This window comes from Ambystoma mexicanum, chromosome 13 (genome assembly GCF_040938575.1).
Source record: "Ambystoma mexicanum isolate Mex_15411 chromosome 13, UKY_AmexF1_1, whole genome shotgun sequence".
NCBI lineage: Eukaryota > Metazoa > Chordata > Amphibia > Caudata > Ambystomatidae > Ambystoma > Ambystoma mexicanum.
In genome coordinates, this window is record NC_090938.1 from 24,228,476 (window position 1) to 24,300,564 (window position 72,089).

Here is a 72,089-nt window from a genome sequence, read left to right on the forward strand (position 1 = left end):
TCCACTCTTTCCTTGTTATCTCTGGCACCCCTCGTACTAACTCCTTGATACCACGAATGAACATATCCATGTCAATGGGCACACCTCTTACCGCAACTTCGTTTGTCATTGTACTTATCATCAGCATCTTCCGTGCAGGCCACACTCCTGGGGTGGAACAAACTATCCCCCGTTCAGTAAAGGAAATCGTCATGTTTAATTTACTCAAAAGCTCTCTTCCTAGCAAATTTATTGGCACGTCTTCGTGGTACAGTAGAGGTGCGCGCACTGTTTTTCCCCCCACCGTTATGTCAAGATCTTTTGTGTAAGGAACTTTTAAAATAGCCCCAGAGAACCCTTGCATTTCCAAATTTCTTCCTTAGAGCGGGAACTGACCTTCCATAAGGCATGATTTTTCTTCTCCCGAATCTACCATAAAGATGAACTGTTTGTTGCCTATCTCTGCTCCCACTAGTGGTTCATCTTCTGCACGTAGGGTAGTGGATAGGACTGGACACGCAAGTGCTTTCTGTGGGCTGTCCTAATCTGCATACGTCTCCGTTCCTGGAACTGAGAAGACGTTATCTCCTACCGCTGCTGCACCGCGAAAAGGTGCAGGTGCGCAATTAGCGGATGTTGCAAAAATGTTATTGTTCGCATTTCCTATAGTATTTTGTCTTACCATATGCTGCTGCATACCCCTCTGCCGTGGCTGTTGTCGAGGCTGCTGCCTTTGTTGTATTTGGGGCTCATTATAACATTGCTCGTTCTGCCCACCACCTCCCATAGGTAACCCATAGGGACTGCCTGGTTGTGGGTGACCATACTGCTGTTCATTTCCCAATGGGGGGCTGCCCTTGGTAGTATCCCATAGGTCGCATTCTGCACTCTCTTGAATAATGTCCCCACCTCCCACAGTTCCAGCATGACCCTTGCGGTCCTACCCTCATCCCAGGCCCTCCAGATCCTCCGTTTCCCATTCCTCTGAATCCCCCTCTTGGTCCTCTGTACCCACCTCGTCCTCTTGCAGGCCTCCCTTGCCATTAGGGCCCTCCGTACTGCTCCTCTCCGTCCCACTGCTCCTGTCCATTTGCAGCCCAGTTGCGGCCATTCTGGCTGGTGCGTTTCCCCCTCCCTCTTCTCCTTTTCCGGTCCTGTCAGTTGATGTTGTTGCGTTGAGCGCTGTGACCTTCACTAATTTATTTTGTACTAACTTTGCTTCGTCTGCCAACCTTCAGTGTGCTATCTCCTTTTCTCTTTCTTTGATCCTCCTACAATGGTGCACAATTATGCTGTGACTCTCGGGCCAACCCTTGGCTTCTATCCCAGCTATTTTATCCAAGGCCTTCTGTACCTCCTTTGGAAGCCCTTTTTTGATTATGAAGTAGAACAATGCGGTAGATTGATCCCACGCCGTACCCGTTTCACTTCTCCACAAGTCTTGCACCCGGAGGATGAATTGCGCAGGCTCCTCCTCCTCTCCCATGGTGCACTGCATCACTAAATGCAAATCTGGAATATCTGGAAATGTTCTCCGCAATGCATCCCATACTTGTGCTCTACTGTTGTTAAACGGCGATCCGTCATGGCGGTGACAGCTCATCGTCACTCCCGGGAACCCTGCCTTCACCCACACGGTGTCTGCTTGATCACCAACAGCGGACACCAGCAAACTTTTCACATTTCCTATGGCCAATGGTACTCCCTCTGTGTCCTTTTCGAATGCATGTATCCATTTCTCTGTCCCACCCGAAAGTGGAGGGAGAAGTTTCAACAGGTTAACCTTGTCCATCTGTGCCCCTGGGATGTAGTGGGGCCTCCCTGCTCCTTTGTGTATTAGGGGCATTTGCAGCTTTGTTTTTTATCCTTTCTTACTTACCGTTCCCTTCCTTGTTTTACTTACCAGCATGTTTCCTACTTTTTGTCTTAACCTCCCCTGCCATCTTGGTGCAGCTCTTTCATCCTCTTCGTCGAATGGGAATGGCAATGGAGATCCCGTTGCTGCCACTCCCTCTTCATACTCATCTAAATCACTCCATACTTCCTCTACTTCCTCCTCTTGTTCCCTTCCTTCTTGGGCGTCCCCTCTCTGGCTATCCGGTGTTGCTGGCCGTATTATTTTCACGGGTTTGCCATTTAAATGGAATAGAAACTCACCTGATTGCCATTCTTGTTCTTGCCCTTTTGGTATTGGCGCTGACGGTGTTGGGGGGGGGGGGAGAGGGGGAGGTGGTGTGGATCCCCCTGCGCCACTTGGTGGTGTGAGGTCACCCAACGTTAATGGTGGTACTTCCCCTCCCCCTGGCAACATCTGGCCCCTGTCACACAAGGCCCGTATCCGTGTTATTTCCAATTGGGCACGCGCAAGCTGTCTGTCTAAATATCCTGTTAACCGCACCAAATTCACAGGTGGGCACTGGTTGGGCCGTACAGCCCTCCTCTTTCATACTGAGGCGGCACAGTGGCAGACCCTGTTGCGGGGGTCGTTGGTGCTGTGCATGTTGGTACATACAGGTGCTCACTATAACCCACTGCAGGCCTAGTCGTGCATTCTCCCCCAGTGGCCCCATCTCCTCCCTCCGGCACCTTCTTTTTTTCAACTATCGCGTCCTTACTTACCTCACCTGTAGGCGCTATTTCTTCGAACATTCGCCACAAATCTAGCACTTCCCTTCTCTTCTGTAATTGCTTTCCCCTGTACTTCGCGAGCAAGTGTGTTGATTCTAGATCCAATACTCTCTTGTCGAATGACCCTCCCTGGCCATATAGGCGTTACACTGTCTCCTTTTATTTCCACCACCCACTGATCGAGATACTTTTGTATTTTCTCACTATACAAAGGGAGATGCTGACAAATGTGCGCTAATGGGGGTGTTCCTCCCATGATAGCGTGTTTGTACTCTTATTTTTGGTCACTTCACTTTCTGTGGATGAATACACAATCAATCAGCCAACAATCTCTATTCTGCAACGTTTCTTATTCAACCTGTTTTAACCGTTGGCGTCAACAATATTTCAACAACCTTTTTACTTACACCACCTCGCTGGAACCATAAAGTGTTTTAAAAAGTATTCATTATTTGCCACTATTCAACATGTTTATCGTATCATTCACACATTTCATTACCAATTTTATTTCCTGGCCAACCTTAATTCTTTTTGATTCACAGACACATAGGCACTTACTTAACAGAACAACATGTCACACTGTTGCAAATGGACATAAAACACATAAACATATAACATGGACTACCTTCGCTTTGCTCCCCTTCTTAATTGTTTAAGCTTATACCCCCTTAAGCTTGCTTACTCATGCACTCCCCACTCTAAGCCCCCTCAGCTACCTCACCAAGAGTTCTGCTCACACGGAAAAAGAATAATCTAAATTACTACTCCGAACCTACTAAATATATGAGACTCCGACTATTTTCTCTTTATTGTCACTAATTTACCTGCACTTGACGAGACAATGCTACGCGGCACCGCTTTCTACCCCTTTCGGTCTAGGATCCCTTGTACCTCTTTTACCTCTTTTTTTCTTCACATAAATCTAATGGCCATATAAAAGATAGATAAGAAAAAGCCTCAGTAACATTCACATAGACCTTGACTTTGCCCTAACTTTTGTATTACCCACTCCGTTATCTGTTCCCCTTTCCTTACCCCTCTTTTTCTCCCTCCGAAATGTTCGCAACTGGTACTCACGTGTTCAGTCGGGTGGTCCGTGAGCCACTTATCACAGTCTATCCACAATCTGGTCCGCACCCCAACCAAGCCGTGGCCCGCCTCGGCGAGCAGTTTTTAGTTGGGTATTCGGTAAATGGGAACCCTTGGACCCTCTCATTGTGCGCACGGGCTGGTCGACCGCGGAGGCAGTGGTTTTGCTGGGGGGACATCCCGGATCTCGCCGCACGGCACTGTTTCTCGGGGCACCTGTCCCAAATCACGTTGCTGGTGGTCACCAAATGTAAAGGCCCATCCCCGTTTTAGCACATGCAATACACATAAATAGACACACCCCAACGGGGAATGAGACTAACAGAACAGGTTGCGAGAGTTTGTCTGTTTATCAAAAATTGGCATCCAGAGAACTCTGCTGCCTGAGAGCGCTCTGGCAAACAATACACTTACAATTGATTATAAGGGCAGAAAACGTCATAAATGATGTCAGGCAGGAATGTCACAAAGTTCAACGTGGTTGGACACAGCTCGTGTTGTATAGGCACATATAGGTGCTGCTCCTCTGTGGTTGGCTGTTGAGTTGGCGGGAGGGTGAACATCACAAGGTCCACCTGTCTGTGTCCAAGCGGGGGTGATGGCCAGGTCGCTGCGAGGCAGGGTGGCCGCTAACTAAGCTAACATAATACACTTCAGTAAAACATACACTACATAATAATCATTACAACTCCTTTGAGCAAATCATCATAAACCTATAAATTGTATTTGTGTAATCGCACCATTACTTATTGGGACTTAGGTTAAGGGTCTTGACCGGTGTGATAACCTTGATTGCGGGCGGGTCTGGACTTATCAAAGAAGATGAAGGGAGAAAGTTGACGTTTGTTAGTACAGGAGGCAATATACTGTGACAGAGGTCTGATTTTAGCTAGGGGCACGCTGGGGTGGTCTTCATGGCAGGGTCACATATCTGGTACATCAAGAGAATACCTTGCAGGGACACAGGGTTACACTGGCAGTAATTTTCCAACAGCGAGGCTGAGGGGGCACGGGCAGGTTTGTGGAGATGGATGAGCTACAAGGCCTGGCTCAGGCCGGTTCACACACGGGACAATGATCTCAGAGAAAGAGCAAGATGTTACATTTGTTTTTGTTGCAATTGCCTCCGGCTCGAGCGTGAGAATGGAGCTGCGAAAACTTTCAGACACAGTGAGAAAGGGTGGGGGACCTGTGCGCGGCGCTGCTAAGGGGAGAGAAGCTTTTTTGTATTATCGCAGTGAGGCCTAGTTAAAAAGATGGCGTCGAGGGTGCACAAAATGGATGCCACATGTCCCGCGCAACAGCCCCATCTACGCCAATGCCAGCATAAGGCTGATATTAACATAAGGGCGATGGAGGCGTCTCCCACCATTGGGAGGCACATGGTCCAAACTGTACTGAATGCATGGTGGGGGAGGCCTAAACGACCCCTTACTCCCACACAGAGGGATTGAAAGGGGAAGATCTGAGGAGATCAGAACATCCAGAGTGTGCCCTACAGAGTGAGTCGAGCCAGAGGGGAGAATAGAGAGAGAATTGTGGAGGTCATGAAAGAGTCCAGAGAAAGGACAGGAAGCATCCAAGTGGATGTTGAAGTCTCCAAAAAGGAGGAGTTGAGTGGTCGAGACCATGAGGGAAGAGGAGAGGTCCGCCCACTCAGAGAGGAAGGAGGAGATCTGACCAGGTGGCCGACAGATAGTAGCCACAGTAAGGGAATGGCTACGAGAGAGAGCCTGCAGACAAGGCATTCGAAAGAAGAGTAGGCCGGCGTAGGAATGACAGAGGGAGGACTCCATTCGGGGAAGATCAGGGCTACACCCCCTCTGGAAAGGTTGGACCTGGGCGCGGAGAGGCTCTTGTAGCCGTCAGAGAGGAGAGTATCAAAGCTTGTGACAGAGCTGGCCATGGACCATGTCTCAGTGAGACAAAGGATATCGAGGTCAAGTTCCTCAAGAAGGCGGCAGATGTCGGAGGAGTGTTATGACAGCTGAGCGAGAGTTTAGAGTGGCAATATGGACAAGGATACCATCCTTGAAAGACTTCCGGGGAGGGGTACAAATCAGAGATACGCCCAGCCGAGCTGTAGAAGAAGTCCGAGGGGGGGGGCAGAAAAGGAAGGAGGAGGGGCAAGGTGGCCATGGCGGAGGCGAGGAAGCCGTGGAGGGGGGAGAGGGGACAGCAGGAGAAGAAAGGAAATTGATGAGGCACAGGAAGCGTCTATTGAAGAGGAGAAGGTTGGCCTGAGGGCCTTGGACCAAGATGGTACCATTCACATAAACATTAATGATGACCTTAGAGGAATGGAAGGAGGCCAGGAGGGCCTCCCACCAGGCGCCACCATTAATGGGAGAGGAAGAAAGGCCATGGTTCCTGAGATATGGGATTCAATTCTAGCAGAGAGAAATACTTACGGAAGTCATAGTAGTGCTGCCAGAATTTGCTTATGTTATGTGTTTTTAACCAAGAAAAGAGCCTCTGCCAGTTGGCACCTCTAGTGGAAAGCTTGTGCTGTTTTAACCTGTTTCCACGTCACCTTTGTAAGTGCTTTTTGATGTTCAATTCGGCATTCGCTCTGACTGCAGCACACTCGCTCTGATACAATCTTTTTCTATCGGCTATAACGTAGTCAAACGGAGCGGAGTTATTAGTGATATTATTTTTTCTAAAATCTCCATTTCTTATTTTGCAAGGGTTGCGTTTTGGCAGTAACCATTGTTTCCAAATCCCAATCGGTTGTGGCAAAAGCAGCTGTCAATCTAGGTAGATCTTGAGGTAATATCCCGTTTATGAAGTTAATGTTATCAGATGACCATTGCAAACGATTACCAGAGTAATTTGTCTTACCCATAGCGGGAGGGCGCTTTTCAATGTCTTGTTCCAGCCAAGGGCCCCATGGTCACTCAACCTATTTTGGGTAATGGTGATGTGACTACAGCACATGCTCAAGATTGGACTAATCGTCACATAGTCGATATGTGATTTGATAATGCCATTCGACCACATGAAATGAGGCTTGGGATCCATAGTGGGGGAAACATTTAGGTATTTTAAGTCGTAGAAATCCATTCTCTTTAGCCAAGAATTGGGTCCCCAGGGTGCAGACGTGGCTGCCAAATGCAGAACCCTTTTATTAAAATCGCCTATCAGGACTTGGCCAATGGGTGACCTCTCAAGCCAATAGGAAATAGAATTAATCAGGGTAGTCTGAATAGATCTTCTATGGGAGCCACATGGGGGATCATAGATATTAATGATTAGCATTTCATCACATTTTACAGACGGGGGTTGCAGAACACCCATCAACACGTATGAGGATTTTGATTGATTTGGGAATAGTGTTGAATTTAAATTTAAAAAAGAGGATGGCGAGGCGCGCACTCCAGTTCCCAGTCAAATTATACCTGATAAAAAATAACTGGGTTAAATCCCAAAAACAACTTGGTTAGTATTAACAGGGTTGAATCCCAAAACAAAGAAAAAGTATTAACAGGGTTGGATCCCTTCTGCTGTTCTGTTGCTCTGTTTTTGTTCTCCTCCTAGCACTTTCCTGTCACAGCCCTGTGAATATTTTTGCAACAAAATTGCAAATTGCGGTACCGTAATTACCTCGAAAGTCCCTTTGCGGGTTCCTTCCTTAACGGCTGGTAAAACCAGCCGTTAAGGTGGGGACCCGCAAAGGGACCTCGTAATTAGGCGGTAAGGGGTTAACGGCGCCGCCACCTTTTACGGCGCCGTTAACCCCTTGCTGCCTGGGTCGTAATGAGGCCCAAAGTTCCAGCACTTTTCTCTGTCAGGTACACTGCTTATCTTTTGACACTTCTTATCGGAAAGTCTTTTCAGCTCTGGTTACCAGGAGAATGACTCCCTTCTCTTGGTATCTGGATTTTACAGTTAAGCACAACCACAGGGAATGTCTCCCTTCACCTGGTCTCGCTTTCACTTGGTTGCTCAATTCAACATCACTTGGGAGAATGACTCCCTTCCCCTGACCTCCCATTCACTTTGCTTTCACAGTTCAACACTTTCAGTCTTTCACTTTGAGAGTCCCAGACCCAGGCTTCCCCGTCTCCAGACTTGGCCAGACGTAGTTCACTCCCCTGCCAAGTACTGCCATGAGGAAGAGGATTTGTACTCTTCTTCTCTTGTGGGTGTGGATCCCAGATCCGTATTTCTCGGCTGCTTTTATTTGGCAGACCGGGTTCACTCTCCTTCCAGGTACTGCCACAAAGAAGATGACTTGTAAGGATCTTTTGGGGTTGTGGGTCCCAGACACGTATTTCTCTTCTTTGTATTTGGGTACTTGGTACTTGGAGCTCTTTTCTCCCAAGTACTGTCATGCAGAAGATGACTGGTAGAGTTCTCTTGTTCCTGGGTCCTCGACCCTTCTCTGGTGCTCACTGGCTTTAGTGGACCACCAGCCAGAGGAAGATTCCCTCCAGTCTTCACAATCCTCTCGGCAGAGTCCCAGACCCTGTGTGCCCCCTCTCGGGTCCATGTGTGTAACTCTCACACCACCTAGTTGGGTTCCAGGTCCTTCTTGGCCTCTTCCTATGCCTCATGACCCTTGCAGCATATGATTAGGCCCCCCAATCCTCCTTATGTCCCAGCCGGATCGACCGTCACTCCTGTTACCTTGCGCACGGTGGTGGCTCTTCCTAGCACTGCAGTTGGCAGTCGGTTCCTCCTCCGCAGTCCATCTCCTTACAGAGCCTTTATTTCTTCCTGGCCTCAGGGTGAAAGGACCAACTGACGTCCGGTCCTGGAGAGCGGCCTTCTGCAACTCGCTGGTTTCTTCTGCTTTCCGGTCTCCGCCGTCTCTCTGCTCTCGCGCCTCACAGATTCCATGCCTGCTGGTGCTCGGGGCCTGGCTTGACAGCTCGTTTGACAAAATGGTAAGTCCTTGTTTCATTTTTATCGCAAGCGGGCATAGAAGACTAGACTGTTCATTCACGTTTTCACCATTACTTGTCCTTGTTCCGCACCTCCTCCTCGTCCCAGTACTTGTTAAATAGGCCTCCCTAAGGTAGTCCCTGTTCTTCCTCATCTCAGTAGTTACTAAGTTTTTGGACTTACAGACATACAATGAAGTATGGGATATAGAGTAGGGTTCTATGGCATAGAAAGGTGTATAGAGTTTGTGTGGAGGGTTGTCATACCGAGGTCTCCTGAGATGTTCTCCTTTGTCCCCAGAGGGGAGGCCTCGTCTCATGATATCCTCCCACTGAGTAGCACCTCCAAGAGGACTACTGGGTAGCAGCCGGTCAGAGGAGGGCTGATAGATCACCCTCCCTTTGGGAAGGCCTGAGACCTTAAAGGAAGCTGTAATGGGACCCAGCATCAGAGAAGTTAGGGGTCAATTGTCCCCACTGGGTCCCTGAGCCACTTGCTCAGAAGTCTTGAACTAACCACATAGACCGACCCCTGAGAAGCGCACACCTTATGGGAGAGGAGAAATCAGGCTCTTTCCCAAAGCACAGTATTTTTTTTATCCCGCTGAAGATGGGAACACTGTAGCCTGTAGTCCCGCAGAACCAGCATCACCTGCAGTCTCGGCTTTCCTTGTGCCGCTTCAGAATTGCACCCAATTGCACCAAGGAAAAGAGAGTGGCCATAAGCAGGGTGGGAGACAGTCAGCCGTCCATCAATCCTGCAGGAATTCCAGTCTCGACATCAAAGTAGTCCATCACAGGGGTAGGGTTGATCAAGACAACAAGAGAGAGGACCGCCTAAGAGAAGGGGCCAGCCAGCCAGCCCGAAGTTCCACATCAGAACTGGAAACCATCCTTGGGGATAAGGCCAACCAACCCGCCCTACACTGGCTACCTGAAGAGACACACTGGAGTTCCTTTAAACTAGATAGAGAGTGGAAGGCAGGGTCAGGTTATGTCAGACTGTAGAGGCCCATGGAAGGGGGAAGTACAAGCCAATGCTAAGTCCCATATCCAAGATATAAACCATCCGATTGGGTGGAGCTCTACAGCCAACCACCATTGCAGTTTACAAACCTGAATGCCCTTTTACCAGAGAGTGGCTGGAAAGCTGGAACACCGCTTTATAAAAGCCAACAATCTCAGTCTGCCAGTGTGGGAGTTTGGAGAGAGCAGAAGGAAGCTGTAGAACGGAGAGAAGAGAGAAACCAATATGGAACTAGGTAGAGGTTGTGTCCAAAAGCCTAGAACACTAGGGAAGATTATGTGATGATTCAGAGGGGATTATCCCAAGACTCCTGAACAGAGACCCTTCTCATGTGGCCAGGGAAAGGCAGACACTTCCTGATCCTGACCCTGAGGCTGGTGTTCTGCAGGAGGATCACATGAGGGGGGACTTGGGTCAGGAAAATTGGGAAGCCCCCATAAGTAACGTCCTTAGAGATCCTACAGTTTTAATGACGTACTCTAAAATTGAGACCATTTGATATAAAAAGAAAGCAGAACACTGAGGAGTTCAAGTCCCACAATGCCAAAAGTACTGGGCCGAGGAAGAAGGACTTGGAGGCACAAAACTGGACTGTGCAGTTAAATGATCCTAATGACACGCTCCTGAGTGGGACTTTGAGGTATTTAAGGCCCCTTCAGGTGCAGGCCATGAGAACTCGTGGATGGATGGAACATCAGTAGGAGTTGTGAGCAGAAGTTGCAGCAGCAGAGAACTGAAGACGCCAGAGCTGCTGCTGTTGTGGAAGCAGAGTTCGGTCATAAGAGGGCCTTCACAGTGGAAACTCTGAACTGCAGAGGTTACACAGCGATACACTAACAAGCCATGCCTTAACCGAGAGTGAGAGAGAGACACTCTCTACACTGCATGTCTGGTTCTGGTGGCTGGCGAGCACTGTAGTGCAGAAGGAGCAAGACTCCTTTCCCAAGGGGTGTGGCCGCAGGAATGTGTCCAAAGCTGGCAGAGATTCACAAAAGAAGGACGGGCAGCGGCTGAACGGATGCGTGGGACAAGACCAACGAGTTTCCCTGCATTAGAAAACTGTGTGAAACCAAAGGGTGTCTCACCCGCTAGTCCTCAGGGACTTGTCAGCCAGGTGGCCAGGATACGGCTATCACTTTTGGATCCAGTTCCTGGCGGTAGACCAGGGTATGAGGATCATCTGGGTGAGGGGACTTTGTGGAGTGGGGGTGAGGCAGCTGATGGTGAGACGCTGCATTCCCCCCTTTTTTGTACACCTAAGACATCCTCTTTTTTAAGACTCTCTGGTGTCCCAACTCCCCGCCCCCCCTTTCTGCACAAGCACTGGGCCGAGAAAGAGGGCAACTGCTGAGAGTGACAAGACTAACTCTTATGCATCGCACTGGACATGTCCCACTAATTGGGTCAGGCAAAGTCAGGCACTTGACTTTAAGTGTATACACCTGATACCAATTAGCTCTTCGCATACGGATAAAAGGTGTGACATCGAGACACACTCTGAGCAAGGAGGAACGCAAGTAAGAGCAGAACTTCCAGGGCAAAGGCGAACCTACTGGAGCAGAGCGACGGGCCAAGTGATGAGAGCAGTGGGTCAGGAACCCCAGGAGTTCCCTACCGGAGGTCGTTGCCTCCAAAAGGCTGTGAAAGACATGCAGAGAAGGTCCTGTCCCAAAGCAGAAGGCTGCATTGTGTTTCAAGGACGCCAGCGCCCCTCCCAGCTTAACGGCAGAGTTGGGGAGGTGAGGCCAAGCCTGTGGTACTAACCTTGACTCATGAATTGGAAAACTGTAAAGACAAGAAAGAAACGCACACAGCCGGTGAGTTATCAAGCGACCTGAGAGACTGGTGTGTGTAAAGGAAAGATTGAAGTGCAACATTATATCGCAAGTGAAGGCTGCACGCATGTAGCTGAGATGCGAAGAAAGGCAGACCTGTGGATGAACTTTGAAGCAAGGACAGTTGTGAAACCAGTGATACAGAGTAACGGAGTGATCCGGCGAAAAGGAAGTAGCCCACTTGAAAGTCTCAGTGAAAGGTCAATTGTTTGTAGCGATAAAGTGAATGAACTGTAAACATGAAGTGATCAAAATTAACCCTGAGGGAAGGAGAGAATAAAAGCTGAATGTTGAACTTTGAGTCAAAGTGGTCCTGCAGAGGTGCGTAGAGAAAGCCACGCACATTCGAATGTCTTTGACATCGAAAACGGTCTGAGCCCGACTGAGGGAGACACAAAGTGTAATAAACTTGGGTAAGGGAGCCCCCTGCAAGTATTGTTGAACTTCTGTTGTGAAAAGTCTGTACTCTCTCCTTCCCTCAGGGTTAATTTTGATCACTTCATGTGACAGAGGGGGACCAAAGTGAACTTTAGTTTTGAAGAGGTCTGAGCCCGATAGAAGGGGACTGGTGTGAATTTTGTGTTTAACATTGTTTGGAAGACTGGAAAGATCAACTTTAATGTGGAAGGCCAGGTGGGCCTCGATCCACGTTTCGGAACTGTTTTTGAGCTGAAAACCTGTGCCAGAGTTTGTCATTCTGCCTACGGATTCTGCCTTACTCCGTGCTGTCTAACGTGGGGAGGAGAGCTGGTTCAGCCACATTTATTGTTTACATTTGAACACTGATTTTCCTTTACATACTCATCTCCTTTATAAAATGTGTGCACAAGAAGTAGGGTAGGCATCAGGTTTTGTTAGCATAGGCCATTTTGATTTAACATATACTGACTAGGGCTGGTTTATTTATTGTTTGGTTGTCGAGACTACTCCCCTCCTAGTTATAGGGCAAAGTAGGAGTTTTTCCAAACTCAGAAACTTTAATAAAGGTTTTATAAACTGCACCTTTTGTGTCAGTGTCATATTTGTGATACCATGCCTCCCCTACACAACCTTGTAACGCTCAGTAGTCGAAGGCTGTCCACTAATAAACATTTCAAATGCCAAACTAATGAAAGAAGGTTACGTGGGCAAGACACTCACTTTAAAGGAAGGCAAGGCCACAATCATCATTGCCAAAACGAAGAAGGAGCTGTATTGCAACAAAATAACATGCTGCATTACCAAAGCAAAAAAAGGGCAACATTGAAGACTAATAACAACCATTGCCAAAGTAAAGAGGGGTGTGAAGGGCCAGTAATGCGATGCAGACAACTGTTTGAGGATTTCTCAAAATATGCCATTTTTATTATAAAAGAAAATACATCATCAACATGTCTCACTGTCCCTACTGTGCTGAGGAATTCCCTGCCTAACTTAAAGCTAAAGGAATACGCTCTAACACAGGATAACTGGCCCTCACGCTGAACAACAAATACATAAAGAAAACATACAGCAATACAACAAGACATAACCAACATTTATATTTCCTAAATTACCTTCTAATGTCCTGGGAGATTTCCCTTCCCCAGGATTCAAATTCATTGTGGCAAATTTTCTATCAAAGAAAGAAAATGTCTTAACTCAGTTCTTGAAGTTTCAAAGTCAAAGAAAAAGTTAATCAACAAAAGTTCCACTGGCAACAAAAGTCCTCTTTTGGATGAAGTTATCAACTTTCTACTTCTAGCAAAATAGCCCCACTGGTAATCCTGGCCATGATGCTTTGTCACTCCCACAAGAAGATTTGCCACAGTTCAAAAGAAAATACAATATCCACACTGTCAATGAAACACAATTCTTGGTTAACAGTGAGGATTCCTTGAAATATAGTTTCAACATTCCAAAATTCCAAAATGGTATATTTGCCAGGATGACTTCTTAATACTGCTGCTTCTACTTTAACAACTATATTTCTACTTGTGTCACCATGAGAACAGTCACCTTTGTGCCACAGTAGTTCACCTTGGTTTCAACAACTGCAGTGTAGCATCTACTGACAACCGATATACCTCTTTAGTTTAAATTCTTTAAACTACTGCCACAGCTTCAATGACTTTTAGACGAGATAGATTTTTAAAGCACTTCAACCTGCTCAGGTCAGCGAGGCTCTCTTCCTCTCAATAGTTTTCTTCAAGGAAGCAGCGTCTTTGCCTCTCTTGTTTCTCTGCCACAATACCGACTCGGGTTTGCCTTTAAAACTCACTTCTCTCTGGCTTCCACAGCCCTGGGCATTACAGGTAGTCTGCTCAAAATAGTCTTTACAAGCAGCTAATTCCCCTTTCCCAACTTTACCTGAACCTTTCTCCTAGCTTTTAGCCCTACAATTACCCAGAAGCCTTGGTGCCATTCTTTTAGCTTCAGGTAATACTTGCGAACTGTTGGTGTAGGACAATTAACTGTTTGTAACTTCACAGTATTGCTTTTTAACTCTGAGAAAGGTTGGTTTCACTGTTAGAATGTGGTGTCTCTTGGCTTGGGCAATGCTTGTTCTCTTCAACAGTTTACACTCTTTAATGGCTTGTGAATGAAAGGTATGTCACATCTATACAAAGTATAAGGTTCAGTCTTTCGGTAGAAACTACAATTAGGCACATGCGACCACTCTTTGATGTAGTGTTCAAGCTTTAGAGATAGATATGTAATTGTATTCCTGTAGAAGAAAAGGATAGAATCACAATAAGGCACACGCGACCATCTTTTATGTAGTTTTCCCACGGCCGAGATTGTAACTCTTGTGTTGTCAAAGTTAAATGTTCGCAAATGGTTTTACCATTGTTCCCTCTCCTTAATTAGGGACAAGCGAACACTCTTTCGAACAGTAATAGTCTTTGAATAGTAGAACAATGGGTTATGGTAACTTTAGCGTCTTAGGTGAGTCAGAAGCTCTTCGCTTTATACACGTGTGTTACAATTCCATTGTTCAGAGGATTTCCGGTTATAGGAGAAAGGATTGAATACAAAGGATCGAAATGCAATAGTTTAGAGTCAAAAGGACCGGGAAAAAAAGGTTGTTTCTTTTATTTTTTATTTTATTTATTTTTTATTTTGGGGGAGGGGCGGTCCCTACCCAAACCCTCGTTTTTGGTGTAAAAACCACTTTTTTTTCTATACGGAAACCAAAAAAAATATATACATTTAAAAAAAGGCATTCAACCTTTTTTTTCAGTCCCTTTGACTCGATCCTGTTGTATTCGATCCTTTTGTTTTAGATCCTTTGACTGGACACCGGATTTCCAATTCAACAAACAATATTTCTACTCGCTTAAAGTCTTTAGTGAGTGGCCTAAGGAGTTGGTTACTGTTACCGGAAACTTGTGCAATGTTTTAGAAAGTCGTGCTTCACTCACCGACTTCTGAAACACTTGCTCGCCGGGTCGAACTGCTTTCCCGACTTCCAATACAACTTCTACTGCTTCTGGCTCACTGGTGACCTACAACTTTCGCTTGAATAGGTGTCTCTGGTCTGGCCATACGTGTTGGGAGTTCCTCTTTCTCCCGAGATCATCAGCTTGACAATTGCTTCTTGCCTCAGTCTCCTGTACGCCAGCCGCTCATCAAACATGGCAGTCCGGTTCACATGTGGAAAACGATCTCTCCTGCATGTGTTCTGCTGCGCAACCTCTGCACTTCAGAGTTTTGGGGAAAATGACTCTCAAAACCCGCAGGTGAAATCTGCTGTCTCCACATTCCAGTGTCCCTCTTAATCTCCCACTTCTGCTTGGTTGCCAGCCTGTTGCTTTCTTTGTCCTTCCAGTGCTACAGCCTGCACTCAAGCTAATGTTCCAGCTCCTTCCACTCCTCCCTCTTGCCCACACCTGAGGGGTCCTTTATTGCCTCCCAGGTTCCTTCAGGTGTGGGATGTTAGGCCCAATTGCCTGACTACTACAATGGCTGTTAGGCTTGATTGCCTGACTGTTACAACTGCATGCCCCCCTCAGCCCTCTTCCTCATCCCAGTACTTCTGGAATTCTGGCACTTGTAGTTCCCTTCAACAGTTACATTTTGTAACATTTAAGTTATTTAATTCCCTTAAAGTTATTAAGAGGTGAGCTATGAGAATTAGCTGTTATAGAGGGAGGTGCTTTACTGAAGACAGCATTTCCATATTCCTTTACATTTTACCCTTGGGTTGGGGAAAGTGTTTAGTTTGGGATACCCCAAACGATCTTTCTTTTGGTTAAGTTTGCTCAGATTTTACAACCGTAGGGGCAACAACCCTAGATCTAATATGAGGTTTAGGGATATTAATATGACAATAAGCCATTACCACTTTAGGTACCTTGGGAAGATTCTGCCATTTTTCCTCTCTTGCCCTATCGGTCTTGTTGAGGAGGACTCCCACACCCACCCTATACCTGGATACGATTCAGGCTACATTAGTTATAAACCCCCAACCAAGGGGGATCTTGTTGGATCAGAGCCCACCACAGGCTCTTCTTAAATGTCTAGGTCGCACGCTTTTCTTTAGCAGTAGTGGACTTCCAGCTACCACATGGTTGTAGCCCGGCCACCCAAGAGGCTATTCTCTGGACCACTGGCTCTTGCTAGCCTCTGGGTCAAGGCATGAGGCAGGGTTCTTGCACTATTCTCTCTCCTTTACTAATTAATCTATCCGGTCTGTGCCCCAGCCCCATAGCCTGAGGACTCCAGTAGCCTACCTCCCGTAATGGGGTCAGGCCCAAGTATCATGGTGGCTCCTCGGTCCAACTGGCAATGTCTCCAGTAGCTGCATTTGCTACCTTAGGTTTTGTTCACGCAACAAGCATATGCCACTTTTCGTTTGCATTTGTTTTTCCTCAAGCTCCAGGCCATGGTCTACTGCCTGGTGTAGTGTACACGGGTTAATTGTGATTGACACAAAGTTCTGCTACAAAAGCAGCTATATGGATTGAGCCATATGGAACGAGCTTGGACAAGCGCCCGGTTCTGAGTTTACACATTACTCACAATACCTGGGGTTGGTTTTCTTTCATTTTCTTCTCTGTAACACCTCCCACTTCAAGTTAAACTAGGGGACATTTGTCCTCCATTCTCATGAAATATATACCCTGTTAGGACCTGAAAAGCCATATTGTGTAGTAGGAAGCTGCAGGAGAAACCTGGGAGTTTTGGTTGATCCCCCATACACCATACCAAGAGGTTGCATCACATAACTGGAGTCTTCCAGAGTTCCCTGAGTGTTCTCCATGGTCACCCCAAAGGTGAAAGTCACACGTTCCTTGCAGAAAGATCCAATCTAACTCATTTAAATCAATCACATCAACCATCACCTGTGAAGCACCACAAGGGTCAAGCCCATCTCCCTTGCTCTTCAAAATCTCCACGGATGAGGCTCATGAAGGAATATGCTCTCGGAACACACCAGCAGGTACACCTTGGTGGATTCCCACTGGGTCTTTCTGAAATACACAGCAAGAGTGATCCTGCCCTGTTGTCTCTTCTCCCACTAAGCTGCAAAATCAGCCTGTTCTCTTGTAGTCAGGTAAACAAACATACAGGGGTGGCATAAGACTACAACAGAAATGTCAGATTGGGTCCAAGAGGGGATGGGGGTGCAGAACCTGAACGTTCAGAGCAACAGAAGGTTCAAGTAGGTTTCCATCAGTACTAGCAGGTCTCCTGTTCCCTCCAAGTGGCGGTAAAACCAATTCTCTATCTGGCAGAGTCTTTCCAAGCAAACAAACCTGTCTTTCACCCTCCCAGCACCTGACACTGGCCTTCTCCCAGGCATATCATTCACGACCCGCAGCACTGGGTTATGGGGGCATCTCCACTTTCTGCTGGCCTTTCGTAGGTAGTCTGCTTTCCTTCTTCATCAGGTTCCCGCTGGTTGTTCTGCCTGCTTGACCACAATAGAGGTGTCTGAGTCACATGTAAGGGAAAGAAAGGGTTGGGTCGAGATTGCAGCAATTCCAAAAATCCAGAATATGGACCAGGCTGAGTGTGGAATAAGGCAGTGTAAGAGGGTGGCCAACTATTCTGCAAGCTACTCCTCCTGTGGTGATGTTAACTGGTATGCCCACTTCCCTGCCTTCTGTCCTAGTTGCCTCTATCTCCTGAAGACAACCTCAAGCTCAGTACCCCCCCCCCCCCCTTCAAGGATTTCTCCTCCCTCATCCCCTCTTTCTCAAACTTCTTAGTCCACTACTCCAGGATACACTCTTGAATCCAAAGGTCCATTAACTTTCTAGCCCAGCATCTTCACCTCTTTGGGCACTTCTCTCACTGCCTGCATCTTCACCTCTTTGGGCTCTGCTCTCACTGTCTGCATCTTCACCTCTTTGGGCTCTGCTCTCACTGCCTGCATCTTCACCTCTTTGGGCTCTGCTCTCACTGCCTGCGTCTTCACCTCTTTGGGCTCTGCTCTCACTGCCTGCGTCTTCACCTCTTTGGGCTCTGCTCTCACGGGCTCTGCTCTCACTGCCTGCATCTTCACCTCTTTGGGCACTCCTCTCACTGCCTGCGTCTTCACCTCTTTGGGCCCTGCTCTCACTGCCTGCATCTTCACCTCTTTGGGCACTCCTCTCACTGCCTGCATGTTCACCTCTTTGGGCTCTGCTCTCACTGCCTGCGTCTTCACTCTTTGGGCTCTGCTCTCACTGCATTCGTCTTCACCTCTTTGGGCTCTGCTCTCACTGCCTGCGTCTTCACTTCTTTGGGCTCTGCTCTCACGGCCTGCATCTTCACCTCTTTGGGCTCTGCTCTCACTGCCTGCGTCTTCACCTCTTTGGGCTCTGCTCTCACTGCCTGCGTCTTCACCTCTTTGGGCTCTGTTCTCACTGCCTGTGTCTTCACCTCTTTGGGCTCTGCTCTCACTGCCTGCGTCTTCGGGCTCTGCTCTCACTGCCTGCGTCTTCACCTCTTTGGGCTCTGCTCTCACTGCCTGCGTCTTCACCTCTTTGGGCTCTGCTCTCACTGCCTGCGTCTTCACCTTTTTGGGCTCTGCTCTCACTGCCTGAGTCTTCACGCCTTTGGGCACTCCTCTCACTGCCTGCATCTTCACGCCTCTGGGCACTCCTCTCACTGTCTGCGTCTTCACCTCTTTGGGCTCTGCTCTCACTGTCTGCGTCTTCACCTCTTTGGGCTGTGCTCTCACTGCCTGCGTCTTCACCTCTTTGGGCTCTGCTCTCACTGCCTGCGTCTTCACCTCTTTGGGCTCTGCTCTCACTGCCTGAGTCTTCACGCCTTTGGGCACTCCTCTCACTGCCTGCATCTTCACGCCTCTGGGCACAACTCTCACTGTCTGCGTCTTCCCCTCTTTGGGCTCTGCTCTCACTGTCTGCGTCTTCACCTCTTTGGGCTCTCCTCTCACTGCCTGCGTCTTCACGCCTTTGGGCTCTGCTCTCACTGCCTGCGTCTTCACGCCTTTGGGCACTCCTCTGACTGCGTCTTCACGCCTTTGGGCTCTGCTCTCACTGCCTGCGTCTTCACCTCTTTGGGCTCTGCTCTCACTGCCTGCATCTTCACCTCTTTGGGCACTCCTCTCACTGCCTGCGTCATTACCTTTTGTGTCACTGCTCTCACTGCCTGCGTCGTCACCACTTTCGGTACTAATCTCACTGTTGTTGCCTTCATCTGCCCTTTGGGCACACTGCTCTACTGGCTGCTTCTTTACCTCTCATGGCACAGCTCTCACTGGCCTTGATTTCGACACCACTTTTTGCACTTCTCTTCCTGCCCTTTCCTTCTTCACCTCTTTGGGCACTTCTCTCACTGTCCTCACCTTCATTGCTTCTCTGAGCCCCACTCTCTATTCAACTGTCGCATTTATGGTCTTCAACCTGCTAGACACATTTTTCACCTTGGCTTCCCTTGCTAGACCCTTGGTCTCTTGGACCAATACCTCAGGCTCCTACTCCATTCCTTATTCTGAGCTCTAGGGCTCCTGTTCCAGCCGGACTGCTGAGCTCTTGCCAAGGACAAGGGGCCTCATTACGAGTCCGGCGGTAACCGCGGCGGTAAAACCGCCTGGTTACCGCCGGACTCGTATTACCATTCCGCCTCCGTGATTCCCGGAATTACTGGGGCATTACAACCCCGGTTTTCCGGGAATCACGGAGACGGAATGGTGTAAATCCCCATTCCCATTGAGTCCTATCGGACTCAATGGGAATCGGGATCATGGAAACACCGGCAGCATCTCGTAATGCTGCCGGTGTTTCCTCGTCCGCCTGCATGCGGGAGGTGTTAAACCCGCCAGGTCAGACCTGGCGGGAACATCACCTCCCGCCTGCAGGGGTCGGGATCAGGCGGTCCGGAAACAACGGTGGCGGCGGGTTTACCGCCACCGTTATTTCCGGACCGCCAGGGTCGTAATGAGGCCCAAGGTCTCTTCTCTAGTGTTCCAGTCTTTTGGAGGACCACTCTACCCAGTTCCAAATTGGTTTCTCGATTCTCTCTGTTCTCCAGCTCACAGCTCCCCTCTGCTCTCTCCAAACTCCACCACTGGCAGACTGAGCTTGTTGGCTTTTATAAAGTGGTGTTCCAGCTTTCCAGCCACTCTCTAGTAAAAGGGGTTTCAGGTTTGTAAACTGCAATGGTGGTTGGCTGTAGAGCACCACCCTAGTGTGTGGCCTATAGCCTGGATATGGGACTTGGGATTGGTTCATACTCCCCCCATTGGATTGGCCTCCTCTGTCTGGCATAACCCGACCCTGCCCTCCAGTCTCTATCTAGTTTAAGGGAAATCCAGTGTATTTCTTAAGGCAGCTGGTGTGGGGAGTGGCTGGTTGGCTTTATCCCTGAGGATGGTTTCCAGTTCTGATGTGGAACTTCGGGCTGGCTGGTCCCTTCTCTTGGGCAGTCCTCTCTCTTGTTGTCTTGTCCAATCCTGCCCCTGTGATGGACTCCCTTCGTCTATCGTTTCCGGCATGATACTGGGAGTCCAGCGCGATTGATGGATGGATGTCTGACTGTCAGGTCTCCCATACTGATTATGGTCACTCTCTTTTACTTTGTGCATTTGGGTGTGATTCTGCATCGGCACAAGGAGAGCCGAGCCTGCAGGTGATGCAGGTTTCGTGGGACCACAGTTCCTCGCTTTCCTTAAAGGGGCAGCAGCTACAGAGTTCCCCGTTTCAGTGGGATGAAACATTTGGTGCTTTTGGGAAGAGCCTGATTTCTCTTTTCCCATAAGGTCTGTGCTTAAAGGGTATGAGAGTTGGAGACAGTGAATGAGGCAAAGGCCCTATGCGAATCAAGTCGAAGTGAATGAGAATATTTGTTTTGTATCCAATAATCTGAGTAGGCAAGTGCCTACTGTGATGAATGTACCGAAAACATCACTAAAACCCTGTTATGCGCCTTCTCTCATCTGGCCAGGGGAAGGCAGCCGCTACCAGATCCTGACCCTGGGGGTGGTATTATGAAGGAGGACCACGTGGATGGAGACTCCTATCAGGAGGAAGGGGTACCGCCATTAACTCATGATTCCTCTATTGTCCCTGGAACATTGAGGGCCTATAGTAAAGTAGAACCAAACAATGTAACTGCTATTCACATACCATCTCCAAGCTCGGATTACATTCAGTTCACAAAGCAATCAAAACTAAATGAATGTAAAAGAACCAAAACCACTGTGGACTTCAGGATCCATAATGCATGTGGTAGTGGGACAAGGAAAAGGAACCAATAGTTAATAAAGATCAGCGGTAAAATTGAAACTAATGCACTGCCATGTACCTCTATAAATTGTAGTTGTAGGAGTTTTTTTCCTGGCAGGCGAGTAAGGGGATCAGTTGTAGTTAGTCCTGGCAGGTGAGTATACCAGGAAAGAAACATTGATTTTGAAGAAGTGCGGTTGTGCCAAAAAGGTTTTCTGGAAAGAAACTGTTAACTGTATCATCCTGACAAACTGTTGCTTAACAAAAGACAGTTGCTGTGCTATCCTGACAAAGGTATTCCATTGGAAGAATATTGTGGTATCTTTATGTCTGCTTTATATTCTGGGCAGAACACTTTGTGGAGCAAACAGTTGCTTTGAGTTGGAACAAGTGTTTTGTGAAAGGGACATTTACTTTGCCAAGCTGAAGGACATATTGAATGCGAAAGACATGTTGTGTTGAACTGAATAGAACCTTGTTGAATTGAACTCTTTGCAAAATACCTCCTGAATTGATGCAGAGGAAGGGAACCAAACTATGGTCACAAGGAGTACTTTGGGGGAATTATAATTTGATCTTTTGCATTGTATTGTTAATTGAAATCAGATACATTTACCTTGTACACTTTGGTTATATGCATTAGTGTGAGGGTCAGATAGATTTGGACACTGGGTCATCTTTCTTCAGTTTTTTGTTACCCAATGGTATTGTCCTTTTGCGCCAACTGACGGTAGATTAGATTGTTTAAAAAATAACAATTGTTCCAAAAGACAGTCATTTATTTCTCAATTTCTTTATTCTGTCTGGTTTTTTAGGTTCCAGATTTGTCCGATTTTCCAATTAGTGATATAATATTTTTATTCCACATTCATTTATCTCTCAACACGTGTTTCACCACATTCACACAGTGGCTCCTCAAGAGAGATTCTAGAACAATAAAGAGAAAAACAGTTGAACATAATGCTCATATCAACAAACCACATAATCACAGAGTTTCACCTTTTCAAGTTATATACATTTTTACCGGTAATATTTGTTTTATGAATAAGATTGGACCCCCTCACCCTAAACAGTTCCAGTTTTTTTTAAAGAGTTTTCTCAGAATGGTTTAACTTTTGGTGTGTTCAAAAATGATTACTTCTTTCTGTCACTATTTACTTTTTTAGTCTTGCAGTAAAATGTTGAAAAAACCCAAAAAGGAGAAAAGAAAAGTAACAATGTAAGCATTCTTGAAGTCTTCCAATACTCCGATCTCCTTAATGTTATGCAAAGGATGCAGCTTAAATACATTTAGGTCTAACTTAATTTGTTGTCCTTCAAAGATTTGTAGATAGGGGTTTGTCTGCCCCCAACCTGATGCCTCCGATCCATGACACGGATCTGTATTGGTTTTTGCACCCTTTTTATACTGACCTATGTTGCTGCGTGATGATTTCACTACGTCTACTTATTGCCACGTGTCGACGTCTCTATGTATGACTGTGAAGCGGCCATTTTCATCTTTCTGATTATAGTATTTTTCGATGGGATTTTATTAATGTGTGTTTCTTTGGCTTGGTTTTAGTAAAATGTGTTTAAATACTGAAATTAATTTGCCTTTTATATCATTAGCAGTTGGTTAACTGATCAACATAGCATTGTGATGGCATCGTCATGCCCTACTATCTTGGTGCAACGACATAATTGTGCACCAATGCGAGGCGGTTTAACTTCTTTTGCTTGGTTTTATGGGGATTATTGAAGAAATAAGAGTAATATGGCTTTAATATCATTTACATTCGATTTCCATTTTTCTAATGACAATTGATTTCAATGTTCCTCTGTCCGACTTTTATTTGTTCTCTAAGTTATTATATCCTATTCCCATGCTTTCTTCTGTAGCATCAACCATTTTCTTTTTTGTTCTATTTTTGTATTGATTTCATTGACAGTCAGTTTCCATATTTCTAATATCAAATGATTTTAGTATTCTTCTGTCTCACTTATCATTATGTGAAATCTAAGTTATTTCTTTCTCTCGAGATTTGCTGAATAGATACACTAGGCATGTTTCATTCATCCCATTCACATACTTTCTTCTCTGTGGACAACCCGCTTCTTATCAGCCTTTTCATATTTATGTCTATATTTCCAATAACAGTCGATATCAATATACTTCTGACCCAATTATCATTATATACATTCTCTAAGTTATTATTTCTCTCTTGAAATCTTCAAAAATAAAATACATATCAGAGAATTTCCGCCACGCTATTAGCTCATAGCGTCCATCCCCAAAGTTACAACCAATTGTACATTTCATTCCCACAATTTAGACCAGCCTCACATGTGTCCATGAGACAAATCCATTTGGCTTGTTTATTTCGCAAGAGCAATTCTCTGCTTTCTCCACTGGGTAACTCCTTGATACTTTCAAGATCTACAACTCTCAGAAGTTCTGTTTATTTTTAAACCCTAATTGTACTTCCAATATAAAAAAAATGTGCAGGTACATTTTATTCCATAAACTACACATTTAGTGTTACAGTTAATACATTGAAGAATGTATTTTTCTTTTCCATTTGGTAATTGTAGGCTTTTGGTTCTGGTTGTCATCTGGGGACAGAGTTTGCAACCCCCACATCTATGGTTTCCCAAGGTTGGTTTTTGGTTTGACATGCTGCTCAAGTTCTAGTTTAGTTTTTGTTCGCTAGGTAGGAACATTTCTGTTAGAATAGAGACAGATAGGCGTTTATCTCACCCATTATTAATTTTAATAAAATGGCAAACATTGAGAAAACTATACCTTTGGGTCCATCTTGCACTACTGACCCCTTGCACAACAAACGCAACATCCTGAATCTGATAAGAACAAGCCTCACAGAGGGCTCAAGACCCCAGGAGGTCAGGGAACCAGAGCCTTGTTTTTCAAGAAACTTTGTATGAGTGAAAGTGCGTTGAAGAACGATTTGAACTGTTGAGAAAGCTCCAGTGCTGAGCCAGGCAGAGGCTTAACATAGAGACCGTGTTCTGGTCTCCACCTTTCTCTAAGTGGCAGGGCTACGCTACAGTTAGGATTCCACTGACGATTTTGATGTTGGACTTTGACAAGAACCCTTAGTTTTAGGTTTATAAAGCAAGATAGGGGTTTTCTATTTATTGGAATAAAAACCTGTTAAATCATGGCATTAAGTCATCTGACTCCTCCTTGTGGCTCGTCACAGGACTAACAAGCTGCCTGCAGAGCCTGGGAGGCCAGGCCGGCCATGAGAGACCTTTAGTACAGAGAATGCAAGAGGAACTTAATATCACCATCCTCTGGACGCAGTGCCAACCAATGGAGAATCGACACAGAGACCACCGGAGGAGAGACACCTGACCAGGAAGGTGAGTGAATCTGTGGAGAGAAATGCTAATGGCACAGAGAGTCAGCAGGTGTGGATGAGAGGGGAAGCATCGACTAGGCATGAAGCCGCTGAGAATAAACTCTTGGGGGAACTCAGAGAGAGGAGAGAGCAAGAGGCAGGAGAGGAGTGTTTTCCAACACAGTATACAGACAGAGGAAGGGAGCCTGCACTGAGAAATAGAAACATTGTTGCAATTGGGATTGGCAAGTTACATTAAAAACCCCTAAGAAGGGGCCTGGGGTTGCACAGAGAGACACAGTTGCAAGTGAGAATTTTATATTGAATTTGATTAGCCCTGGGGAGGATGGGGTTAACAAGGGCAACCAGTATTACTTAGAGAAATGTGTTTATAATAACCCATAAGGAGGTAGAGGGTAACAGAGAGAGAAAGAGAGTCAGGAAGAAAAGTATTTGCAAATGTCATGGCTGTGGTGGCAGCTAGGATTTCCCCCACAAGTCCTGACCTCTTAACACCTTAGTTCCAAGGCATGGTCGGGGGCGATAATGAACAAGGAGAACGATGGAAACACAAACAAGGTTAAATCCTGCGTCAGTCACCAGAAGTCCAGTTATATAGTCTTTGGAGGTCACCCCAATAGCCAGAAACCAAACACATATCAGATTTACTCATCAGAAACTAAGCAAAGAAAGGACGCAAAAACAAACAAGTTTCCTCAATTTAGCCTTTATTAATGACATTGTGAAAATTGTGGATTTTTACTCCACCGACCTCCGAGGAGGCTCTCCAGTGGAGCATTTCACGGCCAATTACAGCAGTTGCAGCTCGGCTGGAACACCAGCCCCGGGGCACATTCCATGGGGTAGGTAATGTTCTGGGAGCACTGGTAAAACTTGTTGCTGTTGTTTGGATTAACGTAGAACCCATTACTTTTGTCAGCACAGAAATTGAGGTCGATGTCGGCACTCGGGGTTTGGGTTGGTGGAGTTGGCGTTATTGGACCGGGAGTGGTTATCGGTCCTGGAGTGGTTATTGGCGGTGGGGGGGTGGGGCCGCAAGATGGGCAAGTGTTGTCGGAACCTGAAACAAAAAAAGAACCCATAGTTGTTGGAGGATACACAGTTTTCATGCAACATCATCAGCAGCTGTTTGACATTCAAGAATAAAACAAGTCAGACACACGCACATCAGCTCAGACACATACATGTGCTTCATTATTTAAAGAAACAAGACAATATCAACACAGTAGAATGATGGCACTTTGACTTAACCTGAGGCAATTGCATTCTCTCACAAAACACCTGCAGTATAAACCGCTGGCCTGTTTCTTTGAAGAGGACTTTTCTGCTTTCTATATTGATCACAAATCTGGGTTTATCAACTGTTTAATATCTCCCCACCATTTTCCTCCTGCGCTGCTTGTATGTTTTATTGTAACTTAGCATAGTGTTAAGTGTGATTCTTTTAAAGAAACTGATCTATAAAAGTACGTTGAACCTCCTTTGAACAATGTCATGTAGTGTAAGAGGTCTTGTATAGAGCACGTCTGATATATTGGTGACCTGTGTGTAGCTCGGCAAGAAAATCTTAGAGATGCGGGTGTTAGTGTGGTAGAGGGGACGGCAGATGCGACACCTGAAGTGATGATGCGTGGAGGCCGGAAGTTCCTAGGTCCTGAGTGCCGGGAGGCTTCTAGGTAGTTTGCGGAGGTGACACTTGGATTTCTGTTATCTCCAGAGGGAAGAGTTCAGAATTTATTAGATGGCGATTCTGGGACACGGGGTAATCTACTGGGGGTGGAGGTGTGAGGGAGAGGTGTGACAGAGCTAAAGATGTGCGGTCTGGCATGGTTCTGCTGCAGTAAATGTGCTCATATATAAGTTGCCAAGTGAGTACTGATGTGTGCATCTGGCCTGATGGTGCTAGGAGATGGGGAGGTGAGTGGCTTGCTTGAGGAAACAAGGGGGGATTTGGGATTAACGACGTCTATTGGACTAACCCATTTGTGTTGCAATGTGCTACTGACCTCGGAGGGAAGGTTTCATTGTGTTGTCGCCACGCTGGGATATAGAGTTCTTACTGTTGTGGGTTCCAATGTAGGATGATTGTCTGGTAGAGGTGGAGTTTTATGGGCGATAGGTAAGAGAGGGGAGACTGACTCAACTGAGTCCGATCTCTTGGGATTTCTTGATTGGGGCCTTGTGAGCCTGCATATGCCATGTTATGTTGAAGCTGACCCTAAAGGAACCCGTCTCTCCTTCGTCCTGGTTTGTGAGGTTGGTCTAATGGCCAATTGATGTCTTATTTTTAAGAATCAGAAATTCCACTAAAGCCCGTGTTTCGAGGAGCATCATTTGCCATGAAACATTGCACCCCACTAGGATGTTTGCTTTTTTGTTCCCACTGAAACACTTTGCTTACATGTTTTTTTATTCTTAAGAAATAGGGTTCATGTGGGGAGCTCCTCCTGAAAGGTTGTGTACGGTAAAGGTTCATTAATGATGTGATGTGTGGTCCAGCACCTGACACTTAATACGCAAAACACTATGTGAAAATATTTAATGTATTCCTCAGAACAGTGGAAATCTCAAGTGGAAAATGTTGAATGTGAAAATGCAGACCATGGATATAATGTGAAACTAACTTTAAAAATAATACAAAATCTGAATAAAAGAAAAGGAAAAACCAAAAAACACCTAAACAGCAAATTAGGTGGAAGTCCTGTATCCTTCACTAATACCCCAAGGACTGAAACAGCGAATCCTTTTTAAAATCAAAACCATCTCCCAAAATGTTGTACCACCTGCCCTCCCTCCTCCTATTCTGTTATGAGACATTCTTGTCAAATTCAACATTTAGTAAAAATGAAATGTGCAACATTGAATTCCATTTCTAAATTTCTAATTCAGAATTTTTAGGTCTACAATTTCCATTCAATATTTTCACCAATTACCAAATACAGTGACCCAGGAGTCAGATATGCAAAATAATCTAGTTGGGTATTGGACAATAAAGCGGGATTATCGCGGGCGAAAGCAGAGAACCCAAGGAGTGGGACAGGCAATAGGGAGAAGGTTAGAGAATAACCAGGCAGACGTAAGTTCAGGAGTACGGCACAGGATGCGTTTGATAACGATCGCCAGGATGCATGGAAAGTCACAGGTGTTTTGACCAAGCAAAATTTCATCTTGAGATGGAGGTAGGCTGCCCATTATTGGCGGATAAACTCCCATGGAGAGAAATAAAAGTGCATTGCTGTAGTGGTACTAGTTTCAAGTTGTGCGATGGATGTGTGAGGCTTTGAGGTGTGCTCAAGAGTGCCTATGAGTTGTGGAGGCACCTTTACCAGATAATCGTAAAGAATTCCCTCCTGATGAAAACCAAGAGGGGATCTGGTAGTGCCGAGCTTACTAACAGACGGGGCAGTGTGCAGAATCCATGTTGAAGGACGCACTTGATGAGAAAGAGGTAATCTCGCTGAGCCCACAGCCAAAGAATTTTATATTAGCAATCGGAAAAATAAAGTTTTTATTAGAAGAAAAACATCTCAAAATGTTTTGCATTTAGTACCAATAAATAAAGAACATGCGAGATAAAGTGTCCACTTTTCTGCTAACTCTCGTTTACCCTTGAACGAGGGATGGACAGCGCGTTTACTTACGTACCTGCCAAGAGCTGCTTCAGCTTGTTGATGAGTGGATAAGCCCCCTGGCCGCAGAAGGAACCTGCAAAGTCATCCAGGTCAATGGCCCAGACCATGGCACCTCCAAAATTGTTCTCCTTCAAGAACTTCACCTGATTAAACACAGGAAGAAGAGGGTGTTAGCAAAGTGGCAGAGGGCCTTTGGCGTGGCCAAGTACTGATCAGAAGGTACCGGGAATCAGTGGGCGGGAATTGGAGAGGTCTTCAGTGGGCTGGAAATTATAACAGAACATCCCCATTGCAGATGAAGTGTCCACCAATGAGAGAGAAGTGGATTGGCCAATGATTAGTGTCCTTCACACATAAAGGCTGTGCTGCCAATCACTGCTGTGGCATGCCTCAAAATCACACACTCACCCTGCAGAGTTCACATTTTCCAAGAGTCACTGGAACATAATTGTGCGACTGAACCCATTCCCTCTGTCTATATTTTGAAGGTGGCCACCATTGTTTAGACCTCTTGCCGAAGACCAAATAAAGACCTTGTGTCGATCTGGAAAAGCCTGGTCCCAAAATGAGAGGGAGGGTGAAAACCAGGTGGCAGATGCCTCTGCAGTGATCGGAATGAGCGAGTCCTCACAGTTACATAGCGCACAATCACTGTATGAACTGTGAGGAGGCACCACGGCTAAGAAAAAGGAGGCAATGCGTAGCACTCGGACAACATCTATGTAGGACTATCTTCCCCCCAGACATCTTAGGAGGGGGACCCACAGATATTCAAGGCCTTAGAGGCTCACATAGCTAAGAGCCCTTCTTTTGATGAGTGTAAGCCACACCAGACACAGTGTTCTCTCTAGGGTCCATATTCAGAAACTTTGCATCGGATTAAAGCAATTTTGGACAAGGGCAAGGAATGTTCTGGTGCAAATATGCATTGCTTTAATATTTAATATGTGCAAAATTGACCTGCCCCAATGCACAGTCTCTGCGAGGCCTGACTGAGCGGTTGGACAGAGATCAGGAATTCATACGGACCGCGGTGTTCCCAAGAAATTCAGCAAAATGCCCTTTTCCCTTGACGCCCCTTTTTCCTATAATTCTGATTTTGTGTTTTAAAGAGTTTGATGTTGCTGTCATTGATAAGAATATTTTATGAATTTAGGGGTCAAGGACTCACTAGAACGTGATAGTTATGGACTGAAACCGAAATACCCAGTTCTATCCGTGTCATGATGAAGCGGGTCAAGATTCAGATGGAACCACTCACTTTGCACCTGTAGCTTCGGTCATCCTCAAAACCGACCCACTCGTTCCCTTTGCAGGCGTAGGAGACCTTCTGCTCTTCGCTACATCTCACGGTAGCGGTGGATAAGAAGGTGCAGATCTGTGGATAAAGTGATGGACAGGTTACTGTAGACAGAGCATCAGGATTGGGAGGCTTGGCGAGCACTGGGCATAATCATCAGGCACGTGGCACGTGCAAGGGTCCTGCTCTCATAAATCAGCCTTGGCAAATCTGCAATACTGCACTATTTTCTATTATATGCCTTGGAATGTTGAAAGAACGTTCTCATTGGACAATCTCTGGACTATGCAAACTGAAATGTAGCGCACAAATTGGTTTGTATGCTCAGAGCGCAGCATTCCAAGCCTACAGGTAGCACAGAGCATATTTCCAGCCAATTCCCTACAACTGCCGAGGCAGATTTATGCATGGACGTCTACAGACGGATATAGACTATACACTTTCGAGAGCCACCCAGGGTATAATAGCTCTATAGACCCCATGCTTGGATGTACCATGTGTTATGGGCCTTTAAACCTCGCTGAACGACCTTGCTGCGCCTGTGCCTTTATCTCTGTCGTCAGGGCACCTAATGCTTAGTACGGCACGCAGACCAGATTTATAAAGTTTACATATTACAGTTCACTGAGTACTGCATAAGCCCCACATGTCTCTCATATTCATTTTCTTGTATGTGAGGAAACCAAAACCAGCCTGTAACAGCTTATTAGAGTTTAGTTCTGACGTCTGACGGTTTGGTTTCAGAGCCCACCCATAATCAAATTCTATCTGATTTATTTTGCCTCTTTCTTCCTTATAAGGGCACACCAGCAATGAGAGTACTCGATAGATGATAGCGCAGGACTTTCTGCTGCTTGCGTTTACCGATGAGTATTGGTATGTTGCATTGGCACAGGACTATGATGCAAGCCTGTATTTTATGCTATTAAGAGCACCCCAATTATAAGCAGCACATCAAACTGTATGGTCTCTGCATCATATATTTCTAATGTCTAGACAATCACCATGGAATTGGAGAAAGTCCCTCCTGAGAGATTACCATGGGCAGAGAGCTGAGGAGGGGGCTAACACAGACTCTAAGGCAGGTTCCTGGGGTGCACTTGAAGTCCTCCTTCCACCGCTGAGCGTCAATGGCTCCCAGAGGGAAAGTTGGGGACTTCGCGTCTAACTGTATCTCCCTCATTGTTTCGACTATCAATCTATGTTAAGCGAACCTTGGGAGTCGATTCAGCCGATACATGGTTGCACAGGGTAGCAGAACAGTCATGAAATTAAAGATTTGGAGCAGTTGCAATCGACCAAACACTATAAAGTATCCCACGTGACCTCAGTGCAGAACGCAAAATGGAGCCCAGCACTGAGGATTTGGGCAAATCGGAACCTGCCTTACCTCGTAATGGGCCCAGAAGCCAGCCTCACGGGTGTAGGTACCAGCAGATCCCGCGCCAGCAGCTTGGGCACCAATTTTGCAATCATTTGGAGTAACCAATCGGAATGTACGTCCGTAGGTTGGGAAACCCATGATCAGCTTCTCCGCCGGGACACCGTTGTCTCTCCAGTACTTCATAGCGTATTCCTGAGGATATAAGAATGGAAGATGGTCAACCGCCATGGTGATGATGCGTAAGAATGGGTAGCGACCAATGGTTAACACAGAGGGGTTGCCTTACGCAGTTGAAGTAAACAAAGTCCCACTTGTCTTCAGGTCCGGCGTAGAGAGGGCTGTTGTGTCCTGTGAAGGTGTCCCAACCGCCGTGGAAGTCGTAGGTCATCACACTGATGAAGTCTAGAACCCTGGGACGAGACAGACCTATTTAGAGCTATTTAATAAAGCTGATGGCACATGGCAGGCTATCACTACTATGACGGTGCCGCAATCTCAGGATGGGTGGTGTGCAATGGTTGCAGCACCCAATTCAAGTCATGTCACTTGCATGCAAGACTCGTGCACCCGCGGGACTCAGTCAGCTCCCGGAAGTATTTAACCAGGGAACATAACATCAAAGCATATTCAACACACTCACATACCACAGGATCTTTCTTGGTTGTCTCCTCTGGTGCTGGGCTCAGTACCAGCTCAGGGACTGCTTTACGTCGTGGGTAGCATGAGGCGTTCTTAACCTCATCAAATGTAAGCAAATATGACCCAACTGTCCTTATGTATATTACCCGTCGCTGACCTCACCACTCCCTCCAGTGCCGCTTAGCAATATCATTGTGTATATTTGTTTTGTACTCTTCCCTAGTTTGCAGTACTAGCCCCCTAGGTTAAAGTAACCTTTTGAGTAGTCCCTGGGCTATGTCCCACTTTCTTCACACCCTCACAGACTGGGGTTCACCACGGGTCCTCATCTTTGTGGTCTTGTAGACACACCCCTCGTGAGAAGGCCTCCATGGTACATGTCTGATTGAAAGTCATTTCTGAGCAAAAACGGATATCCCTGTTTTTCAAATAAATACAAATACAACTGTCGTCTTTTCCTGAATGTTTTGATGGGAATGGACTTAATGCCAGTAGAGGTCTTATACCAAGCCTTTGGTTTCTTTTGGGTTCCAGAAGTATCCCAAAAGCAGCAACCTGAAGCTCAGTGAGAGAGGATGGGGGCACCTGGGTCTGAGTGGAAAACTCACATGTTGAATTCATCTCTTGGGCTAAAATGTGACCTCCCTGCTCGAAATCACTCCAATGTCTGGCCTGCCGTGATGTGTGCTGCCACGTCTTTGGTGAGGTTGAGTACTAGCCAACCGTAGAAAGCCGGGCAGTGATGGAGCCTAGGGCTCCGTCCCACACCGAAATCACTGAAACACAAGCCAGCAGCCTTGTGATGCTTGGGGTTTCCTCCATTCTTACCCAGCCTCCGGGATCTTAAAGAAGATTCATGAAACCTTCATATGTTGATGAATGTTTGGCTGTACACCTAATACATCCTGAATCTTGTCAACTCTGCACATTTTCTGAATCTATTGTTTAAGAAAAGGACTTCTTACTGTAACAACACATCACTTCACATCCACCCCCAGGGCACTTTTCTGGGACTAAATCCCTGCACTTACTTCCCAACCTCAGCAATTTCATAACCGGCATCAATGGTTCCTTTGCCGGCGGACACGGCGGCGGTGACCAGCAGCCGGGGGCGGTTAGTTGCCTTCCCCTCTTGCTCGAAGGCTGCGAGAATTTCCTAGGAGGTCAGAAAAAGGGCATGTTGATATTTCTCTAGTGGCACTAGCAGGGCAATGCCAGATCAAGTAGTCAGGCCTGGTTGAGTCCTGCAGCATCGAGCGGCAACCCAGACCATTCCACCCCCAGACTGTCATCTCACTCTAAGGAATGATTATTAACTATATCTCTAATAGTCACAGAGACTGGGCACTCTATTGATTATCAGGCAGATTCTGTATGGATCCTCAGTAAATTGATTACATTTGATACCTCTGTATTTGAGTACATACATTCCTGTGGTTTTATAGGCCACGCCCACAGTTGAAGCAGCGCACGTTTCAGCCTAAGCACTGCTTCAGCTGTGACCTCCCACCTGCTGCCAACATGCACAGCTGTTCTATGCATGTTATCAATGTTCTATGTTTCATGTAACAATGCTTGTATGCAGCTCTTGGGTGGTAGAGAAACCCACCTAATCCTCCTTACCTGACATAAAATGGTAAATCGACGCTTGTCCTCTGGCGGGCTTCCTCTCGACCCTGGGTACTCGAAGTCCAGATCTATTCCGTCAAAGTTGTACTTACGGAGGTGTTCGATCACAGAGTCAATAAAGATCTTACGGTTACCTGGAACAGCAACCATTTCAGTGAACCTGGAACAGCAAAATCGCGTTAACCATCGTCGCATCTGCTTAGTACCATCAGAATGGAAATCTCTCCATCAGCAACACCAACAACCATCCCACGTTGATGAAACATTTCCAGCAAGATCATCCCTAATGTGTGAGATATTTGTCAGTGTTGTCAAGTTCAGTATTGTAAGTTCATTGTTCTCTTCATTACTATCAAACCCCAACTCTTTTCTTTTCATCATCAACACCCTGTTCCTTAGCGTTGTAAGCGACCTGTCGTGCAGTCCTCATCCACGCTCTCAATATTATCAGCATCATCAAAACCGCCAGTCATCCTTGGATCCTCCGTACAACCAATAGAGGCATCATCAGCAAGACCATCAATTTCTTTAGGGTACTACATGGGTACTAATGGTAAATTGCCCCTCGTGGCATGCACCGGATCAACGCGCCACCTCGGGGCATATCACCTCAATATCATCGTTTGACCCGTTTATATCATGACCTTTTCTTTTAGCAAAGCCATGAATAGCAACATCATCAAACCAAGAAACAATTCATTCCAATTGAAATAGAGCCTCAGAATTGTCTTCTTTGATAGCGCTAACACAGTACAAAATTGGCTCCATCGTCAACGCAACGCTAGATAACAACGATGTCAACAATGCCACCACCTACACGCAGCATTACCACTTCTATCGAAACCATGTACTAAAGCACCGTCATCGTCACCATAACTTCTATCATTCGTATGAGCATCCGCACCGGTGAATAACTCATCCGTACTAGTTCGTACTAGTATCTTACTAGTATCGTTGGACACACAAAGTCAAGTTGCAAACATGGCCAACTCTACTGGTCCTTACAGATTGCAAAGTTGCCTCCAGTCTACATATATAGATATAAACAACCTGAGGAAGAAGAAAACATACTCACTTCTGTGTGCCAAAATTCCATCCTCCCACGGCGAGCAGCGTCAGCATCTGGGGGTTTCTAGAGGGGGAAGTGTAAGGAAACATGGATAAAGTGAGGTGCATGCATTACATTCCTATGTTTCTACACTACTCATTTCCTTTAACCACTTGTAAATGGCCTAGTCCTACAGGAGGCCATAGGTCACCGATGCAGGCATATGTGGTCACACTTGCCCTTATAGGGCTTGTAAATGGCCTAGTCCTACAGGAGGCCATAGGTCACCGATGCAGGCATATGTGGTCACACTTGCCCTTATAGGGCTTGTAAATAGCCTAGTCTTACAGGAAGCCACAGGTGACCGATGCAGGCATGTGTGGTCACACTGTCCCTTATGCGGTGTAGTAATAATAATAATATTGCTCTATAAAGCTCACTTCATAAACTGGCTAGCCTCTTGGCACTTAAGAGGATTTACACTGTTCCAAATTTCTCAGACACATTTTATTAACCTTTGAAAGAGAAAAGGCTGCGTCGGTTCTGAAGGATTTCTAGCCTGTGACTCAGGTTACACTCTCACCTCAGCAAAAGGTGTATTGGGGTGTTTCTCTGTGACACCACGATTTGACCCTGGGAAGCTCAGGGTAATTAATTAATGTATCTTTTATTACGCGCTTTATACCAGAGACCAATGTCTAAGCGCGGGATCAGGATTTGAACCTGTGTTGCCCTGCGTTGCCCCTGAGCTATTTCTCACCATCTGAAGATCGCCCCCTTGCCCCAAGTGCAAATGGCATCACTGATCGACCATTTGCTATTAATATTGCCAAAACTCTACCGGCAGGCAGTTTGCACCCCGGCATATAGAAAAATGAAAATGATGTAAGGACCAGCAGACAGATACACTCTGATGCTGCCCAATGCCTGAATGGCAACCTCCTAAATTTTGGCTTTTCCGTCCCTGGCACGTCCCATGAAGTTAATGCACGGGTACTTCACCAAATTATAAATCGTACCAAAGAGTAGCGATGGCCTGGAGTGTTGGGGGTGACCACACACAGATCCCTGGGGCCAGAAGTCCTGAGGCGCATATATGTTCCAGTTCTACAGGACACCATGTGAAGACTGGGTCCAGTTCTGGGGCTTTACCTGGAGTTTTATGACCAGTTCTGATGACCCTGTGTGGAGTATTGTCTCCAAGCCTGTAGGCCACACTGGGAGAACTGAGTCCACATCTGGAGGCCTTCAATTGCAGCATTGTGCCATGGTCTGGAGTATTGAGGTCAGTCTGAGAGAGCAACCCAGGCTTTTATCTCTTGGTTTAGGGCACCACTTCTTGACGGATAAAGGTGGGTTCGGGACATTCCAGAAGAACGCTCCCAATGGGGTGTTCACCCGAAACCTCATCACAAGGGTGCGAGCATGGGATTCTGGGAAACTGCAATCTTGATGCACTTGTAAGGGACCACCCCTTAGAAGAGGAAAATTAAGATCTGTACCAGTTGGGCAAGTAAAGTTGGAAGCAGTGAGAATGTTGCCAATCTTCTCATTAACCCTTTCCCTGCTACAGTGCATTACTTCTACATTAAATCCTTTGTAATTAACATATAACATAGATCTGATACCATAAAGCCTTGGAGGAAACTCACTTTTTCTTGAGGTCGTTGTACTCCTTATAGAGGACATCATCGTTCCACTCGTAAGGGACGATCTTGTGGTTGCTCATTGTGGCGAAGGCGTAGACCCCATGGGTGCAGAGGTGGGGGTCCACATTGATTGGCTTGTACTTGGCAGGTTCTGGTCTGTACTGGGCCCAGTTGGTGAAGTAGCAGACGAGTTTGTAGGAGGAGCCTGAGGAGGAAGGAGATCAGAGTTTAGCGTCAGGGTGAGAGTCCCGCTGGGAGAGCCTGGAACGCGGGTGTCACAATGAGTGTGGGTAGGTCTCAGGAAACCGCTACGCTCTCTCATTGGCTGTGAGCCTTACGCCCTGCAGTACAGCCTGAGTCTTTGGTTCTAACACAATAATTGTTCTTTTTGTCCTAAAAGATTGACTTTTGGTCAAAAGCCTTCAAATTTCGCACCCGTCGACTCTTGGTCCGTGATATCTATAGACCCAGTACTCCCAGAGTCTTCCAGTCGGAGGGCTGTCCGATTCTTTTCATGGCCATGGTGGCTAAGCACAGCTCTACTTTGGAGAATTGCACCCCTGGCTGGACATTTCTAAACAAACCCCTTACATGAACCCTTCTTCATGTGTGTACTTAGTGCCATGCTGGCGTGCTACACATCGCACATTAAATGAATAGCCCATGTTAGTGGTTATTTCCAGCTCTTTTACAATGTCCCCAATTTGCATAAAATGACCTCCCTATGTATGGGTTCCAAAGATTGTAATCCAAGATGGCGGTCCGTGTTGTCATTGGCTGAAGGCACCACCTGTCCTGGAATCAAACAGTTTGAATCTCTGCTTCTTGGTATGGTTTAGAGCAGTGCTCTCCAACTTTTAGTTCTCCACATGTTTTGGACTACGACTCCCACGGTCTCTCTGACTATGCTGGCTGGGGACGATGAGAATTGTAGCCCAATAAATCTGGGGAACTAAAGGTTGCATACCCCTGGTATAGCAGAAGCAACAGCCCCAGTCGCCATTACCGCGTCTGGCAGGGTGAGGCTTGAAAAAGACTTTTTATGGAAAATAGGGCATGCCGAGAAAATTATATGGATCGTGGCAACCTGTTTACTAGCGAATCAAAATGAATGGGTCGACTTTCTATTCGATGCTCGCAATTCTCTCAATGTCCAAAATGGCTGCTCTTTTTGTGATTCATTAGCCACAGTTCCAAATCCAAAATGGCCACCCTATCTCCTATTTTTGGTCCCTCGTGAGATAGATATCACTCATTTGAGCTGAAGCGTACTCCGTCTATGGAGGCAAATAAGTGCTTTGGGAATGTTGGTGAGTAGCTATCTTTATGTTTGTGAAGCAGTGTTCAGCTAGAGTCGTAACAAGTTGGACGCATCTCTAGGGGTATTCCACGAGATGCGGTAATATAATAGGAAGTGGTCTTATATAGGGCACTTCTGCCAGTTTTGTTGGCCTCGCTGCGCATGGCTCTATAAGAAAAGAGGAGAGTGAGGGTTGTAAGAGGGTTAGCTAGGAGAGGCGGATGCAAAACGTATGGTGTTGATGGTTGCAGGTCGGAAGTACCCAGGTCTTGAGGGCATGTCTGCTTTCTGTGAGCTTGGCAGAAAGACTTGCTTATATGTTCTCCGAAGAGGAGAGACTGAGATCTGCTAGACTACAGCACTTTGCGTCTAGTTAACCACTTATGTGGGTGCGGGGCGATAGGGCTAAAGAGGAGAGCTTCGTCATGGCTCAGTTTGTGTTGATGGGCTAACGTCTAAGCCTGTGGCGGCTCTCTGAGGGAAATGTGTGTGTGTGTAGTGTAAGGTGATAGGAGAGGGGAGTTGGTTAGCCGGGTGCGGGGTTGCAAGGTAAAGCAACCTGTTGTCCTCTCTGCATTGCTACCATTGGCTTTTTGCAGACAGGTCCCCTTTCACGTACTCACATTGCCACTGTCGATCTCTCCATCCCTCTCTTTCTCTCTCTTTCCCGTTAATCAATGCATTTGACCCCATGTGCAGTAAGGATGTGGGACTCGGCATGTAGGAAGTGTGCAGTCTGCAGACAGTACGCATTACCATAAGCTCTCGCGCTCTGGTTATGGGAGGTTCATAGAAAGGGCTGCTGGTGCGATGTGAACCCCAGGCACCTATGTCCCCCTCTTTCATAGGTAAGTTGGTGGCTGACAGCCTCCTGAAGCCTCACTCTAACTTGCTCAGGTGCCGTGCTCTGGGGCCAGCTGTGACAGCTGCTGCCAGAAGCTAAGCTTGGTGCTCTGGGGCCAGCTGTGACAGCTGCTGCCAGAAGCTAAGCTTTCCACATTGTTGAGGCACCATCTGTCAGCTGACAGGCTGCCTCTGGCAAAACACTGAAGAAATACATATTCTTCAGTAATGAAGGTCGTCTTGCAAAGTTCTCCCAGGACAGGCGGTCCACTTCCGGTTTGCCGTAGATTAGTGCTACAGCGTTATAAGTTCTCCACCTGATAAGGGAAGTTACCTGCACCTCCTGGATAGGAAGTGCCCCCCTCAACCATTGCAAATGTCCAATCAGCAACCTACCCTCAAACAGCGAAAAGGAAAGATCTGTTTATTGCTAACAAAATGCCGGTGTGAACAATGACCATGGTGTTAGGGTCATTGCCAACCCAGCACTATCTGTGGCCTCTGCAAGGATGGGCTGTGGTTAGTCTGTAAGATACAGTAGGCTTTTCCTCAGGGTGCGCGCGCGCGCACGCACACACACACACGCACGCACGCACGCACACGCACACCCCCCCCCCCCCCCCCCAAATATGCACGCATGCACCACGAATGCACACAGGCTCCTCCTTTCAGACATATGCACTTCCCAGTGCCTGTGCACACATGCTTCGTGGACACCAGCTCTGACAGCCGCCTCCTTCACATCGACAACTGCCTCCTAGAAACCCCAGAGTTATTGAGAAAGAGAGGGAGCCTCCTTACCCAGCTGCACCTGCAGCAACAAAGCCAAACCTGCAAGAGAAGAAGAAAAGGAAGTCATTAAATGATTTGCCATATCATATCTGATGATACAACTTCATAATCCCCAAGGCATTTTTCTAAATGCATGGATCGTGCGTGCGCCAATGCCGGGCACTCTACCAACTAGTGGCACAAGGTCTCTTTCTGTGCGAGAGTCCCGCAGAAATGACAAACATTGGGCCTCATTACGAGTCCGGCGGTAACCTGCCGGTTTTTCCGGCTCGGTTACCGCTGACTCGAATTACCATTCCGCCTCTGTGATTCCCAGAATTACCGGGGCATTGCAACCCCGGTGACCCGGGAATTCCAGAGGCGGAATTCGGTAAATCCCCATTCCCGTTGAGTCCACTAGGACTCAACGGGAATGGGGACCATGGAAAGACCGGCACCATCTTGTGATGGTGCTGGTGTTTCCACGTCCGCCTGCAGGCGGGTGGTGTTAAACCCGCCAGGTCAGACCTGGCGGGAATGACACCTCCCCCTGCAGGACTCTGAATCACCCGGTATGGAAATAACGGTGGCGGCGAGTTTACCGCCACCGTTATTTCCATAACGGGTGACTCGTAATGAGGCCCAGTATCTTTTTTAGGTATTAGACCACGCCTGGCCTGGACATATTTTGTAGGCCACAAATTGAACCCCTGAAGCACAGGAATGCTGCTGTGTGCGCGGGCCAAGGGCATTTGATCAAATAGGGTTCTAACGTGGAATATGTTTTGTCCAAGAAAGAGTTATTACTAAAATCTTGGTAGGTTTGACATTTAGCCCGAGTACGAATCCAGTCCTGTTGGAATAATTTATTCTTAGTTCGAGTGGGGTTGTTTATCATCAATTCTATCGAAATGTCGGCCTCGATGTTTACGAATGGATGCTGCGAAGAAAATATATACTTACATGTAAGGCCCAACGACATGTTCGACCAAGGGGCTGTAAGACATTTACTAACCAAGGCCAGCAGGTTCCATTGGTATCTTCCATATAGAGAAATGAGGCCTAACTCATATCTAATCCAGACCATGCGAACGCATTTTGGCAAATTGAAAGATTTTCGCCACAGTTTCCCCTCTAATTTTACCCAGAAACTCTCTAATAGGATTTCTTGCGTCTCCGAGGCATATGGCAATGTAGGTGTGATTTTCTGCCGATAATAAGTGAGAGCAGATGCAATGGAAAGTGTGCCCTATTTTGTCAGTATGACGGTAGTCTGTTTGTAGATGCCATAGGTGAGCTTTATTGCGGTATCGGTCGAGAGACGGTGTGCCTAGATAAATGTACTGATGAACCATCTCAATGTCAAGCATATTTAACATCCATTGGAATGACCTTCTGCTTCGACGTGCGCCGTTGCAGCACATTTGTTTTCTTGTCTCTATGTTGATAATGAATAGATTAGCTTGTACATAGGATCCCAAGGCATTTAATATCCTTTGTAGGCCTTGCAGAGTTTTTGATAATAAAACTGAATCATCCACGTACAAGAGTGCTGGGACATGATGAGAGCCTCATTTTGGTACATCTGTGTTAATATTCTTGATGGCATCTTTCATATCGTGGATGAAAAAATTGGAGAGAGCAAAAACCTTGTTCCTTTTGAATGTATGAAGGTCATTTTTGAGAAATGGGTCTAGACTGTTGGAGCAGGCCAGGGATGGACTGGCTAGGCCTGGCTGCAGGGATCCATGTGAGTACTCACCAGCCCACAGCAGCATCTTGTCCATGTCTCTGCAGCAGGGTCAGACTCTGCATCTAGCCTAAGGAGGGCGCTCCCTTTTATAAGGGGCAGGCGGTGTATACGCGTGGAACCCGCACACCTGCTGGGGGGCGGGAGGGGGCTGCCTCTCAGATTACACCAGGGCCAAGTGCGATAGCGCAGGTAGACTCTGAGATTAGCTGATCCCAATCAGGGGCTATGTTAGTTTTCACCCCTTGCCCTGGGCCTGCAGAAGTGAAATGCACACCTGGATAAGGAAGGGGCAAGGCCGCCTGGAAGCTGAACTCGCCCTGCTGCAAGAAAACAACCAACAACTAAGCTATGACCTCCCAGCCTATCACTGGCCACTGGGAAGCCAAACTAGGGAACAATACCCTAATACCAGCAGGGCATCGCATTGCGACCCCAGTAACCTGCAGGTGGGGGTAACCTCTGCCTCCTGCTGCCAAGAAATGTTTCATAAATGGAACCAGCCCCCAAATACATTGGCTAAACAGCCCCAGGTGTAAGGAGCAGATGACTTTCCCATGAATAACCAGTCTGCCAGCTCTGCCACACCCACCACCCAGATGCCAGCATTTAATGGGCCCCATACAAGAAGCGGGTGCACAGCAGCAGTGGGAATGTGCCACAGGACACACAGTGCCCACCGATTCAGTGTGCGGCATCATGGTAATGCCATGGGCTCCTCTAGTAGCAGGAGAAGGAAACACCAGCTTCAAACTATGCTTAGCGGATGTATAACCTTCCCGTTGTCTGGGCTTCCATGCGCTAAGATTCCTTCAAAAGGAAATAAAATTCCAACAGAATTGCTAACATCACATGTCAAGATGCTGTTGTCTGTGCCACCGGTGCTGCTTTACTATGCCAGGGCAGCACCTTTACTATGCTAGGACTGCTCCCTGTGTCAAGGACACTGCTTTACTATGCCAGGGCTGTTCTCTGTACCAAGGACACTGCTTTACTATGCCAGGACTGCTCCCTGTTTCAGGGGTACTGCTTTACTATGCCAGGGCTGTTCTCTGTACCAAGGATGCTCCTTTACTATGCTAGGACTGCTCCCTGTGTCAAGGACACTGCTTTACTATGCCAGGGCTGTTCTCTGTACCAAGGATGCTCCTTTACTATGCCAGGACTGCTGTAACAAAAGTGACGAATGTCACAATGATCTTACAATTTAAACAACTGGCAGGTTACCCCAAGGACTCACCGTTAGCTCTCTTCTTGTCCTGTGACTGACACCTTCTAGCAGGGGAAGACTCTCCTTGCTCCAGGCGGGGAGATGAAAGTGAAAGCCTCCAAAGTACCTCTTCCCCTTCCCGGATAAACCAGGTAAGAGAAGAAGTCCCCGGGAAACCCTCTGGGGAAGAAAACCCTGTGCCGATGGTAGCGGTAAGATGTCTTCAGGTTTCAGGTGGAGATTCCGGTGAAGTCCGGAGGACGCTTGTCTTGAAAGAGAAAGAGACTGGTAAGTACAGGCAGGTAAGTGGAAAAATGGATATATGAGATATATAGGTATGGTGATTACCCTTAAACAGGAATGAAATGTGGGTAAAGGTGCCAGCCAGAGACTTCAGAGGACATCTGAGAGGAATGGAGGGCGGAGCTAGGAGTTGTTTCGATAGAACAGAGTTTAGCACGGGCGGTCTCAATACCGGGGTAACATAAGCCTGTAGCGCCCTCCGAAACGAGACCGGTAGGCAAACTTTGGTGAGAAGGAGATGGAGTCCGTGGAATCGGGAGACAGAGAGGCAGTGGAAAATGCAGTAGCGTTGTTGAAGCAGAGTAGCAACGCAATTGTGTGCTGATCACAGGAACAGATATACCTACACTCGGGTAGGGAGACAGCACTTCCTGGAAACCAAGTCGTGCAGAATCTAGACCCGCAACTCCAGTTACAGCGGCCATCTTACTAGGAAAAATGGCCGCCACCTGTCGTCCAACGATCCATCGATGCCACAAGGACCACCGCCTTCGAAGGGGCGTGACAGTATGCCCCCTCAAATGCCCCGGGCCACCCGGTTTATTCGGATGGGACCGAAAAAACCGGCGGACCAGAGCCGGAGCATGTACAGCCGATGCAGGTTCCCAAGAACGATCAGCTGGAGAATACCCCTTCCAGTCAATCAAGAACTGCAGACGGCCCCGAAAGAGACGAGAATCACAAATACCAGCCACTTCGTATTCGGGACCCATCGGGGTGATGACAGGAGGGGGTGCACCCATCCGTACTCGGGAAAAACGATCCACCACGTCCTTCTTCAATTGCGACACATGGAAAACAGGATGAATCCTGGACCAAGACGGAGGGAGCTTGAGCTTGTACGCAGACGACCCCATTCGTTGCAAAACAGGAAAGGGACCGAAGTATCTCGGGGAGAATTTGGACGGCACCAGATGACGAGGCAAAAATCGGGAAGCCAACCAAACCAAATCTCCTGGCACCATATTTGGAGCTGGAGTGCGATGTTTATCAGCAGAGCGTTTGACACGGGCCTGGGCATCCAGAAGAGAGGATCTGGCTGTTCGATGTCCCAGCTGAATAGTATTGATGAGATTGTCTACATCGGGAAATCTAGATGCGGAGACTGGACCGCTAGGAAAGCACTGAGGGTGGTATCCGTAGGAACAAAAGAAAGGGCTGAACCCCAAGGCTGAGTGTCGAGAGTTATTATATGCAAATTCTGCCAAAGGTAACAATGAACACCAGTTGTCTTGCGATGAAGAGATGTAACAACGCAGATAACCTTCAAGGGTCTGATTTAGACGTTCCGTCTGACCATTTGTCTGCGGATGGAATCCTGAACTCAATGCTCGGGAAATATGCAAACTCTTGCATACCTGCTGCCAATAACGAGATGTGTATTGGGAACCTCGATCAGAAACAATGGTCTCAGGAAGTCCGTGAAAAGAGAAAATCCATGAAAGAAAGACTTTTGCCATCTGGGATGCGGTAGGAATCCGCGGAAGTGGAACAAAATGTGCCAATTTCGTGAAGTAATCTATTGTGACCATGATTACTGTGCAACCGTCCGAGAGTGGCAGATCGACAATAAAATCTGTTGAGATCATTTGCCAAGGACGGTTAGGAACTGGCATTACTGAGAGGAGGCCCGAAGGGGCAGATCGCGGGCATTTAGATTGCAAGCAGATGGCACAAGCGGAAACATAATCTAGGATGTCTCGATTCATTTCCGGCCACCAGAAATTACGCCGGATCAATTCTTTAGTATTATCCACACCTCTGTGACCAGCTAGGTAGGAGTCATGACAAAGATTTAGAACCGTTCTTCGTAGTTCACTCGAAGGGAGGAAAAGCCTTTTGTTACTATAAGCACATCCTTGGACCAAAATGAGTTTCCAGGTTGTCAGAAAATATGGATTCAACTGGATAAATTGCAAAGTTGAGTTAGCCACGTTCTGCAGAAATGTGGTAACTACGTGCACGAATGTGGCTCTGGGAAACAGAGGCTCTGTTCGGAAAGGCGTAGGGGAGTTATAATCCTTTCTAGACAAAGCATCTGCCTTGAGATTGGCTCTTCCGGGAATAAAGGTAAAAACAATCTCATACGGTGAAAAGAAGTGTGCCCAACGTGCCTGTCGGCTATTTCGGGTCTGAGCATATTGTAGAACACGTAAATTACTGTGATCAGTTCTGACCTCAACTGGGTGTCTTGCCCCCAACAGCAGGTGTCTCCATTCTTCAAATGCCCTCTTTATGGCTAGTAGTTCCTTTTCAAGCACTGAATAATTTATTTCAGAGGGAGACAGAGTCTTAGAAAGATAGGCTACAGGACATTCCATTCCTTGATCATTTTCTTGGAGCAGAACTGCACCAAGGGCCTGATGAGACGCGTCAGATTCAACAATGAATCTCTTGGATTGATCTGGAGTAATCAGAATGGGTCCTGTGAGGAAATGCTCCTTCAATCTCTCAAATGCCAGTTGAGCCTCCTCTGACCAAAAAAATCTTACATTCTTTTTAAGAAGAGCTGTCAGTGGGAGAATTTCTTGCGAATAATGTGGGATGAAACGTCTATAAAAATTTGTAAATCCCAGAAATCTCTGTAGATCTTTGATGCACGTCGGTATCGGCCAATCAGTAATAGCTGAAACTTTCCTAGGGTCCATGGCTATCCCATTTGCAGAAATTATGTATCCTAGGTAGGCAACCTGGTTCCTGTGAAACTCACATTTCTCTGGTTTGCAATAGAGATGATTGTTAAATAGTCTCCGTAGGACTTCCTTTACGTGCTGACAGTGATCCGATGGGGATGTAGAGAACACCAGAATATCATCTAAGTAGACAATTACTGAATGAAGAAGAATGTCTGAAAATAGGTGGTCCATAAAGCGTTGGAAGACAGCGGGGGCATTGGACAAGCCGAACGGCATTACTTTATATTCATAATGTCCCAAAGGAGTACGGAAAGCCGTTTTCCACTCATCGCCAGCTCGTATACGGATGAGATGGTAAGCCCCGCGGAGATCTAGTTTTGTGAAAATGGTAGCTCCTTTAACGGCTTCAAGTATATCGGGTATGAGAGGCATAGGATAGCGATCAGGGATAGTGATCTTATTCAATCCCCGATAATCTATACACGGTCTGAGTTCCGTAGATTCTTTCTTGGGGATGAAGAATAAGGAAGCACCTGCTGGTGAGGTGGATTCTTGAATAAGTCCATTGTGAAGATTCTTTTGAAGATATTCCTTAAGAATTTCACGTTCTCGTCCTGATAGGACGTACATGCAACCGAAAGGAATCGGTGCATCAGGAACTAGTTCCAAGGCACAGTTATCTCTCCGATGTGGGGGTAATTCGGCATATTCTGAATCAGAAAATACTGTCTGAAATTGCTTGTATTCGAGGGGTAATTCCTGAATATGGTTCAACATAGAGATGGAACCCGTATTTTGCAACACGGAAACAGTAGGACGAAACCCAACAGCTCCGTCCAAGAGACAGTGCGTCAAACAATGTTCAGAACCCAGAAAAACAGTGCCCGCCTTCCAATTGATATAAGGATTATGGGTACGAAGCCAAGGTAACCCTAAAATTACTGGATAGTGTGCTGTACGGATTACATCAAAGACAACAGATTCTTGATGGGAGGAAATATTCATCCGCAAAGGTATTGTTTGTTCCTTTATGGGTCCTGAAGTTAACGGACTACCATCCACTGACTCAACTGGTATTGCCAAGGTCTTAACAGAACACGGTATATTATGAGCGGTCTTCCAGAGGGTATCAACAAAATTCCCTGCGGCCCCACAATCTATTAAGGCCGTGACCAGAATGGGAACAGAATCTCCCCATTTGATTTGGACTTGTAAAGCCATCATAGTAAGATCGGGGATCTCTGTTACTTGAGATGGTATCATAGAGGATGAGGAACCTGTTACTGATTCCCTAGCCGCGGTTCCCCTTGCGGTTGGGAAATGGCGTTTCCCTGTCTTTTGACTGGGATTAGAAGACAATCTTGTATAGTGTGTTCCTTGGAACCACAATACATACATAGCCCCTTGACTCGACGTCTATTGCGCTCTTCTGGAGTAAGACGACCTCTGGTAGTTCCTATCTGCATAGGTTCTTCCGTCTGAAATTTTCCTAAATTAGGGTAGTATGTAACAGGTTGTCTCACGGGACGGCCGCGACGTCGTTCCTTTATTCTTTCTTGCAATCTGTAGTCCATCTGCATTACCATGGTGATTAATTCTGCCAGATTTGGAGGTCTGGGTACTCGGGAGATCTCATCTTTTAACTCCTCATTTAACCCCCTGCGGAATATAGTGATCAGAGCATCGTCAGCCCAAGACGTGCCATCTGCTAACTGCTTAAAATTGGTGATGTAGAACAACAGATCTTGAGATCCTTGTTTGAAATCCAATAACTGTTCTTGGGCTGAAACCGTGATCTCTTGACGGCAAAACATGGCTCTTAGACTATTCAAAAAGGCAGGGTAAGAATCTAGCAAGGCATTATTTGTAGTAACAAGAGGCGTGGCCCATGCTAAAGCAGGACCTGTTAAATTTGCAATCATGTGTCCTACTTTATCACGGTCACTATGAAAAAAGGCGGTCTTGAATGAGAACTGAACGGTACAAGCTTCAATAAAGGCCTTGAGTTTATGAGGATTACCGTCGTATAAGCCACCCGGAATTGGGCCAGGAGGTATCTCAGAACAACTAGGGACTCTGCCTACCTGTTGTCGGAGATAGGCATTCTCCTGTTTTAGAGCCTGCACTTCGGCCGTCAACGCTTGTACAGCGGTGATTATTTGTTGTTGTTGGGATGCGTCCATTTTTCCTTGTAACCCTGAACCCCTGAGATAACCTGCTCAGAATTTCTGAAAGCTCAGTTTAAATTTCGAATCTCAATAATATCTTCTTTAAAGTGGGCGTTGCTAACTGTAACAAAAGTGACGAATGTCACAATGATCTTACAATTTAAACAACTGGCAGGTTACCCCAAGGACTCACCGTTAGCTCTCTTCTTGTCCTGTGACTGACACCTTCTAGCAGGGGAAGACTCTCCTTGCTCCAGGCGGGGAGATGAAAGTGAAAGCCTCCCAAGTACCTCTTCCCCTTCCCGGATAAACCAGGTAAGAGAAGAAGTCCCCGGGAAACCCTCTGGGGAAGAAAACCCTGTGCCGATGGTAGCGGTAAGATGTCTTCAGGTTTCAGGTGGAGATTCCGGTGAAGTCCGGAGGACGCTTGTCTTGAAAGAGAAAGAGACTGGTAAGTACAGGCAGGTAAGTGGAAAAATGGATATATGAGATATATAGGTATGGTGATTACCCTTAAACAGGAATGAAATGTGGGTAAAGGTGCCAGCCAGAGACTTCAGAGGACATCTGAGAGGAATGGAGGGCGGAGCTAGGAGTTGTTTCGATAGAACAGAGTTTAGCACGGGCGGTCTCAATACCGGGGTAACATAAGCCTGTAGCGCCCTCCGAAACGAGACCGGTAGGCAAACTTTGGTGAGAAGGAGATGGAGTCCGTGGAATCGGGAGACAGAGAGGCAGTGGAAAATGCAGTAGCGTTGTTGAAGCAGAGTAGCAACGCAATTGTGTGCTGATCACAGGAACAGATATACCTACACTCGGGTAGGGAGACAGCACTTCCTGGAAACCAAGTCGTGCAGAATCTAGACCCGCAACTCCAGTTACAGCGGCCATCTTACTAGGAAAAATGGCCGCCACCTGTCATCCAACGATCCATCGATGCCACAAGGACCACCGCCTTCGAAGGGGCGTGACAACTGCTCCCTGTTTCAGGGGTACTGCTTTACTATGCCAGGGCTGTTCACTGTACCAAGGATGCTCCTTTACTATGCCAGGACTGCTCCCTGTTTCAGGGGTACTGTTTTACTATGCCAGGGCTGTTTACTGCACCAAGGGTGCGGCTTAACTATACCTGTGCTGCTCCTTTACTATGCCAGGACTGCTCCCTGTGTACTGCATTATTATGCAATGGCTGATCTCTACATCAAGGGTGCAGCTTAACTATGCCAGGGCAGCACCTTTACTATGCCAGGACTGCTCGCTGTGTCAAGGGTACTGCTTTACTATGACAGGGCTGATCTCTGCGCCAAGGGTGCTGCTTAACTATGCCAGGCCACCTCCTTTAATATGCCAGAACTGCTCCTTGTGTCAGGGGTTACTATGTCAGGGCCGATCTCTGCACCAAGGGTGCTGCTAACTATGCCAGGGCTGTGCCTTTACTATGCCAGGACTGCTTCCTGTCTCAGGGGTAATGCTTTACTATGCCAGGGCTGTTCTCTGTACAGAGGGTGCTGCTTAACTATGCTGGGCTGCTCATTTACTATGCCAGGACTGTTCCCTGTGCCAACACTGTTTCAGGGGTACTGCTTTGCTATGCCAGGGCTGTTCTCCGTCCCCACGGTGCTGCTTAACTATGCCAGGGCTGCTTCTTTACTATGCTAGGACTGCTCCATGTGTCAGGGGTACTGCTTTACTATGCCATGGCTGATCTCTACACCAAGGGTGCTGCTTAACTATGCCAGGGTTGCACCTTTACTATGCCAGAACGGCTCCCTGTGTCAGGGGTACTGCTTTACTATGCCATGGCTGATTTCTGCACCAAGGGCACTGCTTAACTATGCCAGTGCTGCTCCTTTACAATGCCAGGACTGCCTCCTGTGTCATGGGTACTGATTTACTAAGCCAGAGCTGATCTCTGCACCAAGGGTGCTGCTTAGCAATGCCGGGGCAGCTCCTTTGCTATGCCAGGACTGCTCACTGTCTCATGGGTACTGCTTTACTATGCAGAGCTGATCTCTACACCAAGGGTGCTGCTTAGCTATGCCAGGGCTGTTCCTTTACTATGCCAGGACTGATCCCTGTGTCAGGGGTACTGCTTTACTATGCCAGGACTGATCCCTGCACCAGGGGTACGACTTATCTATGCCAGATTTGCCTCGTGGGCCAATTCTGCCGTTTCACTGTGACGGTTCTGCTCCCTGCATTAAGGGTGCTGCATAATTATGGCAGGGCTGCTCTTTGCATCAGAGGTGCTGCTTAACTATGCCAGTGTTGCTTCCTGTGCAAGTGAATCTGCTTAACTGCATTAGTTCTGCTCCCTGCAACAAGGTTGCTGCTTAACTATGCCAGGGGTCCCCCTTGTGCTAGAGATGCTGCTTAAATATGCCAGACTGCTCCCTGTGCCAGTGCTACTGAGGAACTATGCTAGTAATACTCCCTGCACCAGGAGGGCTGCTAAACTATGACAGGGTGCTCCCTGCACCAGAGGTGCTGCTTAATTATGCCAGGGTTGCTCCATGCACCAGTGCTGCTGCTTAAGTATGCCAGTTCTTCTCACTGCACCAAGAGTGCTTGTTAAGTGTGCCAAGACTGCTCCCTGCACCAGAGGTTCTCCTTCAATGTGCCAGTGCTGCCCCTTGTGCAAGTGGTGCTGCTTAACTACACTAGTTCTGCGGAAGCAAGGTTTGGCAGAAAAAGTCACTAATCCACAGGGCTTGTATTGGAAAGAATTGAGAAGAAGGCCCACGGATGCAGGTGTGTGGTTATACTGCCAGTATAATACCACTGAGAAAGTCCAATTCAAACACGAGCAGGTCCCAGTCACACTGTGCCAAGGAAGAATGCAAATTAAGGATTGAAGTCTAAAAATGTTTTTATTGAAGGAAGGAACAGCCTGACACGTGTTTCGAGCCTGAAACAGCTCTTCATCTGAGGCTAAAGAATCACACATATGAAAAGTATATTATATTGCCAAAAGCAAAACATATTGCAACATACAATTGTATAATGGATAAATGCAGTTAAAAAGAAAGAATGTGGTGATCAAACAAAAAGGTGGCATACCGCCCAGGGGCAATGCAAGGGCAGTTTGCCAAGGCACATTAATACATGTTATGCAAAAACAGTTAAATCAAATCGAATATATAAGAGAGGAAAATTATTTGTACAATACAAATCACTACCGCATATAGTTGAAGTTCATTGACTGGTGGATGTTCAATAACCGAAAGAGGAAAGAAAAGAAAAACACAAATTAAAAGTGGCTGCAGCAGCGCAATCACAAAACAAGCTACCTCAAAGTCTAAGTAGGTGTAGAATTGTATTGAAGTATGCATATGGAAAGGGATGTTACCTTAACTTCGAATTAGAAAAAACCTCTAATTGCAGAGTGAGGACAGTGCCAAGAGAGAATCTACAGGAATGAAACACCATAATGTAATTGTCAAAATCAAATAATTAAGGTAAATCAAAAGAATTTAGGAAGTTGCCAAAGCGCCTACCTCTATTGCTTCGCAATTGCGGAAGGTTGAAATTAGGAAACAAAAACAAACAATCAATGTTGGAAAATTCCAAAGCTTCATGAAAAGGCGAGATGGGATTACAATGTGAATAAAAATGAAAGTGCGGCATCATAGGGTATGCCAGTACTTAATTTAAAACATGCCGCGTAATTCCGAATCGTATAAGTTAACAGACATAAATTGGTTAATTGGATGCTCTGCATATATGATGAGACCTTGATTAAGTATTAGAGGACCCGGGGGATCGTACAAAAAGTTTTACCTGTACGGATGTAAAAAAGTAACAACAAAGTTTCAGCGTGCAAGCAGCAAAATGAGTGAAGGACATAAAAACATGGCCTCCGAAAAGGAGGCAATGCAGTATGAAATGTTAATGTGAACACGAGTTAGGCTCAGTTAAAGCTGCCATATTGGGTGTAGGGAATATGGCTGAAATAGGCTCAGTTAAAGCTGTCATGTTGGGTGTAGGGGATACGGCTGAAATAGATTAAAAAGAACAGCGTCAATTAGAAACCAAGGCTACTTATGTGGCAGAAAACACGATAGAGCCGTATAACCATGTAAACCTAATTATGAGATTAAAAAGATGTATAAATTTAAAATTAGTGGGCGTAAAATACTAATGTGAAAATACCAATTATATATTAACTCCGAATATAATTACGCAGACAAAAGTGTGCCCAAACTAAGGCATAAAGGAGAAAAAGGAGAAATTAAGGAGGACAATTGAAAGGCACGATTATAGTAAGATGGAGGCGTGAGGGATGGGGGTGATTGCCCCCACCAAGACTAAAGGCGCTGTTTATGAGTGCACTGCTGTATGTCGCCAGAGTTGCATACATTTAAAAGAATCCAAATACAGGGATTACACTGGCACCAGTAATATTAGACAATGAATCAAACATGATTTAAAGAAAAGTAGCAAATTCATGATCCAAATTTAATCAATGATATACAGTTTGGTATTTACATATTAGTTTGGCATCCAATTGCCGTAATTTCAAAGTTAGATTACCACCTCTAGGGGGCAATGAGACTTTGGATAATCCCACAAAACGGATGTCATCCATACACTCCAATTGATGTGATTTTTGCCAATGATTGGCAAGGGGATATTTTGCATCCTGACTACCAATTGTAGCTAGATGTTCACAAATGCATATCTTGAGTGGTCTGATAGTACTACCAATATATTTGAGACCACAAATGCAAATTTTGCAATAAACCACAAATTTGGTGTTACAGTTAATGAATGAAATGATATCATGATCACCTTGTGGTCCAAAGGAGACCACTGATGTTTGAAATGCAAATTTACACATGTTGCAACATCCACATTTGTGAAAGCCTTTAACTCTAGCAGAGTGCAACCATGTAGTAGTGGGAGTGGGCATACTCATAAATGAAGGGCAAAGTTTATTTTTGAGGAACTTTCCTTTACTGTACGTTATACTGGCATTAGGATCCAACCAATTGGCTATATCTGAGTCAAGGTGTAGAAGGTGCCAATGTTTCCTCAAAATATTGTGAATTTTATGACTGTCGGAAATTAAATCTAGTAATCAACCTGATTTTCTGGGTAACTGATGAATTGACACGATTTTTGGTACTAATAAATCCGCTCTCTTAAACTGGCGTACTGCTTCCGATACTTTGTCAAGACAGATATTGTGATAGCCTCTCTCAAGAAATCTTGATTTAATGAGATTACTTTCACGATCAAAATCCTGCAAGTATGAGCAATTTCTCATGACACAAATAAATTCACCTTTCGGAATGTTTGTTATTACGTGTTTTCTATGATAACTTTGAGCATGTAGCGTTGCATTTACAGAGGTAGATTTGCAAAATGTTTTGGTTACCAGATCATTTGCAGTTAAGTGAATGGAGAGATCCCAGAAATCAATATGAGTTTGACTAGAGGTTGAGGTGAATTGTAAACCCCAATCGTTACTGTTCAAGTAGGAGACAAATTCAAGGAGTAAATCTTGTGTACCAGTCCAAATCAAAATTACATCATCTATCTAACGTTTCCATAGACGTATAAAAGGTTGATAAGCAGAATTGGAAAACACAAATGACTGTTCAAAATGATGCATAAAGGCAATTGGCAAGTGCTGGCGCAAAACTTGCACCCATTGCGACACCAATCAATTGCTTGAAATACACATTATTAAATAGAAAGACATTATTTTGCAAAGTAAATATCAAAAGTTCTTTCACCATTTCAATGTGATCAAAATAGGATGCAGAGAATTCACGAAATAAGAAATTGACACTTGTGCTTTGGAATGATATGATATGATATGATGGGTTATTTATAACGCGCTTAATACCCAGAGGTTTCTAAGCGCGGACCCGGGGATCGAACCTGTGGTGCTCCGTGTCGTCTTGCTTCCAAGGCGAGCACTTTGCCCTTGAGCTATCCTCCCGAGACCCGAGAATGATCTATCGAAGTATATAGTGCTTTAACATCTAGAGTAACCAACCAACATTTGTTATGAAAATTATGGTTGTCAAGCATTTCTATTATGTGCATTGTATCCCTGATAAATGTAGGGGTTGTCACTACAACTGGTAACAAGAATTCATTAATGTAAATGGAAATAGGCTCTAAAACACCACCACCTCCACTGACTATGGGTCTCCCTTCTGGGATGTCTGCAAATTCTTTGTGCATTTTTGGGAGAAAATAAACAGTGGGCATGATAGGCCCATCTACCGTGAGGAACTGTCTTTCCACATCAGTTAGCATGCCATTTAAGTAATATAATCAAGTCTGTTCATAACAACAATATTGCCACCCTTATCAGCCTCTTTAATTATTAAATCAGGATTGTACAGCTTCATGTGAAGTAGAGGGGGTAGAGGTACCATTTGCAAGGTTAGATGGAATGGGAGTCTGAGGCTCAGAGTCACTATCTATGTCTGAGCTAACTGGAGTTGACGCAACACTGCTGGATCGTGATCTAGAGACCTCATCATATTTTGCCTGATATGTATACATTCTGTTATCTCTGTAGTCTAAGTCATCTCTTGAAAATGTATGGGATTTACGCATTTTAACCTCGTCTTGATGTTTGCAAAGTATATCATATAGTGTCTTAAAATTCTTATCAATCGTAGCACTGGGGGGCATCAAATAAATTAATTTGATCTTTGAGTTTATCTATTTCAGTGACAGTACGAGTAACCTTGCAAATGGTACCTCTACCCCCTCTACTTCACATGAAGCTGTACAAGATGACTTAGAAGATCTTGACTCTATCGCATCAGTTCCAACAGGTCCCTCTCCTTTTTTGGAGCAACTGAGGTGTTACAAGAAGGGCAATCGATTTGCAGCAGCAAAAAAAGTACTCTTTCAGATGCCAGTTTCTAAAAATATTGCAATCCCAGGCATACAACCGGGGGTACAAGATGTGGTAGGCCCAGGCAGCAGAAACGCACCACCCTCTCAGAGACTAACCAGAGCAATGTCTCAGCAACAACTGTCCAATCAGAACCCGTGAATCTTATTACCAACCTTAGCACATATTCGCTCTCCCCAGCTGAAATGTCTGTCCTTAACAAGGGCCTCTCATTTGTTCCAACATCCACAAAAAATTTTGTGGATATCCAAATAGATCTTTTTAAGTTTATTCATAAACTCAAATTAAAGAAATTCTTTGCAATGCAAGTACAAAATTACAAACCACTACCACCAACACCTACTCCGTCTCAAATCTCATTACAAACACTTCTTACCACCCATGTCTTAATGACTTTGGATGGCTATGAACCACAATCCCAAACTAGCATTGCACAAGTCCTCAAAGAATTGGACATTGTTCAACAAAATGTATGTATTAAGGAACTCACTTGAAAATCTAAAATTTCACCTACATTTCCTCCTGACAACATCATCGACACCTTTTACCAGGCGGTAATCAAGGACATCCATAGCTTGGAAGACTTTGGGTTGATACAAAAATCTCATGCTATTTGAAATCTAAATAAATCTGAATTTCAAGCAATCCAACAGTTATCATGCAATCCATTAAAGAGGCTGATAAGGGTGGCAATGTTGTTGTTATGAACAGACTTGATTATATTACTATGGGTATGCGGCACCTCAATTCAGAAGGATGCTACTCCATACTTCCTAATAATCCTTTGCAGGCAATCCAATGCAGACATACTATCGGCCAAACTACCTCTCTCTCACAACAACACCATTAACATCCACATCATCTACCGGCCCCCAGGACTCCCAGCTGACTTTCAAGGGCAAATCACCACAAAAACCTTACTCCTAGGTGATCTTAATCTAGGCTATAATGATCCCAAGGACAAAACAGCAATCTCGTTCCTTAAGGCCTGTCCAACTTAGACTTCACACAAAAAATGGTGTCGCACACCCACACCAAAGGCAGAACTCTAGATTGGCTGGCTGACCATAACTGCAACTCCTCTATCACATCCAATACATTCCTCCCGTGGACAGATCACAGCTGCATACAATTCACTATCCCCACGACACCTACCAAAAAAACATTAGTACATAAATCTGCCACCTTATCCAGAAGCTCCAAAAAATGTACTTCAGACAACGTACGCCCCCTTCTCAACACTCCATGCCTCTCCCCACCTTTCTCACAAGATCCTAACATTCTAGCAGACATTCTCAAGGATACGCTCACTAATGCAATAAATTCCATCGCCCCTCTAGAAAAAAAAAAAAAAAAGAAATCCTTCCATTCCAACACATGGTTCACAGAGGACCTCCAAGCTTTGTGTAACAACAAGCGCCAACGCTTAAAAATTGGCAGGCCAACCCATGCGACATCACCAAAAACGTATTCAAAGACATCGCAAAAAAATACAAAGCTGCCATCTTCAATGCCAAATCTGAGTCATACAAACGTCGAATATCAGACTCTAAGTCCCACTCAAGAGAACTCTTCTCCATCTTTAAAGAGCTTACAGTGCCTCCCACTTCTACTGACGAGATCGCTAAGGACGAAGCTTGGTGCAACAGTATCCAAGCTGCCATGCTCCGTTAAATAGACCTACAAAACAAAATCCTTGACCACTACAATACCCTGCCGAAACTGAGTCAGCACTCACATTCTCAATCCTCTAGCAAAACCATTAACATCCCTAAATGTACCTTCAACAAAGTCTCAGAACTAGAAGTCCTGGACTGCCTGAAACATCTGAAACCATTGACCTGCAAAGGCGATGCCTGCCCTCCAAAGTTAATCAAGGAGTGCACTGAACCACTTGCCCCACTCATTACTGCATTCATTAATGCTTCATTCAAGACCTGCTCCGTCCCAGACAGTCTCAAAGACGCTTGGGTGCACCCACTTCTAAAAAAGCCCACTCTCGACCCCACGCTGCCCAGCAACTACAGACCTATAACAGTCTGTTTCCTTCTCAAAATTCTAGATAAAGTGGCACACAACCAAATCCAACTATACCTTGAAACAAACTCCATCCTAGGTACCAGACAGTCAGGTTTCCGCAAAGGCCACGGAACAGAGACTGCTTTGCTGGACCTTAAAAACCAAATAACTAAGATACTGGACACAGGTAAACCCGCCCTTCTACTTCTCCTTGACCTCTCAGCGGCATTCGACCTAGTGGACCACAACACCCTCACTTCGCACCTCTCCCACTCTGCACATTTCTCAGACCAAGCCACCTCCTGGATAACCTCCTTTCTAGAAGGGAGGGCCGTGAAAGTCTTTTCAAACACATCCAACGCAACACCATTCATAATACACTGCAGTGTCCCACATGGCTCTTGTACACCACCTACGCTGTACAACCTATCTACAAAGCCCCTTTTTGATAAACTGGATGCACTTAGGATCGCCTACACTAACTACGCAGACGACACCCAAGTGCTCCTCCCACTAACTGGCTCATACCATACAGACGCCCTGGCTCTAAAACATATATATGCCACCATTCAAGCCTGGATGGCCACTAACGGCCTATGTCTTAACAGGGATAAGATTGAAATCCTGATCCTCGGCCAAAAGTCCACGCTTGCCAAGCTAGATAGTCTCTATGCCAATTTCAACATTGACAACTGCACTATCCCAGTCCTATCTTCTGTGAAAACGCTAGGGGTCTACATTGATGCAACCTTGTCTATGGATAAACAAGTCAGTGTCACTGTCTCTGCATCCGCACTAAGCACCAAATTCATCAACGCCATCAAACCATTCCTCACCAAAGAAAACTGTCTAGCAATAGCAAGAGCTGCCATAGGCACTATACATGACTATTGTAACGCACTTCTAGCCAGCACCTCTGAAAAAAACCTAAACAATTTTCAGGTCACTCAAAATAACACCCTGAGAGCAGCCTTAAGCATCTCCAAAAGGGACCACATCTCACATGCAAGACAATGGGCCTCATTACGAGTCCGGCGTTAACCGAGGCGGTAAAACCGCCTGGTTAACGCCGGACTCGTATTACCATTCCGCCTCCGTGACTCCCGGAATTACCGGGGCATCACAACCCCGGTTTTCCGGGAATCACAGAGGCGGAATGGTGTAAATCCCCATTCCCTTTGAGTCCTATGGGACTCAATGGGAATCGGGATCATGGAAACACCGGCAGCATCTTGTAATGCTGCCGGTGTTTCCTCGTCCGCCTGCAGGCGGGCGGTGTTAAACCCGCCAGGTCAGACCTGGCGGGAACATCACCTCCCGCCTGCAGGGGTCGGGATCAGGCGGTCCGGAAACAACGGTGGCGGCGGGTTTACCGCCACCGTTATTTCCGGACCGCCACAATCGTAATGAGGCCCAATCTGTTCATTGGCTCCCTGTCAAAGAACGCATCACCTTCAAGGTTCTGACCACTACCCACAAACGTATCCACCACACTGCACCATCATATCTCTCAGACACTATTCTCAGACCGGCCTCATCCAGACCTACCAGACTCTGCTACACCAACCAACTCACCCCACGTATCAATAAGACTACAGCGGGAGGTTGGGGTTTCCCCTACATAGCACCCAGACTCTGGAACAATCTCCCCCACACTCTAAGAGCAGAATGCTCCCTTAAAGCATTTAGAAAAAAACTCAAAACCTCTCTTTAACTAAACTTCCTCTACCTACAGCCAAACATACACACATTGCTAATGTTGTTATTGTCTAAACATGTATGCTTGTATGCCTCTATGTTGTAACTAAGTCTCGCTATTCTTGTAACCAGTGCCACAATGCCTCAGGGCTGATTCTGTGCGCTTAACAAATACGAATAAATAAATAAATCCATGCCAAGGCCAACCTTGTAATTTGGAAATGGCATAAATTGGGCATGCTAACTGATGTGGAAAGACAGTTCCTCGCGGTAGATGGGCCCATCATGCCCACTGTTTATGTTCTCCCAAAAATACACAAAGAATTTGCAGACATCTCAGAAGGGAGACCCATAGTCAGTGGAGGTGGTGGTGTTTTAGAGCCTATTTTCATTTACATTAATGAATTCTTGTTACCAGTTGTACTGACAACCCCTACATTTAGCAGGGATACAATGCACATACTAGAAATGCTTGACAACCTTAATTTTCATAACAAATGTTGGTTGGTTACTCTAGATGTTAAAGCACTATATACTTTGATAGATCATTCCAAAGCACTACAAAGTGTCAATTTCTTATTTCGTGAAGCCCGCGGGAGAAAGGGCGCGGGTGTTTGCGGCCCGCAGGGTGTTTCGCTTGGCCCAGGAGGGCCTCCATACCGAAGCCACGCCCCCTCCACTACTTCCGCTCGCCTCCCGCACCCGCCAGGGTGAAGCCCGCGGGAGAAAGGGCGCGGGTGTTTGCGGCCCGCAGGGTGTTTCGCTTGGCCCAGGAGGGCCTCCATACCGAAGCCACGCCCCCTCCACTACTTCCGCTCGCCTCCCGCACCCGCCAGGGTGAAGCCCGCGGGAGAAAGGGCACGGGTGTTTGCGGCCCGCAGGGTGTTCGTGGATCCGTGGGGGACCAGACTGACCGGCCTTTAACGTCCTGGACTGCTCCGTGGGTCTTCAAGGTGAGCAAAAGCCAGCCATCATCATTCCTGCCAACCTTCTTTTAGAGTACCCGAGGTCCTCTGTAACAGCCAAGCCCACAAGCCCTCAACAAGCCCCCAACAAGATTCTTACGCGGGTCAAGGGCACGGGGTGTTGGTGGTCCGCGGAGAACGTTGTCTGTCCCTGGAGGGACCTTTTAAGAGTCATCTAAGAGACAGCCATCAAGCAACCCCAAATCTAACTGCTGCCAAGGGGGGACAGAGATCGTCGACCATGACTCTCCTAAAGTCTCTAAGGTCCATGAAGTCACATGCTGAGCCAAGGAAAGTTCCCTCTGTTTTGCCCCTCCTCCCCCCCCCTCTTGCCTCACGTCCGCCCCCCATGTCAACGGTCCTAAATCGGCTCGCAAGATACTGGTTGTCAGGAGACAGCGCCAACAGGGTTATACAGCCAAACCCCCCAACTCGGCCCCCTTGAATTCCGATGAGGTCGAGCTCTCTACACCCCAGTTCCCCACGATACCCAGTGCCTTAATTGGGATTCCTGCATCCGACCAACCCTATTTCGAGCAAGAGCAAGAGGGGGAACAAGAGTGGGAAGTGGCCGGGCCTGTAATATTGGAAAGCAGCTGTCCTCTACCAAATTCTACCCCCGGAACCCTCAGCATGGTCCCTATCCCAGTCCCTTGCTCTAACCCTGGCTCTTGCACAGAGGTGGGCCTGTCCAGCTCCACCCCTGACTGCTCACTCAACGAGGGCAGCTTACATCCCTGCAGTTCGCCTATGGTCACACCCCCGCTGAATCTATCTTCTGATCATAGCAGTCTCTGGAGCGACTATATGTCATCGTTAAGCCCTTCAGTCAGCTCGCTTTCTCATCCATCCTTACTCGGGGCTCCAAAGCAACAACCTGATGACCCCAATTCCGCTGTAAAACAAGCCACTGACCCCCCAAATGGGGGGGATTTTACAGCCAGGGTGTGCAATTGTGTATGCATCCAAGTGTTGGCTGAGTTGGCAGTTATTAAAAATCTGCTCTCAGTCCTCATAGGAATGCAGGGGGAAAAGCAGTGCGAGGGGGAGCCCTGTACCATTCCAATAGCTCGCAAAGGGCCCATCGTCTCACCCATGGCCCACCCCCTGGCACACCATCAGGAACAGGCCCCTATGTCACCCACGTTCACTGAACCTTGCCCTAGCTTGGTGCATGAGAATCTACAAGCAGCCAAGGGTATTAACCCCAGTACTTGTGTTAAGCCTAGAGTGTCCATGGGGGTGCCACAAACTAAGGTAAAACCTATATCTCGGGAGAACACTGCATCAAGCAAATCGGGCCATAAACGCCTCATTCATGGAGAGGGGAGAGCCTATGGCCCGTGGCGTAGAGAGAGGCTACCTCCACCCTCTGGCCTAGGCCGGACCGGACAAGCTACCATGTACCTGCATGGCGTACCCAGGCTGGCAAGGGACAGGAAGGAGTCTAGGGATGCCCTCCTCAATAAAAGTCTACATTGGCTGCGGTCCGTAAGAGGCTGCTATTTTGTGTCTAGGGAATCCTTGGCAGGGTGTCGCAGAACGCCAAGAGTGGACAACCAGCAGGGTGACACTGTGGAACTTGCATTTTGGGACGTGGGAGTGGTAAGGGCGGTCCTAGGTCACCGTGGGGGGTCTAGTTGGTCACCCAGGAGTGGTATTCTAATTAGTAGTCATCCTCAAATAGTCCCTGAGTGCCCCCCGAGGTTAACTTTGAGACCCTCCCCCCTGTCCGGTGCTAACCTCACCCCTTTGGGACGTTATGGGTCAGGTTCCTTGGGGGAAAGGCCCTTGTAATGGGGGACGTCTAGATGATAATGGGGCTCTTAGTTTTATTTATCTCCCTCCTCAATGATTTTGATGGGGTGCATTTTGCTATCTTTTGGAATATTGAATGTAATTGATTTTGTATGATGTTTTTTGTGTTTGATGGATTTCCTTCGGAATCCGAATAAACTTATTGACTTGACTTATTTCGTGAATTCTCTGCATCCTACTTTGATCACATTGAAATGGTGAAAGAGCTTTTGATATTTACTTTGCTAAATAATGTCTTTCTATTTAATAATGTGTATTTCAAGCAATTGATTGGTGTCGCAATGGGTGCAAGTTTTGCACCAGCACTTGCTAATGCCTTTATGCATCATTTTGAACAGTCATTTGTGTTTTCCAATTCTGCTTATCAACCTTTTATACGTCTATGGAAACGTTAGATAGATGTTATTTTGATTTGGACTGGTACACAAGATTTACTCCTTGAATTTGTCTCCTTCTTGAACAGTAACGATTGGGGTTTACAATTCACCTCAACCTCTAGCCAAACTCATATTGATTTCTTGTATCTCTCCATTCACTTAACTGCAAATGATCTGGTAACCAAAACATTTTGCAAATCTACCTCTGTAAATGCAACGCTACATGCTCAAAGTTATCATAGAAAACACGTAATAACAAACATTCCGAAAGGTGAATTTATTTGTGCCATGAGAAATGGCTCATACTTGCAGGATTTTGATTGTGAAAGTAAGCTCATTAAATCAAGATTTCTTGAGAGAGGCTATCACAATATCTGCCTTGACAAAGTATCAGAAGCAGTATGCCTGTTTAAGAGAGCGGATTTGTTAGTACCAAAAAATCATGTCAATTCATCAGTTACCCAGAAAATCAGATTGATTACTAGATTTAATTCTGACAGTCAAAAAATTCACAATATTTTGAGGAAACATTGGCACCTGCTACACCTTGACTCAGATATAGCCAATTGGTTGGATCCTAATGCCAGTATAACGTACAGTAAAGGGAAGTCCCTCAAAAATAAACTTTGCCCTTCATTTATGAGTATGCCCACTCCCACTACTACATGGTTGCACTCTGCTAGAGTTAAAGGCTTTCACAAATGTGGATGTTGCAACATGTGTAAATTTGCATTTGAAACATCGTTGGTCTCCTTTGGACCACAAGGTGATCATGATATCATTTCATTCATTAACTGTAACACCAAATTTGTGGTTTATTGCATAATTTGCATTTGTGGTCTCAAATATATTGGTAGTACTATCAGACCACTCAAGATATGCATTTGTGAACATCTAGCTACAATTGGTAGTCAGGATGCAAAATATCCCCTTGCCAATCATTGGCAAAAATCACATCAATTGGAGTGTATGGATGACATCCGTTTTGTGGGATTATCCAAAGTCTCATTGCCCCCTAGAGGTGGTAATCTAACTTTGAAATTACGGCAATTGGATACCAAACTGTATATCATTGATTAAATTTGGATCATGAATTTGCTACTTTTCTTTAAATCATGTTTGATTCATTGTCTAATATTACTGGTGCCAGTGTAATCCCTGTATTTGGATTCTTTTAAATGTATGCAACTCTGGCGACATACTGCAGTGCACTCATAAACAGCGCCTTTAGTCTTGGTGGGGGCAATCACCCCCTATCCCCCGCGCCCCCTTCTTACTATAGTCGTGCCTTTCAATGGTCCTCCTTAATTTCTCCTTTTTCTCCTTTATGCCTTAGTTTGGGCACACTTTTGTCCGCATGATTATATTCGGAATGAATATATAATTGGTATTTTCACAGTACCATCTTACGCCACCTATTTTTAAATTTATACATCTTTTTAATCTCATAATTAGGTTTACATGGTTATACGGCTCTACCGTGTTTTCTTCCACATAAGTAGCCTTGGTTTCTAATTGACGCTGTCGTTTTTAAATCTATTTCAGCCGTATTCCCTACACCCAACATGGCGGCTTTAACTGAGCCTATTTCAGTCGTATTCCCTAAACCCAATATGGCAGCTTTAACTGAGCCTAACTCGTGTTCTCATTAACATTTCATACTGCATTGCCTCCTTTTCGGTGGCCATGTTTTTATGTCCTTCACTCATTATGCTGCTTGCACGCTGAAACTTTGTTGTTACTTTTTCACGTCCGTACAGGTAAGACGTTTTTGTACGATCCCCGGGTCCTCTAATACTTTATCAAGATCTCATCATATATGCAGAGAACCCAATTAACCAATTTATGTCTGTTAACTCATACGATCCGGAATTACGTGGCATGTTTCAAATTAAGTACTGGCATACCCTATGATGCTGCGCTTTCATTTTTATTCACATTGTAATCCCATCTCGCTTTTTAATGAAGCTTTTGAATTTTCCAACATTGATTGTTTGTTTTCGTTTCCTAATTTCAACCTTCCGCAACTGCGAAGCATTAGAGGTAGGCGCTTTGGCAACTTCCTAAGTTCTTTTGATTTACCTTGATTATTTGATTTTGACAATTACATTATGGTGTTTCATTCCTGTAGATTTTCTCTTGGCACTGTACTCACTCTGCAATTAGAGGATTTTTCTAATTCGAAGTTAAGGTAACATCCCTTTCCATATAATACTTCAATACAATTCTACACCTACTTAGACTTTGAGGTAGCTTGTTTTGTGATTGCGCTGCTGCAGCCACTTTTAATTTAAATTTAATTTTGTACTATGTTTTTCTTTTCTTTCTTCTTTCGGTTATTGAATATACACCAATCAATGAACTTCAACTATATGCGGTCCTGTTTTGTATTGTACAAATAATTTTCCTGTCTTATATATTCGATTTGATATAACTGTCTGTGTGTATGGTCTTTGCGCCCGTTTTTGCATAACATGTATTATTGTGTCTTGGCAAACTACCCTTGCATTTGCCCTCGGCGGTATGCCACCTTTTTGTTTGATCACCACATTCTTTCTTTTTAACTGCATTTATCCATTATACAATTGTATGTTGCTATATCTTTTGCTTTTGGCAATATAATATACTTTTCATATGTGTGATTCTTTAGCCTCAGATGAAGAGCTGTTTCAGGCTCGAAACACGTGTCAGGCTGTTCCTTCCTTCAATAAAAAAAATGTTGGACTTCAATCCTTAATTTGTATGCTTCCTTGGCGCAGTGTGACCAGAACAGAAACAATTGGGACGACGGATCGAAACAAACCCGAAGCGGGAATTGCTTTATATTAATCTATCGAACTACATACCGACTGAAATGGAACAACAATTCCTTAATAAAGGACTGGGTTTTGTCATGACGAATGAACACGATCCCTTTGAATTCCAAATTGAATTCAAAAAGTTGATGAGAAAAATCCATCTTAAAGAATTCTTCACTCCTCTCAATAATACCATCAATGAAGTACCTATGAACTTTACAGGACTACGTAATCCATCTACGTTCTACCCCCCATCCCAGAGTTTTTCCCCGGAATCACTCAAGTTTAAAAAGAAAGTAATTTTGGATATTACCGCTTTGGAAAAGAATCACCAGAGAGCATTTCACAACCTATCCAATTTGGAACGCAAAGCCCTCGATTCTCTGTCCAACAATCCCACGATCATCATAAAGAAGGCGGATAAAGGGGGAGGAATTGTTATCTTGAACCTTACCGATTACATTGATGAATGCGAGAGACAACTGAGCAATACCTCATACTACTGCCTACTAACTCAAGACCCTACACCAGAACTTTTACAACTTATAGCTGACAAAGTGGGCAAGGCTAACGATCGTGAATGGATTTCAAAACAAGAAGCAGATTTTCTTGTCAACAAAAAAAGCCCAGCATTCCAACGTTTTACACCCTTCCGAAGGTAAACAAAACCCTTCAGAGCCCACCAGGACGACCCATAGTAGCGGGTATCGACTCAGTCCTCGAACCACTTTCCATTTTTGCTGACCACTACTTGAAAGTATATGTACAAAAAATGCAATCTTACCTTAAAGATTCCAGAGACGTTATAAACAGCTATGAGAATCTGGATTTTGACCCCACGACCGATCTACTCATAGGCTTGGATGTTGTCTCCTTGTATACCAACATCCCCCAACAAGCCTCAGTGGACACCATAGAAGAAATACTTCTTACCCGAACAAATAATGATCCTGTACCCACCTCATTCATCCTTTGGTGCGTGGAACTCGCACTGAACCGGAACTACTTCGAGTTCAACGGGAAATTTTATCAACAAACCGAGGGCACAGCCATGGGTGCCACCATGGCTCCTAGTTTAGCCAATCTCTATGTCGAAACTTATGAATAAAAAAGACATATTTATAACAACGGCAACCCTTTCAGCAGCAACATCACCAAATGGAGTCGCTATATTGATGACATTTTAGTACTGTGGAAAGGTACACAGGATGATGCCAACAACTTTTTCATCAGGCTAAATGGTCTCAATCCTCATCTGAAATTTACGATGACTTCCAGCAATGAGTTTACTAACTTTTTGGACCTCACCATCTTCCAACGAAATGGCGTTCTGAAAATAAAACCTTACCATAAACCCACAGACAGGAATTCCCTTCTGGATTATTCTAGCCATCACATTTACGTGACAACCTCCCTTTTGGCCAGTTCCTTCGTCTTAAAAGGAATAGTTCTGATAAAGAAACTTATGAAGTTGAAGCCTCCACACTCAGTAACAAACTCAGACAAAGAGGTTACCCTAAAAAGTTAATAAAAAAATCAGCCAAAAGGGCATTTAATAATAACCGGGAAGCTCTACTAGAACCCAAGCCAACTAAATCTAAAGATGATCGTATTGTCTGTGTGACTACCTTTACGGACCAGAGTTTTGAAATCACCAACATCATAAAGAAAAACTGGAATATTTTTAGAACCATGACTCAACCCCTCGCTATGCCCATCTTTGCTTACAAAAGAAGCACCACCATTGGCAATATAGTTAGTAATAGCAGACTCAAATCGGTCAACACTCCGGAACCTAAACTAACCACCCTTTGGGGTCTCCCTGAAGCCACCGGTCACTATCCCTGTGGAACATGTGGCGTTTGTAAATTAACAACCAGATCCAAAGAAGTTGATGTTGGTCTCTCAAAACTCTGGACCCAAAAGAACCTCACCAATTGCAACACTGATTACGTGGTATATATGATTACATGTATATGTGGATTGCATTATGTTGGAAAAACTGTCAGAAAAGTAAAAACACGCATAATGGAACATCGGAGTTGTTTGAAGAACAGAACGGAGAATGCTCCCCTTGTGAAACACTCCAAACTCCTGAAACACAAATACGAGGACTTCACATGGATGGTCCTCCTGGCCTTGAAAGGAACGAACAACACAACACGTGAAAAGAAACTGTTGAAAATCGAACAAAAGATGATCTTCACCCTTCATAGTGATGTGACGGGGCTCAACGAGTCAATCGATTGGCATAACATCTAGTTTTCTTTTGTTATACCTCTACGGACTGTTCTGATATATGGAGGATCGAATTTCATTCTACCCCCTGTCAGTATCCTAACTTTGGTTTCATCATCTTTTAGCTTTTTGGCTAGACACCTTGACCCACCTAAGTGTCTCCCATTCCCTCCCTACCTCTCCCCACACCCTTAGCCCTCTCGAGGTCTGGTATTTCCCCTGCACATCGTTAGTGCCCTTCTTGCATTTAGGGCTATTGAACGCCCGCACCCGGGGAGTCTTTTTGGCCAGTTTCTAACGTTACCCTCTGGTCCACTCCAATATGGCCGCCGTTCTCCTGCCATTCTCGGCACCTAGTTTTGGGATCACCGACATAGTAGTAGGATTCACGGGGTTGCCTTGACTACCTGTCAGCATCGGCCGCTTCGCGCAGTCACTAGTTTCTTTTTGCTGTTCGTATACGGAAGACCTGCATTCCGTGCACCCCTCCGCATAGGGTAAGTCACTCGTCAGGCGCCTAGCTCTGCGCATCCCTCCACTTTACCAGGTCCTTATTTGAGGTAGCGCGCACTATGTAACGTTGTGCACACCATTTCTGTCCCCTCTTTATAGTACGGACCGCGGAGATTCGTTTCCGCTTACTAACCCGTGGACGCATTTAGGTAAAGTTATTTGCATTTTTTTCTTAATACTAGTCACCACGGTTTTGCACGTTGCGGGTCTCTTTGCACTCCTCGACCAACATCTTACCGCACACAGATCTAGGGAGCCTCACCACGGATACCCCCCACCTGGTGTCCCTGTATCCCTCTAGCTTAGGCCACCTGTTTGTATGGGCGGCAGTGCATTTTAGACCCGCGCCCCTACGGTCAACCACTTACGTTTCCTCGTCCTCTCGATATTTTGGCGTAACACACTGCTACCGGTTCCTCCACCTACTATGGTGTGCATCTACCTATTGATACCCACCTGGGTGTCACACTCCCGTTATCTGCTGTAATGTTGTATGTGCTAGTAGGCTGTTTTTTGTATCATCAACCGTAGTGTCTTTTACAATTTTCGTAGGGTTGCGATGGTTGCCTCCCTACACCTACTAATCTAAGTAGAGAGCCCCCACTGGCACCATTATAGGTAATTATACTCCTATTTTGTTGCCTAGTTCATTTTTTGGACCTACCTAAGTACATAGTTATTCAGTAACTAATTCTTTGATGTCTGTTGTTGTTTTTATCCTTTACAGGTGCTATGAGGCGTTAACTAATTTGTGAACTACCCCATTTGTAAAATAGGCTATACTGTATAATACTTACCTCCTGATGAATGTTCCACACTTTGTCTTATGGAACAGAAACATGTCGAGACACATCTCTGGACTGTAAACAGGGATTATATTTCATGACACATTGATCCATATGTGGATGGGTACCACACTTTCTGCTTGATAAGTACCCACAGTGGTCGTATTTTTCTGGTAACATTTCTGTAAAATGGCCATATAAGCCTGTTACGTATTCCCTATTGTTGTTTTTGCACATTGAAAGTTATATATATTTTTTGTAACTTGGACCAATCTATTTAATTGGATGTTTTAAACTTGACGATTTCTTCGTTATTATTAAAATTTGACACTATTTTTTAACTATATCTGGTCCCTCCTATTGTTTTGCTAAGAGTGTTAATGCAAGGCACCTCCAGTACCTGGTTTTTAACTTTGTCTCCTTATACATTGGCAGTGTGACTGGGACCTGCTCGTGTTTACATTAGTTCTGCTCCTTGCAACTGGGGTGCTGCTTACGGTTGTCTGGGCTGTTCGCTTTCTGCGTCGGTGGTGCAGATTAATTATGCCAGGGCTGCTCCCTGCGCCAATGCTACTGTTAAACTATGCCAGGGCTGCTCCCTGTGGCAAGGGTACTCTTCAACTATGCCAGTTCTGAACTCTCCACCAGGAGTACTCCTTAACTGTGCCAGGGCTGCTCTCTGTGCCAGGGGTACCGCTTAATTATGCCAGGGTTGCTCAAGTGGAAGTGATGCTGCTAATATATAATGAATCATTTGTTATAAAACATCCACTATGCTGTTCCTCACTCTTACACATGTTGCATGTCAGCTTTCTATTATGTTTAACTTCTTTTTAATCCCTATATTGGGGGAAATGTGCTTTCAAGTTCACTATTTGGACCAACCGTTTCCACATGTTCTTGAGGAAGTTGTTTGCTTCAGTTGCAAAGCTTCACCTAGTTTAACTGTTGCCACACTCTATTTTGGCCTTTAGCATGCTAGATAAATTATTTGCCCACGTTATGAAATTGCATGCCAGGGCCATCACTAACACTCTCTTCTTCGCGCCCAAACACACTATATGCAGACCACCTCTGCCACTCTTGCATTCGAAGGCGGCAATAGCACATCCCTCCCTATGGACTTCAAACAATAGAGTACCACTTGTCTAAAACCATCTCTGAACTGCAATTATCAACATAGCAGCAAAGCAACCTCGCTTGTTGCCCTCTCTCCCCCACTAACCTAACCCGCCCCCTCTCTCTGAGGTCCTCCAGATCGCCTGGAGAGCATGCACATGGCTGTGCTGTGTGGTATACATCCTAGCAACATAGCATAACAGTATGTAGAGTTTTATATTTACAGTCTGATTCTGTACTATGTAGAAGCCAACAGTATCTTGGATCAAGCACAAGTGGTCTTCAGATCTGAGAGAGCACAGCGATCACTGCGGATAACCTGAAAATCACTTGTGATGCCGATGAACGTATCACCCTTATTTTACTCGACCCCTCCGTAGCTTTAGTGTACATGGGAAGTATCAATATACTTCTAGGTTTACAAGCAGGGGTGGACTGGGAACTAAAAGAGGCCCTGGAAATAATTGCTAAGGCCCAAAAGAGGCCCTGGAAATAATGTTCAAAGTGGCCCCATATGACACATTTTCAGCAAGCCCAATGCCTTTCCTATGAGAACATTTGTAAATGCCACACAAAAGAGGCCCAGGGGGCAGAGGCCCACTGGGGAATCTCCAGAGTTCCCTATAGGCCAGTCCACCCCTGTTTACAAGCCAGATAGAAGACTGTCCCACATAAGACTCAATCGCTTTCAAATCGGGACATGCAAGATCCCTGTGTGCCGAAAAGTATTGGAGATGAGGTGTCACTGGACCTTAGTAATATTTCTGTCTATCCATGTGACAATAGTGTTAATAAAAACCCGGGGGTTATAATGAAGGGGGGCAGTTTGTACTCAATATCAGCTATAGGCAAGAGTAATGAACCAGGGACAAGTGCCCCAAAACAATCCGATTCTTTATCCAATATTCCCCGAGGCGCATGGGTCTAAAGATTCCATCAAGATTCTGATTCACCACAGATAGTGTTGGAGAAGGCTTTTCCCTTGTTCCGCACTATTGGTGAAAATAGAGGTGGCCCTGCTAAAAGCACGTCACATCCAGACAAATTAGATGCAAGAATACCACTGAAAGGAAGGGGAAAAAAGTTATTAAAAGTGGGTATGTCAAAAGGGGTAGGTACGATAGAATTGACAACAGGTAATTTGTTAAATGATGCACACTGTGTACTCCTGAGTCAATTGTTTGAAAGCTCCAACAGGATCCCTTTAAATAGGCAATATATCCTTTCTCTGCTATTTGAAATTCCAAGCCGCCAACTGGTCACTTCGAAGGACATCATAATAGTAGAATTTCTGTATCATGATTGCTTTGATATCGTAAAAATCCACCTTTGCTCCCAAATCATCAAAAATGCAATCCTGGAAGAGGAGGGTGAGTTTCTCTCCTTAGGATTTGAGGTAGCTCATTAGGGACAGTTGGTTACTCCTTAGGTATCAATGCAGAGGGAAACTTTTGCCCAAAAGGGGGAAGGCTCAAATAGTCTTCTAATAAGCATGAAAAGGGAGGTTTGAGACATCATGCACCGGCGGATTCGGGAATGGAGTCAATCCATGACTCTGTCAACCCCCTTCGTAGACAGAGGAAGAAGTGCCTTGGATGAGTGATGAACGGCAGGTAAGATTCTATCTAGGAATTCCATACGTTTTTCTAACATTATGGGGAACCAGGCTACCCTTGAACTTTTTGACATAATTTGTTTACAGAAAGCTCTGTTGATGGACACCCCGCTTATGGAGAGGTTTGACCTGAGGTTTGGTAAAGCTCAGCGAGGCACAAGGGGTCGACCCTATGGGGGGGCTCTTAATAGCGGGTAAGCGTAATCTAGCCATGACATGTGTCAAATAGATCTCAATAGAAATGACATGTGTGCAGTCCTCTTGGAGTGGCCTGTCCATGATTGTAAGGTACCAGGGAAATGTTTCCTGGTAAATGTCTATTTAAACCCAGAGCGTGAGCGGATGGTGGAGATGCTTGCTGCACTCTCATTTTTGTTGTTGGGTGAAATCCCGGAGGAAGGAGCCTCATGGTGCTGGGTGACTTCAACTCAGAGTGCCCGCAAAATCACAGGCACCAGACCCCAAAAATGATGGAAACATCCATTGTAGCCCGAGATAGGGGGATTCTGGTCAAGCAGGAATTGGAGGCATGGAACCTTGCACTATTAAATGGCAGCTGCTCAGGTGATGTGCCCCCAAGCTTTACCTGGCATAATTCTTCTTGGTGCTCCACTCTGGACTACTTCTTTGTTTCCACAGACCTTGTTGAGGCTGGTGTAAGGCGGGGGGTAGCCCAGACAGAATTAAGAGACCACTCTATGATTATTTTTGAAATTCCTATGGTTCGCTTGGGTGGTGTGAGACCTCCTGGATTGGCCTTGGAGGTAAATCCTCGCAACTGTGAAGTAAAATGGACATACAGGATCTGTGAGTTTTTTGATGACCATATTTCCAATTTATGGTCGTGTAACGACAGGAACCTAACTTCACCAAAGGTTTTGGGCCCCTTATTTTTACTACCCTGGGAGCCCTCCTTCCGGCCACAAAATTGGCACAAAGATCGAGTATTGTGGGTTATACTAATGCCTTTGATGCCAAAGTGCAGGACCATAAAAAAAGATGTGTGCCAAAATTAAAAACATTAGTAGGAGCTGGTCTGTGAACGTGCATAATGACGTTATGTCAGTGAAAAGGAGTTTTAAGAACTCGATGAGAGGTCATACATTTTTGATGCCCATCAATGATGCAGAGAGAATGCAGAGAGAATGCTGATTTGTATATCGGGAACCAACACAAATAGGTTCTGGCAACTTATCAAGCCTAAGGGGTTAAATCAGTATTTACAGCTTCATGGTGTCCCGGACGAGGTCTGGATAAAGCATTTTAAGGAGCTGTATGTGAAAGAAGGCGTTTCTCTGCAGACCCTTTTACCATATTGGGCTGGGAGGGGGCTCTCTCCTGGGATTTAGATGATAGTATCCTCTTGATTAAATCTAGTAAAAAATCAAATGCACCAGGCCCGGACGGTTTAATGAACCTAACTCTTAAATTCAACCCGATGCTGCGAGCTGGTTTACTGTCAAGACCGTTCGGAAATATTCGGACCCAGCGGGAAGTACCTAGGTCATGGGGGCCAGCACTGATAGTTTTAATTTTTGAGGGGGGAGATCGCCTTTCACCCTTACAGTATCGTCCGATATCCTTGCTGGACTCCATGAATAAAATATATGCTAGAGTACTTCTGAAAGAACTGCAACTCTGGGCTGCTGGTGCGAATAACTTGGATCTTTGCCAGTCCGGTTTTAAGAAGGGGGTGGGGACCTCCCTAAATAATTTTGTTGTATTCCTCCCGGTTGCCCAGTTAAAAGATCAAGGAAGACCGGCTTTCCTTGCTTTCATGGATATAAGATTTTGACAACGTCAAAAAGTCTGTTTTTTGGGGAACGTTAAATGCAAATGGGTGTCCTCGTCCCTTGATTAGTATCTTAGAAGTCCTCCACTTGGGGATGAAAATGAAAATTAGATTAGACATTCAAGGGTCCTCCTCGGTCTGCGTTGAAACCAACCAAGGGCTCTAACAAGGGTGCGTTTTTGCGTCCTTCCTCTTTAATTTTTTTATCAAGGACATGGCGGGCTGTTAGGAAACAGCGCGGACTAACCCACCAGTGCTGGGATACATAAAAATTACAATACCAAAACTATGCAGATGATATTGTCATTTGCGACATGACCTTAATTGGTTTGCAACAGCCCTGCATAGCATTGCTGTTTTGTTGGGGAACCTGGAACTCACACTTAACGCTATGAAATCAAAAGCATTGGTTTTGAATGTTGTATGTTCTAAGTGGAAAAAATTCAAACCGTTCCTGAATGGGCAGAATATAGAAACAGTGTACTCTTTCAAATATCTAGGCTCTATAATTTATTCCAAAGGAGGGAAAACGGCCATAGTTAGGGACTTGAAAACTAAATGCCTAGCAGCCACTTCGCAGCTGATGCAATTCGATTATAAGTTTGGGAGATACTCTGCACTTCCACTAATTAGACTACGCAAAGAAATCCTCACAGGGTTAATTTATGGTGCCCAAACCTATGTTAGGAATATTCCCTGGGACAAGTTGGAAGCACTAATGTGAAAGAAGGTCTTGCTTCTCCCTCAAGCGGTT

At 45.7% G+C, this 72,089-nt stretch overlaps 1 protein-coding gene across 1 annotated transcript; it reads right to left on the bottom strand.

The window, feature by feature from the left end:
* Positions 1–25,160: 25,160 nt before the first annotated feature.
* On the bottom strand, positions 25,161–40,432 carry LOC138520058 (acidic mammalian chitinase-like). The gene is made up of 11 exons (XM_069632586.1): positions 40,408–40,432; positions 38,676–38,705; positions 35,735–35,936; positions 34,110–34,166; positions 33,029–33,194; positions 32,437–32,561; positions 31,053–31,176; positions 30,773–30,958; positions 29,344–29,460; positions 28,096–28,225; positions 25,161–25,510 (listed from the first exon to the last, which is right to left on the bottom strand). Exons 1-11 carry the CDS (start codon positions 40,430–40,432, stop codon positions 25,230–25,232), a joined length of 1,443 nt encoding a protein of 480 aa, XP_069488687.1. The 3' UTR covers positions 25,161–25,229.
* Positions 40,433–72,089: the final 31,657 nt, after the last annotated feature.

Coding starts and splice junctions, on each gene's coding strand:
- LOC138520058 (XM_069632586.1), bottom strand. CDS start 40,432: ATGGACAAGATGCTGCTGTGGGCTG. Junction 34,167..35,734: donor TACAACGACCTCAAGAAAAA/GTGAGTTTCCTC, acceptor TTCCCCCTCTAG/AAACCCCCAGATGCTGACGC. Junction 25,511..28,095: donor GCTGAAGCAGCTCTTGGCAG/GTACGTAAGTAA, acceptor TTTTTGTTTCAG/GTTCCGACAACACTTGCCCA.